Here is a 60,000-nt window from a genome sequence, read left to right as displayed (position 1 = left end):
AGTATATAGGGAATTTATGGGAGCACAGCATATATTTCATTATATTGGAACATTATATTTTTATGTATGCTGGCACTGTGTGTAGATCCTTAGGGTGCGTTCACGTGTGCCTATTTTTGCTGCAGATTTTGCTTCTCATTGACAATGGGAAGAGAAATCTGCTAAAGCAAATCTGCAGCAGATCTGCAGCAGAAAATACGCACGTGTGAATGCACCCTTAGTGGTGGCACAGTATAGTTAAATATTAGTGGCACAGTATATAGTTCATTAATGTTGGCACAGTATATAGGGAATTAATAGATGAATGGTGGCACAGTATATAGTTCATTAATGGTGGCACAGTATATAGGGAATTAATAGATGAATGGTGGCACAGTATATAGGGAATTAATAGATGAATGGTGGCACAGTATATAGTTCATTAATAGTGGCACAGTATATAGTTCATTAATAGTGGCAAAGTATATAGGGAATTAATAGATGAATGGTGGCACAGTATATAGGGAATTAATAGATGAATGGTGGCACAGTATATAGTTCATTAATAGTGGCACAGTATATAGTTCATTAATAGTGGCACAGTATATAGGGAATTAATAGATGAATGGTGGCACAGTATATAGTTCATTAATAGTGGCACAGTATTTAGGGAATTAACAGATGAATGGTGGCACAGTATATAGTTCATTAATGGTGACATAGTATATAGGGAATTAATAGATGAATGGTGGCACAGTATATAGGGAATTAATAGATGAATGGTGGCACAGTATATAGTTCATTAATGGTGGCACAGTATATAGGGAATTAATAGATGAATGGTGGCACAGTATATAGTTCATTAATAGTGGCACAGTATATAGTTCATTAATAGGGGCACAGTATATAGGGAATTTATAGATGAATGGTGGCACAGTATATAGTTCATTAATGGTGGCACAGTATATAGGGAATTAATAGATGAATGGTGGCACATTATATAGGGAATTAATAGATGAATGGTGGCACAGTATATAGTTCATTAATGGTGGCACAGTATATAGGGAATTAATAGATGAATGGTGGCACAGTATATAGGGAATTAAGGGGAGGTACGGTATATAATTAAAGGGAAACTGACAGGCTGTTTACTCGCACTAAACCCAATACACTAGGTTACAGTGCAGTATACAAAAATTGGTCTTTCCATTTTCTAGGTATTGCCCCACATTGCTAGTATGCGAAGTCAGTCTTGTGCGCAATGGAGGCGGAGCTTCCCTGCCTCCATCCTGTATGCTGTGCTATGCCTCGCCATCTTTGTATATTTATAATTATTTTTTTTGCCAACTTTAGTATATTGTAGACTGTAAGCATATATTAGTGTGGTGTCCATCTCTTCAGTGTAAGAACCAGAGCTGTGTGGAGATTCCTGCGTAAGGTGGGTGATTGGTGATGGGTGCTGGGTGATGGGTGCTGGGTGATTGGTGCTGGGTGATTGGTGCTGGGTGATTGGGGATGGGTGATGAGTGCTGGGTGATTGGGGATGGGTGATGGGTGATTGGTGCTGGGTGATTGGTGCTGGGTGATTGGTGATGGGTGCTGGGTGATTGGTGCTAGGTGATTGGGGATGGGTGATGGGTGCTGGGTGATTGGTGCTGGGTGATTGGTGCTGGGTGATTGGTGATGGGTGCTGGGTGATTGGTGCTAGGTGATTGGGGATGGGTGATGGGTGCTGGGTGATTGGTGCTGGGTGATTGGGGATGGGTAATGGGTGATTGGTGATGGGTGCTGGGTTCTGTCATATAGAGCTCAGGTGGGGGCATATAGGGGGAGATTTATTAAAACCTTTGCAGAGGAAAATCCTTCCGCAAAACGATCTGATTGGTTGCTATGGGCGACTGCACCGCTCTTTCTCTGCACAGGTTTGATAAATCTCCTCTATAATACAGTATATTATAGGGCAGCTGTCATATCTTTTCTGTAAATAAGACTGACAGCACAGCCAAAGTGTATATACACATGGCAGACCTTCATAGAAACTGTTCTTGACTCGATTTTACAAAAACACCAACTTTTATGGGGGCTAAGAATGTCGAGAAAGCCTGGCGGGAGGCCACTGTGTCCCTGGGCCGCAGCACATCTGCCCATTAAGTCTGGCAGACGTTTTTTAAATTATGAAAAGTGCCCTCTTTTTTACTTGAGCCCCTGCCCTCCAAAATGTCTGTGCATGTCCCTGGTCTGCAGGGCAAAGCACAGGGGGCATTATATGTGAAGAGCACATGACAGGGGGCCCCCTGTCCTGTGCCCTTCACATATAATGCCCCCTGTGCTGTGCCCCTCACATAATGCCCCCTGTCCTGTGCCCTTCACATATAATTTATATGTGTGGCACAGCACAGGGGGCATTATGTGAGGGGCACAACACAGGGGACATTATATGTGAGGGGCACAGCACAGGGGGCATTATATGTGAGGGGCACAGGACAGGGGGGCATTATATCATATAATGCCCCCTGTGCTGTGCCCCTCACCTAATGCCCCCTGGGCTGTGCCACACATATAAATTATATGTGTGGGGCACACAGCACAGGGTGCATTATATGTGTGGGGCACAGCACAGGGGGGCATTATATGATATAATGCCCCCCTGTGCTGTGCCCCTCACATATAATGCCCCCTGTGCTGTGCCCCTCACATATAATGCCCCCTGTGCTGTGCCCCTCACATATAATGCCCCTTGTGCTGTGCCACACATATAAATTATATGTGTGGGGCACAGCACAGGGGGCATTATATGTGTGGGGCACAGCACAGGGGGACATTATATGATATAATGCCCCCTGTTATGTACCCCACACTTATAATGCCCCCTGTGCTGTGCCCCTCACATATATTGCCCCCTGTGCTGTTCCCCTCACATATATTGCCCCCTGTGCTGTTCCCCTCACATATATTGCCCCCTGTGCTGTGCTCCTCACATATAATGCCCCCTGAGTGGACAGGACATGGGGCTTTATATGTGAAGGGCACAGCACAGGGGGCATTATATGTGAGGGGCGCATGATAAGGGCATTATATGTGCGGGACGCATGATGGGGGCTTTATATATGAGGGGCGCATGATGGATGCATTATATGTGAGGGGCAAAGAATGGGGGCATTATATGTGAAGGGCACAGCACAGGGGGCATTAAATGTGTGGGGCACATGACAGGAGCATTCTATGTGAGGGGCACAGCACAGAGGGCATTATTATGTGGGGGAACAGGACAGGTCATATTATATGTAGGGGCACAAGATGGGGCATTATTACTATATGTGAAGGCACAGAGTGTTTTGCCTTTCAGAAGTATAGTGTATATTGTGAGGAATTTCAGGGGTGGTACGTTTTTTAGGGGCCACAATACATTACGGTATTTTACTCAGAGGGTAGTTACAGCACAGCAAGTTATATTCAGAGAATGCACTGTGTGGTAGTATTAGATTTAGAGGGCACAGTGTGTGTTAGTATTATATTCAGTGGGTACAGTGTGTGATAGTATTATATTTAGAGGGTGCAGCGTGTGATAGTATTATATTCAGAGGGTGCAGTGTTTGGTAGTATTAAATTTAGAGGGCACAGTGTGTGGTAGTATTATATTCAGAGGGTACAGTGTATGGTGGTATTATATTCAGAGGGTACAGTGTGTTGTATATTCAGGGGGTACAGTATGTCAGAATTATATTAGGAGGGTGTGTGACAGTATTATATTCAAAGAATACAGTGTTTGGCAGTATTATAATAATTATTGTTTTCATATAGAGGATCAGAATGCATTGGCATAGTGAGGAGACGTCTGGGCATCAAGTTCTGCAGAGAGAAGATTTAGCTGGAACAAATCCTGGCGGTATGTACCATCTGAATTAGATAAGGAAAGACTATAGAGAAGACGTCACCTGTAATCACTGATATCATTGTTTATTCTCCTCACTATAGAGAAGACGTCACCTGTAATCACTGATCTCTATAGTGAGGAGAATACACAATGATATCAGTGATTACAGGTGACGTCTTCTCTATAGTGAGGAGAATACACAATGATAAGACGTCACCTGTAGTCACTGATATCACTGCGTATTCTCCTCACTATAGAGCCTTAGCACTTTCCCATTCTGTGGCAATTGGTATATATGATTATTTTTCTGACATATGAGCACGGCCTAAGAGTCTTAAACAAGGTTAGGACTGTATGATACATTTAATAATATTGTAAGTTCCGTAATCTTCTGTCCGCCAACACAAAATACTCTAATAGCGCCCCTCCCGAGACTCGACTCTGGATCCGCCCCTGCTCCCAGCATGCCCTGACAGCCGAAGGCTGAGAGTTGTAGTTTTGCAACAGGTGGGCAGCCACAGGGGATCGGTGTTGCAGTATGTCAATCTAGGGCCATGGTGTCTGATCTTGAACTGGCAGCAGGAGCCATGACCACTTTAAATCAATGGCTGCTGGGACGTATGACTAGTGACATCCTTCGTTCCAGACCGCAACGTCAGGGACGTCACTCGTCAGACGTCCCGGCGGCCAGCGCTGCTCATTGAGCCTACCGGAGTAGCATTGATCTATGTAAGAAACCTATGGGCCCAGGCTGTTGGGGCCACCAAATGATATTACATATACTGAATGTCTGGTTAGGAGAAACAAATATAACGCACCCACAGGGAGTGGCGCCATTTTAATAAAATTTGTCAAAAACCTTAGATAACAGTCATACAGAATATATTAGAAAGCTTTTTTGATTTTCAGCCAATCAGAGAGCAGCACTACTGAAATAGAACTCCCAGGAGGTAACAGCGTGTCACACATGTGATGTCATAACCATTGTCCACCAAAGAGCAGCACTGAGCAGAAATAACACTGCTCCTGTTCATTTTCCATCAGTGAGGGGCCGGTGCTGGACACTGTGTAGGGACGCGGGAATGCAAAGTCATACACATGACTGTGACTGGTAAGTGTTACATTGTTGTGTCCAAAAGATCTTTAGTGCAGTTCCATGTGTATTTCTATGATAAACATGTAAATAATCTATCTTTTTTTTCTTATCTTAGATGCACTATCTCCAGGACATGGAGTAGCATTTCCGGACCTACAGCAAGACGTTGGATGAAGGCATAGCCCCAGAAATAACACTGGTCCTGTTCATCAGTGAGGGGCCGGTGCTGGACACTGTGTAGGGACACGGGAATGCAAAGTCATGCACATGACTGTGACTGGTAAGTGTTACATTGTTTTGTCCAAAAGGTCTTTATTGCAGTTCCATGTGTATTTTTATGATAAACATGTAAATAATCTATCTTTTTTGTCCCCTATCTTAGATGCACTATTTCCAGGACATGGAGTAGCATTTCGGGACCTACAGCAAGACGTTGGATGAAGGCACAGGCCTAGGAATCATGCACATACACAGAAACATTTGCCCAAATTCTAGAGGTAACCTCCTTTAGTATGCCCAGAGGAAGGGCCATACAGTAGCCATGGATTCCCTACAGGTTTCCTCCCCTCTGGAGGTTTTTCCTGTCCTGAGTATTAGTTACTGTACGCTCTTTGTGAGTGATGGGAGGTTACAAAAAATCCCCTACACAAACATTTTAATAAATAATAAATAAAGTTCCCCTTTTTTTAAACTGTTCTTTGACTTGTTCGACTCATTTATTTATTTCTGTGTGTGAAAATAGAGTTAGCAAAACATGGATGACCAAAGCTGCTCTCCTGCACGATCTGCATAATGTGGTGCAGAGAGAGGCAACTGGTGCTGGCTGGTGCAGTTTATGAGGCAAACGTAGAACACCCAGCAAGTTCCATGCACACGCCTTTTTCTGATGAATGGGACTCATGCAGGGAACTTGCTAGGGGTCATACGGTTGCAAAGGATCAACTTTTGGGTACATGAACTGTCCCTTAAAGGGGTACTCCGCCTCTAGATATCTTATCCCCTATGTAAAGGATAGGGGATAAGATGTCTGATCAAGGGGATCCTGCTGCTGGGACCCCAGCAATCTCCACGCAGCAACCAAAATTCTAAATAGTATGTTTAGATCACTGGTTCCTGTGATGGGATTCGTGACATCATGCCACACCTTCTTGTGACATCACACCACCTCCCATAGACATAAATGGAAAGGGCGTGGCGGGAGGTCACGACCCGCACCACGAGAACCCAGAGTTCTTAATATATTATTTGGAACGCCGGGTGCTGCATGAAGATTGCGGGGGTCCCAGTGATCAGTCATCTTTTGTCCTATCCTTAAGGTAGGGGATAAGATATCTAGGGGCGGAGTACCACTTTAAGGAATTAGAGAGTGTAGGCATGCCTTACAAGCAGGTAGAAAAAGAACAGCTGGGAGAAATGACAGGACACGAAGCAATATTTGGCTGGGACCGATTTTGGGTGTGTTCTGGCCAATTAAAGGAGAACTATAGCAAAAATTAACTTATCCCCTATCCATGGGTTATGGGATAAGTAGCTGATCATGTGGGGTCCCCCTGCAATACCTGGGATGAGACCCGTCGCTCAGTGAGAAGCGCTCGCTGCAGACGTCAAATCTCAATTTCCCTGGACCCCCCCCCCCCCCTTCCTTCATGTCCACCACAGACGCCCCCAGACTGCTGTTTCTTACAGAGTTTTATGCCCAGAAATGGTTGGCTACTCACTTTGTCAGTAGATTCTCATCCTAAATATGAAGACAATCAGGGAAATGTACCTGTGGAGAGGAAATGTTGTCCAGTTGCTCTTAGCAACCAATCAGATCACTTCTTTTATTTTTCAGAGGTCTTCTCAAGAATGAAAGAAGTAATCTGATTGGTTGCTATGGGCAACATGATGAAAACATATTTTTTTTCTTTAACAACTACAGTACTACAACTCCCAATGTAGTGTGTCTTTTCAACCTGTGCCTCCTCCAACCCTGACCCTTAGGGGGGCACAGACTGACCACACTGGGGGTTGTAGTACTCTCATTTTTACAGTTCCCCTATAACTCTGCAGTTTCGGTAGAAGTATGAGGCTCAGCCTTAGAGTCAGTGTATCTGGCTGCTCCGGTGTTCTTCTATTTTACAGCCTGGACCCTTGACTTGGGGATATTATAGCTGCTAAAACCTACCATCCACCAACCCCCAAAAGCCCCCTTTGTAACGAGGAATCCCTTACCTTAAACATGACAGACACAGTGTTGGTGGTAACAAGGCCACAGCAGCCCCTTTATTAAATATCAAACAATAAATAACAATAAAACATTGTAAGGCAACCTTGTATGAACATCATACATAACATTGAATAAAACATTTTTTTTTTTTTTTTCAAAGTAAAGTTTTATTAAGGTTTTCAACATACAAGGTAAAATGAAAATTACAACATGAGAAGTGTCTACACTGGTCAGGCAACAAAGCCCACATGGCTCAAGTAAACAAGGAGTCACTCAGCGAAGTTAAACATTACAGCAGTCCGAGCCTCACATCATAAATGAACTCCAGAGAACAGAGGTTGTGAGTAGCTAACAGGATTCAGAACTACGTATAAATTCGATAACTTTAGCGAAAATTCAAACATCGCCAGTGGTGAAGCAGAGAACCAGGACAGACAAAGGAAACACAACATCGGTAGAGGGAACTGGAAGATAGGAGAGGAGGGAGAGAGAGGAAAAGATACAGGGGGATAGAGGAAGGAGGGGGGGGTGTAGAAGAATCGAAGAGGGGGAGATAGGATGCAGCAGACTTAGTGTAATATGGCAGAGAGTCTTACCTGTTCGGACTGAACCTCTCCACCTGTCTAAGCAGTAAACAGCAACTGTGGGTGAGCTATTGCGGAGTTGGACAGAGGGGGATGAGCGTGCGTGGTGACAGATCCAGGTTATCATCAGTGAACTCCTGAAAGGCAACATAGGATAGCCAAGGCGACCAAACAGCATGGTATTTATCGAACTGTCGGGTAGAGTCTGCCCGGAGTTCTTCCATCCTACAAGTATAGGTAACTTCCCTCAGCCATGAGGAGTAGGTCGGGGGTAGTGGAGATTTCCAAAGGCGAGGGATCACAGCTCTAGCCGAGATAAGTAAATAGTGTGCTAAAGTGGCTGACAGACGGGGGCATGTGTTAGGGAATATGGACAGGAGGATAGGTCGTGGGTCCTTATCGATGGAAAGGGTCGTCAGCCTATTTACGGTAGATAAAACTTGTGTCCAAAACGTATTCAATGTCGGGCATGTCACCCAGATATGGGACATTGTCCCATTTGAGCGTTCGCACCTCCAACATGCATCAGAAGCCTGTGGGAACATCTGCGCCAAAAGAGACGGCACTCTGTACCATCTCGTGATGATTTTATAGTTAGTTTCTTGTGCCTTGCATGAGATACTAGATTTGTGACAATGTAGCAGGGCACGAGACCAGTCATTGTCAGGAATAGAACATTGTAGTTCCCTTTCCCATGCCACTCGATAGGGCAGGGGAATTTCAGAGCGTCCCCCTATGATCAGGGCATAGAGAGTTCCAATTGCATGGGGGACAGGAGCGGAGGCCGCACAAAGGGTTTCAAAGGGGGTCAGTTGTCTATGAAGACGGAGTGCGGCTTTGTTGGTGTTATAGAAGTGTAGAAGTTAACTATATTGGAACCTATGTATAGTTGAAGGCTGAGTTCCACCCAAAAGGTCGTAGAGGGATTTCAAGCCTGTGGGTTGCAGTAAGGAAGAGAATAGGACATAATCAGACTTTTTACGCGTTAAGAAAGTGGCAGAAGTCTGCGCTGGAGGGAAGAGCACATTGCCAAACAGGGGCATAAGGGGGCCATCCGGGAAATAGTGAGATGTATTTTTCAGGTAGGACTGATGTGCTCGCAGTATTGAATGTGTTACCGGGGGTAAATGGTCAGGTGGGTGCAAGGGGGCGGGCAGTCTTTTGGTCCACAAGGTAGACCTAGCATCCACACCACAGAGATTTCTTTCAAAGACAACCCATTGCTTAGCAGTCTGACTGTGGTAGCAGTCTAGTATTCTGGCTAATATGATCGCCTTGTAATACGATAGGCAGTCTAGCAGTGCGAGGCCACCCTCCCTCTTGCGTCTATAAAGCACCTTCCCTGCCAAGCGGGGATGTTTCTTACTCCAAACAAAGTGAGACTGCATTGCAGAGAGGTCCTTAAAGAAAGAACGGGGGATATGACAGGGGATACAGGCAAAGAGATAGAGTAAGCGGGGTAGGATGTTCATTTAAAAAATATTTACCCTGCCAATCCATGAGAAGTTTTTATTGTCCCATTTCGACAAGTCAGTTCTCAGGGTGTGGAACAATGGGGGAAAATTTAATTGAAAAGTGCTAGCCAGATCACTAGGGACTAGGATCCCAAGATATTTCAGTGATGACCTCTGCCATTTAAAAGGGTAAGTGAAAGAAATGTGAGTGATCATTTGGGAGGGCAGTGTGATATTCAAAGCTTCGCTTTTGGATGGGTTCAGTTTATAGTTACTATAAGCCGAATATTGTGCTATGGTGGAGAGGAGGGAAGGGAGGGTAGTGAGCGGGGAGGAGAGAAATAGAAGGACATCGTCAGCGAACGCTGAGCATTTGCAACTGCACGAGGGAGAGGAGAGGCCTCTTATATCTGGATTCGAGCGTATTGCATTGAGCAAGTACTCCATGCATAGGACATAAAGGATAGGTGATAATGGGCAGCCTTGCCTCGTACCGTTGCGAATGCTAAAGGGAGCCGACAGCTGTCCATTGATTCTGATTCTAGCCTGGGGTGAGGAATACAGCGCCATGATTCTGGCAAACATATGGGGGCCCAAACCTATTTGTCTCAGAGTCGATCCCAAAAATTCCCAGTCCACCCAGTCAAAGGCCTTCTCCGCGTCCAGAGAGAGCAAGAATAGGGGAGAAGCGTGTAATCGAGCACAATGCACTGCAGAGAATGCTCATAGAGTATTATCTCTTGCCTCCCTTCCGCAGACGAAGCCCACCTGATCCGGGTGGATGAGGGAGCTCATGTAGGGTGCCAATCTATTTGCTATTAATTTCGCGAATAATTTTGTGTCAGTGTTAAGGAGAGATATTGGTCGGTAGTTAGAGCACTGCAGGGGGTCCCTCCCATCTTTTGGAATGACTGTGATATATGCGTCAAGGAAGGCCTGGGGGATTGAGGAGGAAGATGAGATAGCATTAAAAGTCAGCAGGAGTGTGGAGGACAGGTCATCCCTGAGGGTCTTATAGAACTTGGCAGTATAGCCATCTGGTCCCGGACTTTTACCAGCAGGTAGGGCCGATATCGCCAGGTGGAGTTCTTCAGGGGTGAACTGAGCCTCCAAGTCCGAGATAGATTCAGCAGTTAGGATGGGCAATGCCGTTTCATGTAAGTAATTCTGTAAGGAGGGTTGAGTGTCAGTGTGAGAGGAGAGAGCGGTAGGTTAAGGGAGGTTATATAGGTCTGTATAATATTTCTGAAAAGTTTCCAGTATTTCCGGCGTGAGGGAAGAAGGGGTGCCTGATCGAGTGCGAATGGAGGGGACATAGAGGGTCGAGCGTGTCGCCCTAAGGGCCCTCGCCAGCATCTTCCCCGATTTATTACTCCACTCGTAGAACAGTCTACCCGTTAGTTGTCTATAGTGGCAGTGTTTTTTGTTGAGCGTCTCTAACAGATCACTCCTGACTCTGATAAGTTCACGGTAAGTTGAGTCCTGTTGGTGTTGTTTGTGCCGTGTCTCTAGGATGTGCAGCTCTCGGTATAATGTCATCAGCTTAGCTGAGGCTTCCCTTTTCAGCCAAGCCCCATGCCTCATCAAAACTCCCCTCAAGACACATTTCAATGTTTCCCACTTGATTAGCGGTGACGACGGATCCCACTTCATTAAGCTTCCAAGAGGCATGTGGCTTGACCAAGGTCGGAAGCGTAAATGTACCCTGAACTGGGGCATGATCAGACATAGAGACAACACCAATCGTAACAGAAGTAAAAGAGGGGAGGAGGGAGTGTGAACAGAGAATGTAGTCTATTCTACTGTATGTTTGTCTAGGGTGTGAGAAGAAGGTATAATCTCGTCCTTGTGGATGGAAGGCTCTCCAGGTATCAATTAACTGTAATAGATGTAGCTTATGCCTAAGGGCCCTGAGTTTACTATGAGAGATGTATGAGTGTCCTGATGAGGTGTTGTCACGATGCCGGCTGGCAGGTAGTGGATCCTCTGTGCCAGAGAGGGATTGGCGTGGACCGTGCTAGAGGATCGGTTCTAAGTCACTACTGGTTTTCACCAGAGCCCGCCGCAAAGCGGGATGGTCTTGCTGCGGCGGTAGTGACCAGGTCGTATCCCCTAGCAACGGCTCAACCTCTCTGGCTGCTGAAGATAGGCGCGGTACAAGGGAGTAGACAGAAGCAAGGTCGGACGTAGCAGAAGGTCGGGGCAGGCAGCAAGGATCGTAGTCAGGGGCAACGGCAGGAGGTCTGGAACACAGGCTAGGAACACACAAGGAAACGCTTTCACTGGCACTAAGGCAACAAGATCCGGCGAGGGAGTGAAGGGGAAGTGAGGAGATATAGGGAAGTGCACAGGTGTAAACACTAATTGGAACCACTGCGCCAATCAGCGGCGCAGTGGCCCTTTAAATCGCAAAGACCCGGCGCGCGCGCGCCCTAGGGAGCGGGGCCGCGCGCGCCGGGACAGAACTGACGGAGAGCGAGTCAGGTACGGGAGCCGGGGTGCGCATCGCGAGCGGGCGCTACCCGCATCGCGAATCGCATCCCGGCCAGAGGCGGTATCGCAGCGCCCCGGGTCCGTGGAACCGACCGGAGCGCTGCAGTGAGAGGAGTGTAGCGAGCGCTCCGGGGAGGAGCGGGGACCCGGAGCGCTCGGCGTAACAGTACCCCCCCCCTTGGGTCTCCCCCTCTTCTTGGAGCCTGAGAACCTGAGGACCAGACTTTTGTCCAGGATATTGTCCTCAGGTTCCCAGGACCTCTCTTCTGGACCACAACCCTCCCAATCCACTAAAAAGAAGGTTTTCCCTCTGACCTTTTTAGATGCTAAAATTTCTTTGACGGAGAAGATGTCCGAGGAGCCGGAGACAGGAGTGGGGGGAACAGATTTGGGAGAGAAACGGTTAATGATAAGTGGTTTAAGAAGAGAAACATGAAAGGCATTAGGAATACGAAGAGAAGGAGGAAGAAGAAGTTTGTAAGAGACAGGATTAATCTGGCGCAAAATCTTGAAAGGACCAAGATAGCGTGGTCCCAACTTATAGCTAGGGACACGGAAGCGGACATATTTGGCGGAGAGCCATACCTTGTCTCCAGGGGAAAAAATGGGAGGAGCTCTTCTTTTCTTATCCGCGAATCTCTTCATGCGTGAAGAAGCCTGTAAGAGAGAATTTTGGGTCTCTCTCCATATGATGGAGAGATCACGAGAAATTTCATCCACAGCGGGCAGACCAGAGGGCAAGGGGGTAGGGAGGGGGGGAAGAGGGTGACGGCCGTACACCACGAAAAACGGGGATTTGGAGGAAGATTCAGAGATTCTGAAATTATACGAGAATTCGGCCCAAGGTAGAAGATCTGCCCAGTCATCCTGGCGGGAGGAAACAAAATGTCGTAAATAGTCACCCAAGATCTGGTTAATTCTTTCTACTTGTCCATTGGATTGAGGATGGTATGCAGAAGAAAAATTTAATTTAATCTTGAGTTGTTTACAGAGAGCCCTCCAGAATTTAGACACAAATTGGACGCCTCTATCCGAGACGATCTGCGTAGGCAACCCGTGAAGACGAAAAATGTGTACAAAAAATTGTTTAGCCAACTGAGGCGCTGAAGGAAGACCAGGAAGAGGGATGAAATGGGCCATTTTGGAGAATCGATCAACGACCACCCAAATAACAGTGTTGCCATGGGATGGGGGTAAGTCAGTAATAAAATCCATACCAATCAGAGACCAAGGTTGTTCGGGAACAGGCAGAGGAAGAAGAAAACCAGCGGGCTTCTGGCGAGGAGTCTTATCCCGGGCACAGATAGTGCAGGCTCGCACAAAGTCCACCACATCAGTCTCTAGAGTCGGCCACCAATAGAAGCGAGAGATGAGTTGCACAGATTTCTTGATGCCCGCATGACCTGCGAGATGGGAGGAGTGACCCCATTTGAGGATTCCGAGGCGTTGGCGTGGAGAAACAAAGGTCTTTCCTGGTGGAGTTTGCCTGATGGAGGCTGGAGAAGTGGAAATCAGGCAGTCAGGAGGAATGATGTGTTGAGGAGAGAGTTCAATTTCAGAAGCATCTGAGGAACGAGAGAGAGCATCGGCCCTAATGTTCTTATCAGCAGGCCGAAAGTGAATTTCAAAATTAAATCGGGCAAAGAACAGAGACCACCTGGCCTGACGAGGATTCAGCCGTTGGGCAGACTCGAGGTATGAGAGGTTCTTGTGATCGGTGTAAATAATAACTGGAAATCTTGATCCCTCCAGCAGATGCCTCCATTCCTCAAGTGCTAATTTAATGGCTAGAAGCTCTCGATCCCCGATGGAGTAGTTCCTCTCCGCCGGAGAGAAGGTCCTAGAAAAAAACCCACAAGTAACAGCATGCCCGGAAGAGTTTTTTTGTAGAAGGACAGCTCCAGCTCCCACTGAGGAGGCATCAACCTCCAATAGGAAGGGTTTAGATGGGTCAGGTCTGGAGAGCACGGGAGCCGAAGAGAAGGCGGACTTGAGTCGTTTAAAGGCGTCTTCCGCTTGAGGAGGCCAAGACTTGGGATCGGCATTTTTTTTGGTTAAAGCCACAATAGGAGCCACAATGGTAGAAAAATGTGGAATAAATTGCCTGTAATAATTGGCGAACCCCAAAAAACGTTGGATGGCACGGAGTCCGGAGGGGCGTGGCCAATCTAAGACGGCAGAGAGTTTATCTGGATCCATTTGTAGTCCCTGGCCAGAGACCAAGTATCCTAGAAAAGGAAGAGATTGGCATTCAAACAGACATTTCTCAATTTTAGCATAGAGTTGATTGTCACGAAGTCTCTGAAGAACCATACGGACATGCTGGCGGTGTTCTTCTAGATTGGCCGAAAAAATTAGGATATCATCAAGATATACAACAACACAGGAGTATAACAGATCACGAAAAATTTCATTAACAAAGTCTTGGAAGACAGCAGGGGCGTTGCACAGGCCAAAGGGCATGACCAGATACTCAAAGTGTCCATCTCTGGTGTTAAATGCTGTTTTCCACTCATCCCCCTCTCTGATGCGGATGAGGTTATAGGCGCCTCTTAAGTCCAATTTAGTAAAGATGTGGGCACCTTGGAGGCGATCAAAGAGTTCAGAGATGAGGGGTAAGGGGTAGCGGTTCTTAACCGTGATTTTATTAAGTCCGCGGTAGTCAATGCAAGGACGTAGAGAGCCATCTTTTTTGGACACAAAGAAAAATCCGGCTCCGGCAGGAGAGGAGGATTTACGGATAAAGCCCTTTTTTAGATTCTCCTGGACGTATTCAGACATGGCAAGAGTCTCTGGGGCAGAGAGAGGATAAATTCTGCCCCGGGGTGGAGTAGTGCCCGGGAGGAGGTCGATAGGACAATCATAAGGCCTGTGAGGAGGTAGAGTCTCCGCTTGTTTTTTGCAGAAAACATCCGCGAAGTCCATATAGGCCTTAGGGAGACCGGTTACTGGAGGAAGCACAGAGTTACGGCAAGGGTTACTGGGAACCGGTTTTAGACAGTCCTTGGAACAAGAGGGCCCCCAACTCTTGATCTCCCCAGTGGACCAATCCAGGGTTGGGGAATGAAGTTGAAGCCAGGGAAGTCCAAGGAGAATTTCCGAGGTGCAATTGGGGAGGACCAAAAGTTCAATCCTCTCGTGATGAGATCCGATGCTCATTTGAAGGGGCTCCGTGCGGAAACGTATGGAACAGTCCAATCTTTCATTGTTTATACAATTGATGTAAAGGGGTCTGGTGAGACTGGTCACTGGGATGTTGAACCTGTTGACGAGAGAGGCCAAAATAAAATTTCCTGCAGATCCAGAGTCTAAGAAGGCCACAGAAGAGAAGGAGAAGGCAGAGGCAGACATCCGCACAGGCACAGTAAGACGTGGAGAAGCAGAGTGGACATCAAGGATTGTCTCACCTTTGTGCGGAGTCAGGGTACGTCTTTCCAGGCGGGGAGGGCGGATAGGACAATCCCTCAGGAAGTGTTCGGTACTAGCACAGTACAGGCAGAGGTTCTCCATGCGGCGTCGTGTCCTCTCTTGAGATGTCAGGCGAGACCGGTCGACCTGCATAGCCTCCACGGCGGGAGGCACAGGAACAGATTGCAGGGAACCAGAGGAGAGAGGAGCCGAGGAGAAGAAACGCCTCGTGCGAACAGAGTCCATATCTTGGCGGAGCTCCTGACGCCTTTCGGAAAAACGCATGTCAATGCGAGTGGCTAGGTGAATAAGTTCATGAAGATTAGCAGGCATTTCTCGTGCGGCCAGAACATCTTTAATGTTGCTGGATAGGCCTTTTTTAAAGGTCGCGCAGAGGGCCTCATTGTTCCAGGATAATTCAGAAGCAAGAGTACGGAATTGTACGGCATACTCGCCAACGGAAGAATTACCCTGGACCAGGTTCAACAGGGCAGTCTCAGCAGAAGAGGCTCGGGCAGGTTCCTCAAAGACACTTCGAATTTCCGAGAAGAAGGAGTGTACAGAGGCAGTGACGGGGTCATTGCGGTCCCAGAGCGGTGTGGCCCAAGCCAGGGCTTTTCCAGACAGCAGGCTGACTACGAAAGCCACCTTAGACCTTTCAGTGGGGAACTGGTCCGACATCATCTCCAAGTGTAATGAACATTGGGAAAGGAAGCCACGGCAAAGCTTAGAGTCCCCATCAAATTTATCCGGCAAGGATAGTCGTAGTCCAGAAGCGGCCACTCGCTGCGGAGGAGGTACAGGAGCTGGCGGAGGAGATGGTTGCTGGAGCTGTGGTAGTAACTGTTGTAGCATAACAGTCAGTTGAGACAGCTGTTGGCCTTGTTGCGCAATCTGTTGTGACTGCTGGGCGACCACCGTGGTGAGGTCAGCGACAACTGGCAGAGGAACTTCAGCGGAATCCATGGCCGGATCTACTGTCACGATGCCGGCTGGCAGGTAGTGGATCCTCTGTGCCAGAGAGGGATTGGCGTGGACCGTGCTAGAGGATCGGTTCTAAGTCACTACTGGTTTTCACCAGAGCCCGCCGCAAAGCGGGATGGTCTTGCTGCGGCGGTAGTGACCAGGTCGTATCCCCTAGCAACGGCTCAACCTCTCTGGCTGCTGAAGATAGGCGCGGTACAAGGGAGTAGACAGAAGCAAGGTCGGACGTAGCAGAAGGTCGGGGCAGGCAGCAAGGATCGTAGTCAGGGGCAACGGCAGGAGGTCTGGAACACAGGCTAGGAACACACAAGGAAACGCTTTCACTGGCACTAAGGCAACAAGATCCGGCGAGGGAGTGAAGGGGAAGTGAGGAGATATAGGGAAGTGCACAGGTGTAAACACTAATTGGAACCACTGCGCCAATCAGCGGCGCAGTGGCCCTTTAAATCGCAAAGACCCGGCGCGCGCGCGCCCTAGGGAGCGGGGCCGCGCGCGCCGGGACAGAACTGACGGAGAGCGAGTCAGGTACGGGAGCCGGGGTGCGCATCGCGAGCGGGCGCTACCCGCATCGCGAATCGCATCCCGGCCAGAGGCGGTATCGCAGCGCCCCGGGTCCGTGGAACCGACCGGAGCGCTGCAGTGAGAGGAGTGTAGCGAGCGCTCCGGGGAGGAGCGGGGACCCGGAGCGCTCGGCGTAACAGGTGTCCACCTGAGGGAATAGAGGTGTGTTAAAGTCTCCACACAGGAGAATCTGACCCCTGGCAAAGGAGGAGAGTCTCTCCAAAGTCTTCAGTAAGAACTGAATTTGGTTATGGTTCGGAGCGTATATAGAGGCCACCGTCAGATTACGTCCCGCAAGGAGGCAATTGGCGAAGACAAATCGAGCGTCTGTGTCAACTAGGGAGGTCTGGATCGTAATGGGAAGCGTCCTGTGAAAAACTATGGATACACCCTTAGTCCTGGAATCAGGGTTAACACTATGTATCCATTTATCGTAGTGCCTGGTTGGTATGGTAGGGAGGTGACCTTTTTTAAAATGTGTTTCCTGTAGAGCTATGATATGGGATCTTTGCTTATGAATGGAGAACAACGTCTGGGCACGCTTTTCGGGGGTGTTGAAACCCTTGACATTAAGGGTAGTAATGTGAAGGTCAACCGCCATCAGATGTAATGTGTAAATGCCAATATTCACCACACCGTTGGTAGACAGGTGGAGGGTCCAGCCCATCAGTCAGGCAAGTGTCCGAGGATTCAAGTCTGCGTATAGAAGAGAGCACAAGTAAGTGGGGAGGAAGGGAAAAGGGAGGAAAGCAAGGGAAGAGAAGCTTCTGCACAGACACAGAAGCAAAGGGACTAAAGGAATAGACCATAAGGGTCAGAGGTACCAACGGAACCAGTCCGATGTACATACTAGTGGGGTAACGTGATAGACAAGCCAGAAAGGACAGCATTTAGTGGTCCTGGGTTGGACTTATGAGTAACAGGTCAGAGCTTCATCCCCGCTTAAGGGGATGAGGCGAGTATGAAACGGGCTAAGTGTGACAACAGTAGCAACTAAATTAGGGGAACAATGGTAGTTGGTAGGTTATGGGCATTATGTGTGCAGGTAGTAAATTATATTTAGGAAGAGTGGGTACCATGGGAGCAAAGGAGACATAAAATAAACAAGTAAAGAATATAAGACTAACAGGCCAGGAAACAGTGACCATATGAGGACAAGCTATAAAAGACAAGAAATATCAGTAATCTATCTGCGGTGACATAATGCAACCACATTTGACAGTGTTAAACTACATATGAGGTAATACACTAATATCTCAGATAGGCAGCTCAGGTTTTACGTTTCGATCTTTGCTGCAGCGGGACACTTGTGGTGACCTCGGATGGACGGTCTCTCGGAGATCGATCAGGACGGTTTTGCGGTGCAGCAGGAAGGGGAGATAAGAACAAGGCTTCCCACTCAGGCAGACTGACATGGGGGATACGGAAGGCTTCAAGGAAGGCAGGCAAATCTTCCGGTCTCTTGAGCGTAGAGATATTGGATCCATACTTTGCATTCAGAGAGAAGGGGAAGCCCCATCTGTAAACAATTTTAGCATTTTGTAACAGAGTCAGCAACGGTTTCAAGGAGGCTCTCAAACGGAGGGTCCGTAGAGAAAGATCTGGGTATATCTGTATAGGGGAACCATTATAGGAAAGGTTTTTAACCTGTCTAGCACCTCTCAGGATTGCCTCTTTCTGGAGAAAATGATGCACTCTGCAGACAACATCACGGGGCTTTTTCGGATCAGGATGTTTCGCTCTGAGAGCCCTGTGAGCACGATCCAGTTCTATGTTCGAATACGGCGGTTTCTTTAGTAGTTCATTAAAGAGATGCAATGTATCTGGCAAGTTCTGAGGAAGAACTGTTTCCGGAAGGCCCTTGATCCTAAGATTATTGCGCCGATTCCTATTATCAAGATCGTCCAAGTGATCAATTGTGTGGATTTGCTGTAATGTCAATTTCTCTGTGGCTTCCTGTAGTTTCTGGAGGTGGGTTGTAGTAGTAGAGCAAAAATCCTCCAGTCTCTGGACCTTCTTATGTAAGTTAGACACCTCAGCCTTAACGGGTTCCAGGTCACGGTTCCAAGCAAGTTTGAGATCGGTCGCCAGCGTTGCCAAGTCAGCTTTAGTGGGGATCAGGGTCAAGAGTGCTTGCAATTCAGGGTGTCCCTGCAATGTCGAGAGCGCCATCTCAGGAGTAAGTGGAAAGGTAGGAGGCGGAACATGTGACTGAAGCGTGGCAGTTATGGCTGGCATCTGCTGTCTAGAGGGTGCAGACCTATGAGGGGCATCCTCCGTTGGAGTATGAGAGTCCTCAGAGGATGAATGGTCACGGGAACGGCGTTTATTATGTCTCACTTTCATCAGGGTCTTGAATAATTTTTTCTTTGCAGGGGGACTTTTACCCCAGTACTCAGGGGCGTCACTATCCACAGATGAGTCTTGAGAGTCTCTATCAGAGTTGGAGCCATCAGAGTACATTTCATTGGCCCAGTCAGTTATGTCGCATGCCGGAGGGCCAGGAACCTTTTCTGGGAGCACAGGTAGCTGGGGTGGCGCAGCCGCTCCGCGTACAGGTGGTGTACGTAAAGTCCCTTGCGATTTATGTCGTTTCTCAACCAGCCTCCAATAGCCATCTTGTGACTGCTGGGCATTCCCCGAGTCCTGGCAGGTAGGTAATAAAGGTGTCATAGATGCAGGATTCGTATACTGGATCTCACGTGAAACGTGTTGGCCAGTGGCAGGAGACGGCAAGGATGGCGAGGGGCCAGCAGCCTGTGGATTCATTGCGGCAGGACCGGCAGCCATGGAGGAGGCTATTGTGTCGGGTGATGTATTATTGAGAGTTGGGGACTCAGGCTGCAAGCCCTGGCGAAATTCAGGTGCAGGAAGTACCTGATGTTCAGGTTGTGGCATCAAGCTGTGGTCAGGAGCCGGGGAGGCAGGTATTGCAGACTGCCCTACTGGGTTGTCATCAGTAGACTGTGAGGATCCCATCCCTATCTGTGTCACATAGAGGTTGGTGGATATAGGCTGTATGGCAGGGCCTAGCTTCTTAGCGGGTTGATGCCCGGGCATTGGTGGTCTGACAGAGGCAGATAAGCACTCAGGTAGGGATGTGGAGGTAAGTGGGGAAGGAGTCTCTAAGTTAAGTGCAGTTCCGCACCAGTAGGTGACCGGGTGCTGGACGGCACAGGTCTGTGCCGGACGCTGTGGCGCAGCAGGAGATGGCAGCAGTGGAGGCCGTGAGGTAGCCGAGCACTGGTGCTGGAGGGAGGCGGCGGCACTTACTTCCAGTATCGCGCACGACGCGTTGTCAAAGCCCGGAGCAGAGTCCTGTGTATTGTCGCCGGTCTCTCTCTGTCTGCAGGCCGTGTGAGCTGCACTGTCAGCGGGGTCACTTGCTGCAGACGCCGCTTGGAGCGCCTGCTCACTCCTTCTCCCCGCCTCGCACTGCTGTTGTTGGGGAATGGCGTCTGAAGGCCGCACCACAGGTTGGTCGGTCCGATCGGATGGCTGAGATGCGAAATAGCGGGCGATACCGCTCAGAGGAGGCACAGTGGGTGCAGGTTGCTTCTTCTTCCGTTTGGCAAGAGATCTACCACCCATAACCTTCACATTAGCCCGTTTTCAGTCCAGTCCGGCGGGAGCTCTCACACCATGCTTCCTCTCTCTAGCGAGTCCAGTCACGCCCTGAATAAAACATTCTTAACATAAGTTAACCAATTAACATGTCCCTAACACAGGAGGAGGACCTGAAGGCACTGTTACCGAGCCCAAGCTAGAATGGGGCCTCACTTGCTCCTAGCCGTTAGCGCCTGCACAGGAGAACCATTTTGTGAGGCCCCCCCAACAATCCTGGGAACCCATGTTCCCTTGCAGAATTTTCCATCGGGCTGGGACCGCTCCCAGCCCACCTCCACACTGTATTCCATCACCTCCATGCCATCCACTTGTACCTCCAGGTCTCTCTCCTGCCACCGCCACAATGGCGACAAGTGACTCCTCACTTGTCCCCGTTCCACCACAGACTAAGTGCTCGCTCCACCACCTCCCGAATCTCCAAGATCCACAGATCCATACCAAAAATATTCAGATGAACGCCATCATCATCCAAGAACTCCGAAGAGCTCCCCTCCAATTCTCTATGACGCACCACCAGGCCCCCATTACGGGCCACAAATTTGCCCACCACCTTATTGAGTTTAATCCGTGCTCTATTAATGGCAACCACAGACCTGGCCTGCCTCCATTTCCTCCTGGCCACCATTTCAGACCACACGATGATCAGGCCTGGAAAGGACGACCACAATCGCATCAAGTCCAGCTTGATGTCCCAGGTCAGATCCCGGGATCTCCTCACACCCAAATCATTCCCTCCTAGGTGTATGACAAGGTCGTTGGGGGCTCTGTCCAAGTGTACAAAAAACTGAACCCTGGCCAACAATTCCGCATTCCGCTCTTCCCCAACCAGTGGACCTGACCTGTCGAACTCGTCAAGCCCAACTGCCGGCCCGCTGGACGGACACCAGCCCGCACCCCACCCCTCACCACATAGGAGTGGCCGATAATCCGCACAAGTCCCGGGCCGCCACCTGAAAGACAAAAAACAATAACAAAATACAAACCGCACTCCCCCAACACACAACAATCACAGCAAATGAGGACGAACATACAACTGAAACCTCTCTGACTCCCACTTCCCAATCCGCCTAATGATCTCGGGTCCCAAGCCCCAACGAGACGCCTCGGTAGCCGCCCCAATGCGGAACGCATGCAAGCTATAATCCCGTGCCACACAACCCACCACCGCCAAACACTTCCAAAAAAAAAACACGAATTGAAAACGCAATAAAAAACTCCCGTCTGCGTGTACCAATAAAGGACCCACAACCCCCACCCTCACCTCCAAAAAAGCCGCATAGCAAAAAGCCGGACACATAGCCGAGCCCCGTAAGGCCGCCAAACGCACAGTAACCCCACGACCCTCCTGATCCGTTTTGGAAGGGCGCAGCAAAGAACGCAAAACCCCACCTTCCAAACTAACATCCGAAATGCCCCAAAAAACACCAAAACAAACGCCAATCAAAACAAACAACGCTCGTAATCCGAAATAGAAATCCCATCCAACGCCGTCCCCAACCGACACAAAAGCGGAAAAGTCACCGGACGCCTCGAATCCCTGGACACCGCCCCCCTCCGAAACCCCCGCAGTGCCTAACGCACCAAAAACGACTTAGAGACGTCCGGCAAACCACGAACTTTGAACCAAAACGCAAAAGACGACATCCGACGGCCAATCCCCGCCGGAGACACGTCCTCGCAAAACGGCCTACCAACATAATACAATAGGGCCGCCTCCCAATCTGCAGGGGCGCCCATAAACGACAACTGTCCCAGTAGCGTCTCCCAGTCCGACCACCAGCGTCGATAAGAAGCCCAAGTAGCCTGGCTTACTGACCGACAGACTAAAGCGAGCGCCAACTCTAAACCAGATGCCACAGCCATTCCGGACACGGAAGGCCGGTCACCTCGGCCTCCGGCGCCAGTTCCCGGAAACGGTCCCACTGTAAGCGAGAGAGAGCGTCAGCCACCGAATTATCCACCCCTGGCACATGCAACGCCACCACCTGAGAATTAAGCTCTAGCACCCTCAACACTAATCGCCTCAGCAACGTGACCACTGGCGGAGGACTCGCCGTCTGGTTGTCACAATGGTTGCCAAAACCACCCCCAGGTTGTCACAATGGAAGCACACATTCCTATTGCGAAACAGCTCCCCCCATACAAACACTGCAACCACGATCGGGAACAATTCCAGGAATGCAAGGTTCCTAGTCAGCCCAGTCTCCCGTCATACCTCCACACACCACTGACCCTGAAGGTAAGCCCCAAACCCGCAGGCCCCAGCCGCATAGGTATACAGATCCAGGTTAACGCTCGATACCGGCCTCCCCATCACCACAGAGCGCCCATTATACCGACCCAAAAAATCCTGCCACACCCTCAGGTCCTCACGCAACCCCACCGGCAACCGCACATAGTGATTAGGCCGAGAAACACCCACCGTGACCGCCGCGAGACGTCTGCAAAAAACCCTCCCCATAGGCATGATCCGGCACACAAAATTGAGACGCCCCAGCAAAGACTGGACCTCCCGCAGCTGCAGCTTCCGAACCCGACACGCCCTCGCCACCTCCTCCCTCAGATCGCCCAGCTTATCTTCTGGCAGCCGGCACTTCATGGCCACAGTGTCGATCACTATGCCCAAAAACTTCACCGACGTAGACGGGCCCTCAGTCTTGTCAGGCGCCAACGGAACGCCAAACCAGCCCGACACCCTCTCCATTTCCTGTAGTAAAATAGCACACACCCTAGACCCCGCCGGGCCCAAAATCAGGAAGTCATCAAGGTAGTGCAAAACCGAATCCAAACCCGACTCTACCCGCACCACCCACTCCAAAAAGGAGCTAAACTGCTCAAAAAACGCACATGAAACTGAGCAGCCCATGGGCAAACACATGTCTACAAAAAAACGCCCTCCCAAACAGCACCCCAATAACGCAAAACTGTCCGGGTGTACCGGCAACAGACGAAAAGCGGCCTCAATGTCCGTCTTGGCCAACAAGGCCCCCTGGCCGTACCTCCGGACCCACGCCAATGCCGCATCAAAAGAAGTATAAGTCACAGCACAGATAGCTGGGTCAATGCCGTCATTCACCGACCCTCCAGAAGGATGTGAAAGGTGGTGAAACAGGCGGAACTTATTAGGCCCACCAACGGAGGCGAGTCAAAAGGACCAGCCATCCGACCCAAAGACACCTCTTTCATCAGTTTCTCCTCCACCAAATCTGGCCGGACAAGAGCCGAGACCAAATTCCTAACCTCCCCATTCCCATCCAGAACCCCCTCAAAGGTGATACGGAATCCGTCCGTAAACCCCGCCCTCAAAAATTCCGCCGCCGCCCTATTTGGGTACTTGGCGAGGAAAGGCTCCATCCTTGCCACCTGCACCGGGGTCGCCCCTCTTCGCATCAACCTCCCCCAATTTGCCTTTACCTCGCCGGAAACAGCGCGACAGCCCGTGGCCACCCACTCCGCACCCGGAGCATTCGTGCTTAAAACGGCACTCTGCTCCGAACTTGCAATTCCCTTTATTGAATTGCCAGCAAACACCCTGACCCCGGCCCTGCACCTCCGGCGCTGTCCCGAAAGGACTGCAGGCCACCCCCACTGCGTGGAGCCGCCATAAGCCGCATCCACAGCCCTATGTCCTTATGGTCCCACCTCAAATCATGGCGCACCGCCATCCGCTGCCTAAACTGTTCATCGTACCAAAGCCACGCCGAACCCCCATACACCCAATACGCCTCCCCAACAGCGTCCAAATAACAAAAGAGACCAGAGCAATGCTCCGGCGACTTTTCTCCCACAACGCTGCCCAAAATAGCGAACGCCTGAAGCCAGTTGGAGAAGGTCCGCGGTATCAGCCGATACCGCCGGCGCTCCTCCTCCTCCTCAACCTTCTCCATACGCTTCGACTCATCCGGCCTAACCCTGTCCAGATTAAATTTTTCAAGCAGGAGTAGCGAAAAAATATCCACACACTCCCGCTTCCAAATCCTTTCCCGCACCTCAGCCTTAAGGTGCGCGCCCAAGGGGCCCTCGAAACACACGTACACCTCCCCCCGAGCAGAAGCAGCCAAACGAACCCCCCCACCGGATCCCGACGCCCCCACCACCGGGGGTGAGCTCGCCCGAGCAACCCCAGGACCCCGACTATATCCACCAGCCCCTTGGACAAAGTCGCTGCGCCCCACACAGGTACCGGCGACCCACCCGCAGACAACCCGCTACTGCGCAGCAACGCTTGCAACCCATCTACGAAATATTGCAAACCCTCCAACCCCCCCACCCCCCCTGAACCCGCAGCAGTGGAGACAGTGGTGTACTCACCCGACCTTACCGGCTCTGGACCAGCGGCCGTAACTCCAGCTGCGGGACGGCTTCGGACATCACGGACTCGGCTACCATCGACGACAGGAGGCTGGACCCGAAGAACCCCCTCCGTGCGGAATGCAGCAACACCAGTCAAATCACCCCCAACAGCGGCATCATAGTAACATAGTAACATAGTTAGTACGTTTGAAAAAAGACATATGTCCATCAAGTTCAACCAGGGAATTAAGGGGTAGGGGTGTGGCGCGATATTGGGGAAGGGATGGGATTTTATATTTCTTCATAAGCATTAATGTTATTTTGTTCCAGGAATGTATCTAATCCTGTTTTAAAGCTGTTAATTTTTCCTGCTGTGACCAGTTCCTGAGGTAGACTGTTCCATAAGTCCACAGTTCTCATGGTAAAGAAGGCGTGTCGCCCCTTGAGACTAAAGTTTTTCTTCTCCAGACGGAGGGAGTGCCCCCTCGTCCTTTGGGGGGGTTTAACCTGGAACAGTTTTTCTCCATATTTTTTGTATGGGCCATTAATATTCTTATATACGTTTATCATATCCCCCCTTAAACGTCTCTTCTCAAGACTAAACAATTGTAACTCCTTTAATCGCTCCTCATAGCTAAGATGTTCTATGCCCCATATTAGTTTATTTGCGCGTCTCTGCACCCTTTCCAGCTCCACAGTGTCCCTTTTATGTACAGGCGACCAAAACTGAACAGCATACTCCAGGTGAGGCCTTACCAATGCTTTATAAAGGGGGAGTATTATGTCCCTGTCCCTTGAGTCCATGCCTCTTTTGATACATGACAATATCCTGCTGGCTTTGGAAGCAGCAGCCTGACATTGCATGCTATTCTGTAGTCTGTGATCTACAAGTACACCCAGATCCTTCTCTACCAGTGACTCTGCCAGTTTAATCCCCCCCTAAGACATATGACGCATGCAGGTTATTAGTACCCAGATGCATAACTTTACATTTATCCACATTGAACCTCATTTGCCAAGTGGATGCCCAGACACTTAGTCTATCCAAGTCATCTTGTAACTTATGCACATCCTCTATAGACTGTACCGTGCTACAAAGCTTGGTGTCATCTGCAAAGATAGAAACAGAGCTGTTAATACCATCCTCTATATCATTGATAAATAAATTAAACAACAGCGGTCCCAGTACTGAACCTTGGGGTACACCACTAATAACCGTGAACCAATCAGAGTACGAATTATTGACCACCACTCTCTGGGTACGATCCATGAGCCAGTGTTCAATCCAGTTACAAACTAAAATTTCCAAACCCAAAGACCTTAACTTACCTGTCAGACGTCTATGAGGGACAGTATCAAATGCTTTAGCAAAATCCAGAAACACTATATCCACAGCCATTCCTCTGTCAAGGCTTCTACTCACCTCTTCATAAAAGCAAATTAGATTGGTTTGACAACTTCTATCCTTAGTAAACCCATGCTGGCTATCACTTATAATACTATTATCCCCTATGTATTCCTGTATGTAATCCCTTATAAGTCTTAACTTATAACTTAAATAGTACAATTAGCCCTTATAACTCAAAAAATGACATTAACCCCAATAACTCTGAAAATCCCATTAGTGAGACTATTTGTGTAAAACTTAATGGAAATGTAAAGTGTATGTTCACAAATGCCAGAAGCCTAGCAAATAAAATGGGGGAGCTTGAGGCCTTGATACTGGAGGAACATATTGATATAGTTGGGGTCACTGAGACATGGCTGGACTCCTCGCATGACTGGGCTGTTAATCTGCAGGGGTTTACATTGTTTCGCAAGGATAGAATGAACAGAAAAGGTGGTGGAGTCTGTCTGTATGTAAGAAGTGGTATGAAAGTCAGTATGAACGATGCCATAGTGTGTGATGATTCTGAGGAGGTGGAATCACTGTGGGTAGAATTACAAAAGGAGGGAAATACTGAAAAAATAGTATTTGGTGTAATTTACAGACCCCCTAATATCACTGAAGAGATAGAAGGTCGGCTGTATAAACAAATAGAGAGGGCCGCCCGGGCAGGTACAGTGGTAATAATGGGAGATTTTAACTATCCAGATATAGATTGGGGCCGGGGGTTGGCTAAAACTACAAAGGGGAGAAAATTCCTAAATTTATTGCAGGATAATTTTATGGCCCAGTTTGTGGAGGACCCAACAAGAAGTGATGCCTTGTTGGATCTGATCATTTCCAACAACGCAGAGCTGGTTGGTAATGTAACTGTGCGGGAAAACCTTGGTAATAGTGACCACAATATAGTTACTTTTGACTTAAAATGTAGAAAACAAAGACAGACGGGGAAAGCAAAAACATATAACTTTAAAAAGGCAAATTTCCCTGGGCTGAGGGCTGCACTACAGGACATAGACTGGGGGGAGGTGTTCTCAAATACTGATACAGAAGGTAAATGGGACATCTTTAAATCAACTCTAAATAACTATACAGCTAAATATATACCAAAGGGGAACAAATTTAAACGATTAAAACTAAATCCTACATGGCTGACAAATGAGGTTAAAAGAGCAATAAACAACAAAAAAATAGCCTTCAAAAAATACAAATCTGATGGGTCAGCTATAACATTTAAACAGTACAAGGATCTTAATAAAATCTGTAAAAATGTAATAAAAACAGCAAAAATTCAAAATGAGAGACAGGTGGCCGAAGAAAGCAAAACTAATCCTAAATATTTTTTTAGATATATAAATACAAAAAAACCAAGGACAGAGCATGTAGGACCCCTTAATAATGATAATGGGGAGGTTGTCACGGGCGATCAAGAGAAGGCGGAGCTACTGAATGGGTTCTTTAGTTCTGTATATACTATGGAAGAAGGAGCTGACATTGGTCAGGTCAGTGCTGGTAACACATCATATAATGTATTGAACTGGCTTAATGTAGAGATGGTACAAGGTAAGTTAAGTAAAGTAAATGTAAGCAAATCTCCAGGGCCGGATGGACTACACCCAAGAGTTCTTAGAGAGGTAAGTTCAGTAATATCTGTACCCTTGTTCATGATATTTAGAGATTCTCTGGTGTCTGGTATTGTGCCAAGGGACTGGCGCAAGGCTAATGTGGTACCAATCTTCAAGAAGGGCTCTAGGTCTTCGCCAGGCAATTATAGACCGGTAAGTCTAACGTGCATTGTGGGTAAATTGTTTGAAGGACTTATAAGGGATTACATACAGGAATACATAGGGGATAATAGTATTATAAGTGATAGCCAGCATGGGTTTACTAAGGATAGAAGTTGTCAAACCAATCTAATTTGCTTTTATGAAGAGGTGAGTAGAAGCCTTGACAGAGGAATGGCTGTGGATATAGTGTTTCTGGATTTTGCCAAAGCATTTGATACTGTCCCTCACAGACATCTGACAGGTAAGTTAAGGTCCTTGGGCTTGGAAACTTTAGTTTGTAACTGGATTGAACACTGGCTCATAGATCGTACCCAGAGAGTGGTGGTAAATGATTCGTACTCTGATTGGGCCCCGGTTATTAGTGGTGTACCCCAAGGTTCAGTACTGGGCCCGCTGCTGTTTAATTTATTTATCAATGATATAGAGGATGGTATTAACAGCTCTGTTTCTATCTTTGCAGATGACACCAAGCTTTGTAGCACAGTACAGTCTATAGAGGATGTGCATAAGTTACAAGATGACTTGGATAGACTAAGTGTCTGGGCATCCACTTGGCAAATGAGGTTCAATGTGGATAAATGTAAAGTTATGCATCTGGGTACTAATAACCTGCATGCGTCGTATGTCTTAGGGGGGATTAAACTGGCAGAGTCACTGGTAGAGAAGGATCTGGGTGTACTTGTAGATCACAGACTACAAAATAGCATGCAATGTCAGGCTGCTGCTTCCAAAGCCGGCAGGATATTGTCATGTATAAAAAGAGGCATGGACTCGAGGGGCAGGGACATAATACTCCCCCTTTATAAAGCATTGGTACGGCCTCACCTGGAATATGCTGTTCAGTTTTGGTCGCCTGTTCATAAAAGGGACACTGCGGAGTTGGAAAGGGTGCAGAGACGCGCGACTAAACTAATATGGGGCATGGAACATCTTAGCTATGAGGAGCGATTAAAGGAGTTACAATTGTTTAGTCTTGAGAAGAGACGTTTAAGGGGGGATATGATAAACGTATATAAGTATATAAATGGCCCATACAAAAAATATGGAGAAAAACTGTTCCAGGTTAAACCCCCCCAAAGGACGAGGGGGCACTCCCTCCGTCTGGAGAAGAAAAGGTTTAGTCTAAAGGGGCGGCACGCCTTCTTTACCGTGAGGACTGTGAATTTATGGAACGGTCTACCTCAGGAACTGGTCACAGCAGGAACAATTAACAGCTTTAAAGCAGGGTTAGATACATTCCTGGAACAAAATAACATTAATGCTTATGCAGAATTATAAAACTACATCCCTTTCCCTTATCCCCTTACATCCTTCCCTTCAATCCCCTGGTTGGACTTGATGGACGTATGTCTTTTTTCAACCATACTAACTATGTAACTATATAAGTCCTTCAAACGTTACTCGGCTACCATGGATAGGAAGAGGGCGGGGGTAGCTATTTTGGTGTCTAGGTCCTGCCCATTACAAGTCTCTTCCTCTCTTCTTGATCCTAAGGGGAGGTATGTCATACTGGAGGGTTCCCTGGGCGGGGTCTCCCTTTTGCTTTGTAATGTCTATGCTCCTAACACTTCGCAAGTTCCTTTTCTGCGTAGGGTCCTTACTAAACTCCAGAGGTATCCCCCGTCAGCATGGTTAGTGGGTGGAGATTTTAACCTCATCTTTTCCCCCTCCTTGGACCGCCATTCAGTCACCGGCGCTCCCCCTGTGCCTGCGCAGCTGCGTCTTGCCTCAATTTTTCGGCTCTCATCCGTAACTCCTCGCTCTACGATTTGTGGAGGATTGGCCACCCGACGGAGCGTCTTTTAGTTTTTATTCGCACCCACACAAGTTGCATACGCGTATTGACTTTTTTTTTGGGAATCTTCCGATGGTGCGCATGCTCTCTGATACCTCTCTGGATCCTATTTCTTGGTCTGACCACTGTCCAGTTCTCCTCTCTTTCTCCTCTTCCCCTTCCTCTCTGAGATCTTGTCATTGGAGATTGAATGACTCCCTCCTTAAAACGTTACCTTCCCGAGAGTCGATTCAGCGGTGTATTACTGACTACTTTGCCACTAATGAAGGCTCAGTGTCCTCGCAGGCTATCCTTTGGGAAGCTCACAAGTCTGTGATCCGCGGCCATTGCATTGCTTTGGGCGCTGGTCTTAAGCGTAATGCTCTGAGTCGCTCTCGGGAACTTCGATTGGAGATTGCTCGTCTGGAAGCTTGCTTGCTGTCTTCTCCTTCTGTTTCAACACTGAGGGGCTTGGTTGCGGCCCGGGCGCGATTGGGCGACCTGGCTCTACATAGAGTTGAGAGGCAATTGCTCTATGCCAAGCAACGCTTCTACGAGAAAGGCAATAAGGCTCACACAATGCTGGCGAGGCGTTTACGTGACCGGGCTGCTGCTCAATCCCCCTCTGCTTTGAAGGACCCTAATGGGGTTCTCCATTACCACCCTGCTGATATCTCCCGTCTTTTTGTTGACTATTACACTGGTCTTTACTCACTTCCTTCCCAGTTGCCGTCCGACCCGGGGGAGAGGGCAGCCACCTTAGACACCTATCTCTCTCGGTGTGGATTGCCTTCTCTTTCAGGTGCCGACCGGGATGTTCTAAATGCCCCTATTACGGGAGAGGAGGTCTTGGAGGTCCTTAAATCTCTCCCGACTGGTCGCTCTCCTGGGCCGGATGGTTTCCCATATCTGTATTATAAGACATTCTCCACTCTGCTGGTGCCTAAACTCATTTCTCTCTTCAATTCCTTTCTGGACGGGGAGGCGATTCCGCAGTCTTTCTTACACTCCCTTATCACCCTTATACCCAAGCCCGGCAAAGATCCTCACGATTGCTCCAGCTATCGGCCCATTGCCCTCCTTAACTCTGACCTTAAGCTTTTTTCTAAGGTATTGGCTGTTAGACTTTGCTCCTTCCTCCCGGCTCTCATTCATAAAGACCAGGTTGGATTTATCCCTTGTCGCCAAGGTGGAGACAACACAAGGAGGGTGGTGGACCTGATTGATTTGATCAATCGGAGATCTGAGCAGGCCTTAATTCTTAGTTTAGATGCTGAAAAAGCTTTCGATAGGCTGGGGTGGCCGTTTCTTTTTGCTACTTTACAAAAATTTGGGATTTCGGGGAAGTTTTTGACTGCACTGCGGGGTCTCTATTCCTCCCCTACAGCCTCACTCAAGCTTCCTCACTCGCCGTCTCCTATTTTTTCTTTATTTAATGGAACTCGTCAGGGTTGCCCGTTATCCCCCCTGATCTTTGCGCTATGTATTGAACCCTTAGCCGCTATGATCAGAGGTGATCCGGACATTACTGGTATTTCCTTACATGATAGGGAATTCAAGGTTTGTCTGTTTGCTGACGATGTTCTTCTTACACTTTCTTGCCCTCTACTGTCTCTTCCTTCTCTTTACAAGGTTTTGCATGACTATGGGGTGGTTTCCGGCTATAAGGTTAACCTTGCTAAGTCGGAGGCCCTTCCTCTCAATCTCCCTTCTTCGTTTTCTGCTCTTCTACGCTCTGACTATTCTTTCCGGTGGTCTCCCTCTGCTATTAAGTACTTGGGGGTCTGGATCTCTTCTAACTATTCCTCACTTTATTCCACCAACTATCTTCCCCTCTTTCGGGAGCTCCGTGCTCTTATGGAAAAATGGCGCTCGCAATACATCTCTTTTTTTGGTCGCATTGCTGCGGTGAAAATGACTATCCTCCCGAAGCTTCTTTACTTTTTTGAGACCCTGCCGGTTCGGGTCCCACTGTCAGCCCTGCGCTCTCTACAGGCGGCTATTTTTCGATTTATTTGGGATGGGAAAAGACATCGGCTCCCGATGTCCGTGATGATGGCCGGGAGGGCGTTTGGTGGCTTGGCGGTCCCGGATGTGGTAAAGTACTATTGGGCTTCCCACTTGCGCCATCTAGCGGCGTGGTCTACCTATCATGCCTATAGCCGTTGGATGGAGCTAGAGAAGCTATGGTTAGCGCCTGTCCACCCTAACGCTCTCCTTTGGACTCTTCCTGCCTCTGCTCCTTCTCTCTCCCCTCTCCTGGGCCCTATGGCACTTTCCAGATATGTGTGGGGTTACTGCTCTGTCAAATTTAAACTACTGTCTCCCTCCTCCCCTCTTCGATCTTTCCTTTATCATCCTAGTTTTCCCCCCGGCCGGACTTCTCTTATGGTGGGGGAGTGGGGGTCTAGAGGCCTTTTTTGCTGGGCAGATGTGGTTGATCCCTTGTCGCGAACTCTCTTGCCTTTTTCTCAGTTGCAGTCTCGTTGGGATCTCCCCTCGTCTGAGCATTTTCATTATTTACAGCTACAGCATTTTATGTCCTCCACGCTCGGTTCCCTTGTGGTGTCCTTGCCTACAGGCTTTGAAAGGCTGTGTCGTGGTGGACCTCAGGCGAGGGGTCTTCTCTCCGATATTTACTCATTGCTTACCCGGCCTATGGGGGATGTCCAGGTATCCCACCGGTATATGTCTCGTTGGGAGGAAGCGCTTAATATGTCTATTACCCTTCCTCAGTGGAAAATAATATGGGAGAGGGCCTCTAGGGCATCCATATGTACTGCTTACAAGGAGACTCAATACAAACTGATTATGGGTTGGTACCATACCCCGGAGTTATTGAATAGACTGAATCCCAGTGTCCCCCCCCAGTGCTGGCAATGTGGGGTGGGTTTGGGTACGTTGTTTCATATTTTTTGGTGTTGCCCGCTCATCACGGGATATTGGGAGTTAGTGAGTCGCTTACTTTCGGATGTTTTTGGAGTATCGGTCCCTCCTAACCCTCAGGTCTATCTTTTGCACCTCTCGCACTCGGCTCTACCCAAGAGGTTGTTTAAACTGGCTATGCACATTTTTTTGGCGGCTAAGACCTTAGTTGCTAAATGCTGGAAGAGGACTCTTCCTCCCTCTGAGTCAGACCTACTCTCCCGTATTAGTGAAATACGCTCTCTAGAATACCTCACAGCCTCTCTGAATAATACTATCCCCACCTTCCTTTCAGTTTGGGAGCCGTGGGATCGTTTCTCTGACAGGCAACCTCCTTAAGGCGCTACCGAAAACTCTCCCTATCCCCCCCCCCCCCCTTCCCTCCCTTCCTTCCTTCTCCCCTAATGTGTTTGTGCTTCGGTGTCTTTGTCTCCTTCTGTCTTCTGTTTGTCTTCTCTCTCGGTCCTTCATGTTGGAGAATTTTTCAGTTCTCTCCTTTGAGTAATTCACTATATGGCTTCTTATCTTCTGTATATTTGCTGGGTTGATGGTTTGTCTGCAGTCGGGGCTAATTGTCCCGATGTACAACTGTTTTATTTGTCCTGCTCTCTATATTGGATTGTTACTTACCCCTATTGTGATTGTGCTGGGCTACGCCCCGGACTCTGATTTGCCTAAGTCTTAGCGGACTCCTGTTTTCTTTTGTGAAAATCTTTAATAAAAATTACAGTTGAAAAAAAAAAAATAAGTCCTTCAAACAATTTACCCACAATGTACGTTAAACTTACAGGTCTATAGTTTCCTGGGGAAGACCTAGAGCCCTTTTTGAAGATTGGCACCACATTCGCCTTGCGCCAGTCCCTTGGCACAATACCAGACACCAGAGATTCTCTAAATATCATGAACAGGGGTACAGATATTACTGAACTTACCTCTCTAAGAACTCTTGGGTGCAATCCATCTGGCCCTGGAGATTTGCTTACATTTATATTACTTAACTTACCTTGTACCATCTCTACATTAAGCCAGTTCAGTACATTACATGATGAGTTACCAGCACTGACCTGGCCAATGTCAGCTCCTTTTTCCATAGTGTATACAGAACTAAAGAACCCATTCAGTAGCTCCGCTTTCTCTTGATCGCCCGTGACAACCTCCCCATTATCATTATTAAGGGGTCCTACATACTATGTCCTTGATTTTTTTGTATTTATATATCTAAAAAAATATTTAGGATTAGTTTTGCTTTCTTTGGCCACCTGTCTCTCGTTTTGAATTTTTGCTGTTTTTATTACATTTTTACAGATTTTATTAAGCTCCTTGTACTATTTAAATGTTATAGCTGACCCATCAGATTTGAATTTTTTGAAGGCTATTTTTTTGTTGTTTATTGCTCTTTTAACATCATTTGTCAGCCATGTAGGATTTAGTTTTAATCGTTTATATTTGTTCCCCTTTGGTATATATTTAGCTGTATAGTTATTTAGAGTTGATTTAAAGATGTCCCATTTACCTTCTGTATCAGTATTTGAGAACACCTCCCCCCAGTCTATGTCCTGTAGTGCAGCCCTCAGCCCAGGGAAGTTTGCCTTTTTAAAGTTATATGTTTTTGCCTTCCCCGCCTGTCTTTGTTTTCTCCATTTTAAGTCAAAAGTAACTATATTGTGGTCGCTATTACCAAGGTTTTCCCGCACAGTTACATTACCAACCAGCTCTGCTTTGTTGGAAATGATCAGATTCAACAAGGCATCACTTCTTGTTGGGTCCTCCACAAACTGGCCCATAAAATTATCCTGCAATAAATTTAGGAATTGTCGCCCCTTTGTAGTTTTAGCCAACCCCGGACCCCAATCTATATCTGGATAGTTAAAATCTCCCATTATTACCACTGTACCTGCCCGGGCGGCCCTCTCTATTTGTTTATGCAGCCGACCTTCTATCTCTTCAGTGATATTAGGGGGTCTGTAGATTACACCAAATATTATTTTTTCAGTATTTCCCTCCTTTTGTACCCACAGTGATTCCACCTCCTCAGAATCATCACACACTATGGCATCGTTCACACTGACTTTCATACCACTTCTTACATACAGACAGACTCCACCACCTTTTCTGTTCATTCTATCCTTGCGAAACAATGTAAACCCCTGCAGATTGACAGCCCAGTCATGCGAGGAGTCCAGCCATGTCTCAGAGACCCCAACTATATCAATATGTTCCTCCAGTATCAAGGCCTCAAGCTCCCCCATTTTATTTGCTAGGCTTCTGGCATTTGTGAACATACACTTTACATTTCCATCCTTTATGTTATTGGGGTTAATGGGATTCAAGAGTGTAAGTTTTATTTTCCTATGAAGCCTATTCCTATTAACTATTCTAACCCCTCCCTCCGCTCCACCCCCAGGTACATTTATAATTCCCACCTCTCTATCTACACTATCTTCCCCCTCTTTGCTGTAGGTTCCCTCCCCCCAAGTCCCTAGTTTAAACACTCCTCCACCCTTCTAGCCATCTTCTCTCCAATCAAAGCTGCACCCTCCCCATTGAGGTGCAGCCCGTCCCTACGGTAGAGCCGGTAACCGACAGCGAAGTCAGCCCAGTTCTCCATGAACCCAAACCCTTCCTTCCTACACCAGCTTCTGAGCCACTTGTTTACCTCCCTGATTTCCCGCTGCCTCTCTGGTGCGGCTCGTGGTACAGGTAGTATTTCAGAAAACACTACCTTGGAGGTCCTTGCCTTAAGCTTGCCGCCTAAGTCCTTGGAATCATTTTTAAGGACACTCCACCTACCTCTTACTTTGTCATTGGTGCCAATATGTACCATGACTGCTGGGTCCTCTCCAGCCCCGCCCAGCAACCTGTCAACCCGGTCTGCGATGTGCCGAAGAACTCTGGCCCCCGCTAACCTCCGTGCCTGCGACCCCGAGGGGAAGCAGGGGATTGGCCAACGGGTCCAGGGCAACAGCAGGACCATCAGCCAGCAGCAGCTCATCACCGCTGGCATCGCTAGGGGCGGGGCTAATTTCATTCCCCCCGTACACTGCAGCTCCCCCTGCAGCAGCAGCAGCCTGCGACAATCTAGTATGCCGCCTGCCCCCTCTAGAGGAGGAGGCCGCAGGTGCAGCATGAATCAAGGCCTGGGTGACTGCCAGGCCCGCAGGAGCCCGCCCCCCCCGACTGGGGGGCGGGGTCAGCTGGGGCACGTGTCGTCCTCCTCCCCCTGGCCTGCTCCCCCATCACCGTCACTCCCATGGAGCAGGCCGCCGCACCACGCTCCCGTTGCAGTGAGCGAGGCGCGCCGCCCGCACGCCCCGCGGTCCCCACTAGCGCAGCATCCGAACCGGCAGGCGTTCCCCCCCGACAGCACACCGCTGGCCGCCACGGACCTCAGGCCAGCGGCAACGGCTGAAGGGCTCACCCGCCGGCGTCTAGCAGAGGGAGAGGCCGCAGGTGAAAGGCGCTCCGGAGGGCGAGAGCGCCGGCTGCTGGACCAGGGCCCGATCTCCCCCACCGACTGCGCCGCGAATCCCGGAAACTGCTCCGCGAACCACTGGGGCCCACGGAGCAGCGCCTCCTCCCTCACTCGCCTCAAGATCGCGTCCATGTCCTCCATCAGGTAGGGAGCTCTTCTCACGTTCCTCCTCGTGTCCCGACTGGCCCTAACTACCTGCCTACCTACTTATGACCCCTGTACCTAGCTCCTCCCTTTCCTCCTTGAACCTCCCGCTCTAACCCATTAACCCTTTCCTCGCTGCCTAATCCCCCTGTCATGTGCCCCTACAGTCCAATGCTTTCCCTTCCAGGGCATTCTGTTCTCCTCCACACTGGTCCCTGTGGTCCGGTCAGATGGTTCTGGACTGGGGCTGAACGGTTGCTTGAGGGATTTAGTGGCAGATTTTTTGGGGACTTCAGTTGTTGGATGACCTCTCTCTTCAGTGGCTGCTGATATTCATAGTGCAGAATTTACAGGTGTTACGTAAAAGGGGTACTCCGGGGGAAAACATTTTTTTTTTTTTTTTTTTAATCAACTGGTGCCAGAAAGTTAAACAGATTTGTAAATTACTTCTTAAAAATCTTAATCCTTACAGTACTTATCAGCTGCCGTATGCTATAGAGGAAGTTGTATAGTTCTTTTCGGTCTGACTACAGTGCTCTCTGTGAGTAGGAGCAAATCTCCATAGTAAACTTCTCCTACTCCGGACAGTTCCTGACATGGACAGAGGTGTCAGCAGAGAGCACTGTGGTCAGACTGGAAAGAAATCCAAAAAGAAAATAACTTCCTCTGTAGATTACAGCAGCTGATAAGTATTGGAAGGATTAAGATTTTTAAATAGAAATAATTTACAAATCTGGCAAATTTCCCCAACCTCAAGGTTAGTGTTTAACCACTTAAGGACCTAGGGCGTATGGATAAGTTTTGACGTCCTGGTACTTAAGGACCCAGGGCGTATCCATACGCCCGTGGGAATTTCAGTCCCCGCCGCGCGCCGGACGGGGACCGGGCCGGGGTGACTGCTGATATGAATCAGCAGGCACCCCGCACAAATGCCCAGTGGTGCTTGGCGCAAATCGGTGATCGGCGCAAATCGCAAGTTAATTCACACTTGCGATTTGCGCCGATTCCGGGTCATACGGGTCTATTGTGACCCGGTGACCCGAAATAGAAGGGAGATCGCGGTTGTCTAAGACACCCACGATCCCCCTGTAGGCATAGGAGTGGGGTGGCAGGGTTGCCACCCCTCCTATCCCTGCTATTGGTCTGCTATTGATCGTCAGAGGGGACGACCAATAGCAGACCGGGGGCGGGGGGGTTAACTTTCATTTTCCCCGTCTTGTCCACCCACAATAGGCGGGGCAGAACGGGGAACCAAAGGGGACCGGGCGCCGACGTCCACTTACCCGTCACTTGCTTCTGAAGAGGACGGCTCCCGGGATGGTATGGAAGCCGGTAAGTTGATCTGGAGGGCTACAGTCTGAGACTGTGGTCTCTAACTGTAGCCCTCCAGATGTTGCAAAACTACAACTCCCAGCATGCCCAGACAGCTGTTTGGGCATGCTGGAATATGTAGTTTTGCAACAGCTGGAGGGCTGCAGTTTGAGACCACTATACAGTGGTCTCTAAACTATATCCCTCCAGATCTTGCAAAACTACAACTCCTAGTATGCCCACATAGCTGTTTGTTGTCTGGGCATGCTGGGAGTTGTAGTTTTGCAACATCTGAAGGTCCACAGTTTGGAGATCACTGTGCAGTGGTCAAAAAACTGTAGCTCTCCAGATGTTGCAAAACTGCAATTCCCAGCATGCCCAGAAAGCAATCAGCTGTCTCGGCATGCTGGGAATTGTAGTTGGGTATCTCAAGCTGTTGCATAACTACATCTCCCAGCATGCCCTTCGGTGATTAGTACATGCTGGGAGTTGTAGTTTTGCAACAGCTGGAGGCACACTGGTTGGAAAATACTGAGTTAGGTAACATAACCTAACTGAAGGTTTTCCAACCAGTGTGCCTCCAGCTGTTGCAAAAGTACAACTCCCAGCATGCACGGTCTGTCAGTACATGCTGGGAGTTGTAGTTTTGAAACAGCTGGAGGTTTGCCCCCCATGTGAATGTACAGGGTACATTCACACGAACAGGTTTACAGTAAATTTCCTACTTAAAATTTTTCCCCGCAGCGCAAACTCCTAGCGGGAAATTAACCGTAACACGCCAGTGTGAATTTACCCTAAAAACACTACACTACACTAACACCTAATAAAGGGTAAAACACTGCATATACACCCCCTTACACTGTCCCCCCCCCCCCCCCAATAAAAAATTAAAAACGTCTTGTACGGCAGGGTTTCCAAAATGGAGCCTCCAGCTGTTGCAAAACAACAGCTCCCAGCATTTCTGGACAGCCACTGACTGTCCAGGCATGCTGGGAGTTTAGCAAAAGCTGGAGGCACCCTGTTTAGGAATCACTGGCGTAGAATACCCCTATGTCCACCTCTGTGCAATCCCTAATTTAGTCCTCAAATGCGCATGGCGCTCTCTCACTTCGGAGCCCTGTCGTATTTCAAGGAAACAGTTTAGGGCCACATATGGGGTATCTCCGTACTCGGGAGAAATTGCACTACAAATTTTTGGGGTCTTTTTTTCCCTTTACCGCTTGTGAAAAGGAAAAGTTGGGGGCTACACCAGCCTGTTAGTGTAAAAAATAAAAATGTTTACACTAACATGCTTGTATTGCCCCATACTTTTTATTTCCACAAGCGGTAAAAGGAAAAAAAGACCCCCAAAATTTGTAATGCAATTTCTCCTGAGTAAGGAAATACCCCAGATGTGAGCGTAAAATGCTCTGCGGGCTCACAACAAGGCTCAGGAATGAGAGCGCACCATGTACATTTGAGGCCTAAATTGGTGATTTGCACAGGGGTGGCTGATTGTACAGCGGTTCTGACAAACGCAAAAAAAATTAAAATACCCATATGTGACCCCATTTTGGAAACTAAACCCCTCACCGAACGTGACAAGGGGTATAATGAGCCTGAACACCCCACAGGTGTTTGATGAATTTTCATTAAAGTTGGAAGGGAAAATGAAAAAAAAAATTTTTTTTCACTAAAATGCTGGTGTTACCCTAAATCTTTCATTTTCACAAGGGTAAATAGGAAAAAAGCTTCCGCCAAATTTGTAACCCCATCTCTTCTGAGTAAGAACATACCCCATATGTGAATTTAAAGTGCTCTGCGGTCGAACTACAATGCTCCGAAGAGAAGGAGCGCCATTGGGATTTTGTAGAGAAAATTTGTCCGGAATTGAAGGCCACATGTGTTTACAAAGCCCCCATAGTGCCAGAACAATGGACCCCTCGACACATGTGACCCCATTTTGGAAACTACACCCGCCACATAATGTAATAAGGGGTACATTGAGAATTTACCCCCACAGGTGTCTGACAGATTTTTGGAACAGTGGTCCGTAAAAATGAAAAATTAAATTTTTCATTTGCACAGCCCACTGTTCCAAAGATCTGTGGGGTGTAAATACTCACTGCACCCCTTATTAAATTCTGTGAGGGGTGTAGTTTCCAAAATGGGGTCACATGTGGGGGGGTCCACTGTTCTGGTACCACGGGGGGCTTTGTAAACGCACATGGCCCTGACCATTCCAAACTAATTCTCTTTCCAAAAGCTCAATGGCGCTCCTCCTCTTCTGAGCATTGTAGTTCGCCAGAACTTTCACAGAAAGAAAGCCGTTCACTGCGGCATCTTGGTCATTAGATCGGTCAGCCTGGTCCCAACCGGAGTGGTTGTGGTGCAAAACTGTGCAGCTAGGAAAAAAACGCCAGTAAGTGCCGGCTGCATTCACCAGCACAGAAAGCCATATATGCCAGCGGAAAGCCGCCACATAAATGCTGCACGTGCTGTATGCCGCAACTATGCAAATATATCTAGCACATCCTGCAGTCTGTTCACACCTATTGTGAAAACATTCATTTCAGCTGGGATTACACTTGGCGTGTTTGTCACAAAAAACACCATGCTCGCTGCGGGCACATGTTAGGTTGGAATCAATAGGGTAATATGAAACACCAGACACTAATGGGGGTTTCTTCATCCTTTTATGGTGTTTTTAGGCTATCAAATCTGTGGGATGCCGAGAGCATGTTTTTTTTTTGGGGGGGGGGGGGGGGGTATTTTCTCACAATTTTTTTTTTTAGAAATCCTTCATTCAAATGATGAAAGAATCACATGACTTGTAAAGAGAAAGGCCAGAGGGAAAAAAAAACACTAAAGAAAAAACACTTCCCATAATAATAATAATGATGATGATGATGATAATAATAATACACATTGGGACAGATGTATGAAAACCTGTGCAGAGGTCAAGTGGACCAGTTGCCCATAGCAACCAATCAGATCACTTCTTTCACTTTTCAGTGGCCTTTTTAAAAATGAAAGAAACTACCTGATTGGTTGCTATGGGCAACTGGTCCACTTTCCCTCTTCCCTGGTTTTGATAAATCTCTAAGACAACCCCTCCACCTTCCCCCCCCCCCCCCCCCCCCCCCCCGCCCCAGTGCTTTTAGCAAAAATAACACAAAGATAGCTGAGAAAAGAAATGAGGGGGAAGATTTTGATGTTTGTTTTTTTTTGCATAAAAAAAACAAAACATCAAACAAGAATTGTGTTTGTTCCTAGGCTTAGGCTGTGATTAAAAACAACATATAAATGGTGTTTTTCAAAGCCCACATTGCTTTATTTCTGGTGCTTTTTCCCCCCTTTCGACAGACGTCTGTCCAGCTATTGCAAAGCTACAACTCCCAGCATGCCCTGACAGCCAAAGGCTGAGAGTTGTAGTTTTGCAACAGGTGGGCAGCCACAGGGGATCGGTGTTGCAGTATGTCAATCTAGGGCCATGGTGTCTGATCTGGAACTGGCAGCAGGAGCCACGACCACTTTAAATCAATGGCTGCTGGGACGTATGACTAGTGACATCCTTCGCTCCAGACCGCAACGTCAGGGACGTCACTCGTCAGACGTCCCGGCGGCCAGCGCTGCTCATTGAGCCTACCGGAGTAGCATTGATCTATGTAAGAAACCTATGGGCCCAGGCTGTTGGGGCCACCAAATGATATTACATATACAGAATGTCTGGTTAGGAGAAACAAATATAACGCACCCACAGGGAGTGGCGCCATTTTAATAAAATTTGTCAAAAACCTTAGATAACAGTCATACAGAATATATTAGAAAGCTTTTTTGATTTTCAGCCAATCAGAGAGCAGCACTACTGAAATAGAACTCCCAGGAGGTAACAGTGTGTCACACATGTGATGTCATAACCATTGTCCACCAAAGAGCAGCACTGAGCAGAAATAACACTGCTCCTGTTCATTCTCCATCAGTGAGGGGCCGGTGCTGGACACTGTGTAGGGACGCGGGAATGCAAAGTCATACACATGACTGTGACTGGTAAGTGTTACATTGTTGTGTCCAAAAGGTCTTTAGTGCAGTTCCATGTGTATTTCTATGATAAACATGTAAATAATTTATCTTTTTTTTTCTTATCTTAGATGCACTATCTCCAGGACATGGAGTAGCATTTCCGGACCTACAGCAAGACGTTGGATGAAGGCATAGCCCCAGAAATAACACTGGTCCTGTTCATCAGTGAGGGGCCGGTGCTGGACACTGTGTAGGGACACGGGAATGCAAAGTCATGCACATGACTGTGACTGGTAAGTGTTACATTGTTTTGTCCAAAAGGTCTTTATTGCAGTTCCATGTGTATTTCTATGATAAACATGTAAATAATCTATCTTTTTTTGTCCCCTATCTTAGATGCACTATTTCCAGGAGATGGAGTAGCATTTCGGGACCTACAGCAAGACGTTGGATGAAGGCACAGGCCTAGGAATCATGCACATACACAGAAACATTTGCCCAAATTATAGAGGTAACCTCCTTTAGTATGCCCAGAGGAAGGGCCATACAGTAGCCATGGATTCCCTACAGGTTTCCTCCCCTCTGGAGGTTTTTCCTGTCCTGAGTATTAGTTACTGTACGCTCTTTGTGAGTGATGGGAGGTTACAAAAAATCCCCTACACAAACATTTTAATAAATAATAAATAAAGTTCCCCTTTTTTTAAACTGTTCTTTGACTTGTTCGACTCATTTATTTATTTCTGTGTGTGAAAATAGAGTTAGCAAAACATGGATGACCAAAGCTGCTCTCCTGCACGATCTGCATAATGTGGTGCAGAGAGAGGCAACTGGTGCTGGCTGGTGCAGTTTATGAGGCAAACGTAGAACACCCAGCAAGTTCCATGCACAAGCCTTTTTCTGATGAATGGGACTCATGCAGGGAACTTGCTAGGGGTCATACGGTTGCAAAGGACCAACTTTTGGGTACATGAACTGTCCCTTAAAGGGGTATAGATATCTTATCCCCTATGTAAAGGATAGGGGATAAGATGTCTGATCAATGGGATCCTGCTGCTGGGACCCCAGCAATCTCCATGCAGCAACCAAAATTCTAAATATTATGTTTAGCTCACTGGTTCCTGTGGTGGGATTCGTGACATCATGCCACACCTTCTTGTGACATCACACCACCTCCCATAGACATAAATGGAAAGGGTGTGGCGTGAGGTCACGACCCGCACCACGAGAACCCAGAGTTCTAAATATATTATTTGGAACGCCGGGTGCTGCATGAAGATTGCGGGGGTCCCAGTGATCAGTCATCTTTTGTCCTATCCTTAAGGTAGGGGATAAGATATCTAGGGGCGGAGTACCACTTTAAGGAATTAGAGAGTGTAGGCATGCCTTACAAGCAGGTAGAAAAAGAACAGCTGGGAGAAATGACAGGACACAAAGCAATATTTGGCTGGGACCGATTTTGGGTGTGTTCTGGCCAATTAAAGGAAAACTATGGCAAAAATTAACTTATCCCCTATCCATGGTTTATGGGATAAGTAGCTGATCGTGGGGGGTCCCCCTGCAATACCTGGGATGAGACCCGTCGCTCAGTGAGAAGCGCTCGCTGCAGACGTCAAATCTCAATTTCCCTGGACCCCCCCCTTCCTTCATGTCCACCACAGACGCCCCCAGACTGCTGTCTCTTACAGAGTTTTATGCCCAGAAATGGTTGGCTACTCACTTTGTCAGTAGATTCTCATCCTAAATATGAAGACAATCGGGGAAATGTACCTGTGGAGAGGAAATGTTGTCCAGTTGCTCTTAGCAACCAATCAGATTACTTCTTTTATTTTTCAGAGGTCTTCTCAAGAATGAAAGAAGCAATCTGATTGGTTGCTATGGGCAACCTGATGAAAACATCTTTTTTTTCTTTAACAACTACAGTACTACAACTCCCATTGTAGTGTGTCTTTTCAACCTGTGCCTCCTCCAACCCTGACCCTTAGGGGGGCATAGACGGACCACACTGGGGGTTGTAGTACTTTCATTTTTACAGTTCCCCTATAACTCTGCAGCTTCGGTAGAAGTATGAGGCTCAGCCTTAGAGTCAGTGTATCTGGCTGCTCCAGTGTTCTTCTCTTTTACAGCCTGGACACTGTTCTCCTCCACACTGGTCCCTGTGGTCCGGTCAGATGGTTCTGGACTGGGGCTGAACGGTTGCTTGAGGGATTTAGTGGCAGATTTTTTTGGGACTTCAGTTGTTGGATGACCTCTCTTCAGTGGCTGCTGATATTCGTAGTGCAGAATTTACAGGTGTTACGTAAAAGGGGTACTACGGGGGAAAACATTATTTTATTTTAGTTTTTTTAAATCAACTGGTGCCAGAAAGTTAAACAGATTTGTAAATTACTTCTTAAAAATCTTAATCCTTACAGTACTTATCAGCTGCCGTATGCTACAGAGGAAGTTGTATAGTTCTTTTCGGTCTGACTACAGTGCTCTATGTGAGTAGGAGCAAATCTCCATAGTAAACTTCTCCTACTCTGGACAGTTCCTGACATGGACAGAGGTGTCAGCAGAGAGCACTTCCTGTGGAACACAGCAGCTGTTGGGTGTGTCTGACTTCCAGAGTTTTCCAGAGAGAGAGGATTGAAGCAGTGTTTCCTACAGCCTTTTCCCCAGGAGGGTGGCAGCTTCCTTGGGAGAGCCTCCTGCTATGGAGCCCCAGACTTCCACCCCTCGAACTAGGACGGCGGGGGGTGGGAGTGAGAGAGCTACGGCCGATTCCCAGGACAGGGTGAGAAGATCCAGCAGGCTCCGCAGTAATGTGGAGCCCACTCCCCCGTCCGTCGCTGGAAACCGCAAGGCGTCCGGTAAGAAGCTTATGGTTATGTCTTCGGGGACTGTGTCTGATACTATGGAACCCCAGCAATGGGGGGTGAAGGGTCCCAGGGAGTCGCTAGCTACTTTCGGTTCCCGCATGCAGGCAAATCTAGTAGAATATGAGTAGCTGGGAAAAAAGCTGAAAATCATAAGGGAAGACCTGAAGTTTGCTCGCTACCAAACAGATAACTCTGCCAAGGCCATGAGGGCAAGGTTCGCTGCCAGGGTGTGTCAGCTGAAGGCAGAGGAGCAGGAGGTGGTGAGAGCCCGAATGCTGATTGTAGAGGGTGCAGGCATGTTTAAAGAAAAATTAAAGAATGAAGACCGCTATAAAACCATGCGTACCCCTGTGAAGGAGGAAGAGGATAGTCAGGGGGAGGAAGAGTGCTTGTGTGTCACGGAGGAGAAGATGGAGGAAGGTGGTGAGGGAGATGGCGGCAGTGAGGGAGATGAGAGTGAGGGGGATGTGTGTGATACCCCGTATACCCCTAAGACCTCTGTCACCCCGAGTGCAGATTACATCAACCCTGCCCAAGTCGCCTTACCAGCCACCTCTGAGGAAAGTGACAGTAGTGATGGCGGTGACAGTGGACTGGTCTGTGGGGGGCTTCTGCGGGCCATAGTGATGCAGGAGTCACCCAACCGTCTGGAAAATTGCAGTTTTGGCCAGGACCTGGGCCCTGAGGGGAGGAAGAGGAAAAAAAAGAAGAAGAAGAAAAAGGCTGAGGAGCAGATAAAGTTTGTTTTCTCTCCAATCCAGCAGTCTGGGCCACCTGAAAAGTTGATTCAGGCTGCTGGGCCTCCCACTCTGCCAGATCCCGCTTCTGCTGTGGAACGGGACCAGCACGGGGGGTACAGTGGTGCATCCAACATGGCCGCAGGTGCTACAGTCACGCGTCCTGCTGGTAGGGAAGAACAGGACGGGCTAATGGTGGGCAATAGTTATGCGGCAGTTTGCAAGGGGAGCGGTTCCCCGAGTATTGTGGGCAATGTTACTAGCCCTGCGGGGCACTTCCCTGAGAGGGGGGGGGAGTGTCCAGGCGCCTGAGGTGTGTGGTGAGATCTTCTGCTCGGGGGGCGGTCCCCTGGGCGCTGCTAGTAGTGTCGGTGCTGCGGGGCACTCCCCTGAGAGAGGGGGGGGAGCGTCCAGGTGTCAGAACCTGCTGCTGAGCCCGTGCGGTTGGGCACAGTGTTTGGCGCGGACACTGCAGGGATCTCCCCTGTGAGAGAGGGGAGTCCCTGCACATCAGTGGCACGAGGAGGGGTGAAGTTGCGCCCGGAGGGGCAGCCTCAGCTTCGGGAGGTGATGTCGGCGGTAACATCTCGAATGGAGGAGGAGTCAGCGTCGCCGACAATGGCAGCCGCCGGTGACTTGAGAATGTACAAAAAGGCCAAGCTAAAGCATGTCCAGGCCAGCCCAGAGGTAGTGGGTGAAGCAGCTGCTGATCCCAAAAATACTGTCAATAAAAGCAATGTTAATACAAGGTGTTTGAAAGATGGGAGTGGTAGTGCTGTGGATGAGAGGGGTGTATGTGGCAGTGGTAGTGGTGCAAATGGGAGGAGTGGTAGTGGTGCAGATGGGAGGATTGGTAGTGGTGCAGATGGGAGGAGTGGAAGTGGTGCAGATGGGTGGAGTGGTAGTGGTGTAGATGGGAGCAGTGGTAGTGGTGTAGATGGGAGGAGTGGTAGTGTTGTGGATGGGAGGAGTGGTAGTGGTGTGAATGAGAGTGGTGATAGTGGAGTGAATGAGAGGAGTGGTAGTGGTGCAGATGGGAGGAGTGGTAGTGGAGTGATTGGGAGGAGTGGCAGTGAAGTGAATAAGAGTGGTGATAGTGGAGTGAAGAGGAGGGGTGGTAGTGGTGTGAATGAGAGGAGTGGTAGTGGTGCAGATGGGAGGAGTAGTGGTGTGAATGAGAGTAGTAGTAGTGGTGTGGATGGTAGGAATAAGAGTGGCTTTTGTGGCAGTACAGGTGGCCTAGGCGGGGATGTAAGGACGGTGTATGGTCCGGCTGCCCCCCCCGGTCGTCAGGAGTTATGCAAGTGTGGCGGCTGGGGGTTCAGTAGGATCTTTACCTCCTGTATCTGGTGAAGGTCAGTTGCAACGGCGCCTCCTGGAGGCACTAAAGAGAGGAGAAAGGACGCTCCAGGTAGAGGGAAAGGAGATGGACCTGTCTTTTTGGGTGGAGAGACATGGTCTGGGAGCGTTCCGAGAGAGGAATGGGTAGGCCGTATGGTCCCTCCAGACACCCGGGCAGGAGGTAGATCGCAGGAATGTGGCCCGTTTGGTCTGGAAAGGCGAAGATGCGTGGTGGTGGTGGAGCTTCTTTTCCAGATGGGTTTCAGGGCTGGGGACATCTTTGACCTGATTCACCCCTTCGGCTCCTCCGAGTTTGACGTCAGCTTTGTTAGGCCGGAAGGACTAGATCTCTTTTGGTCTAATTATGAGCTGATGAAAAACGAGCCCGGATGGCGAGATTTCGCTGTAAAAGCGGTATCTCGCCAGAGTATGGTAAAGAAAGTGACCGTTTTGACCCGTAACGAGTCACTTTCTTGTTATGACAATATGACCTTGCTAGGCAGGTACGGGGAGGTGACGGACGTCCCCCGGAAGATCTTTGACGAGCACAATATATGGTCTGGGGCCTGGACGTTTTCCGTTCGTCTCAGGCGTTCAGGGAACACGGTCACCCACATCCCTTTGGCCGCCTTTCTGGGACGCGACAGGATTCAGATCTTCTACCAGGGGAAGCCGAGGCTGTGTCACAGGTGTGGTGACCAAAACCACTTTAGTGCCAACTGCACTCAGCAGATATGCGCCCTCTGCTGTGGGGTGGGACCTCTGGCGGCCACCTGTGGGCAGATTCGGTGTAACTTGTGTGGTGACCTAGGTCACCCGTTCAGCCGGTGTCCACGCTTGTTCTCTAACACTGTGACCGCCCCGGCTGCGGAGAGCCTAACGGTTGCCCCAGCGGGGGAGGGGACTAGTGGAGGAGAGGGGGCACCAAAGCCAGTGAAGGAAAAACATAAGACCCCCTCTATGCGGAGGCGAGAGGAGAAGCGCAGGTTGGAGAGGGCCCTTGAGAATGCCCAGGTGCCAGGGGTGGCTCGGGGTCCCACTCCAGACACTGGCTCAGAAGGAGGTCAGAATAACTCTGAGGCTTTGGGTGGGGCCGAACTGGATGAGGAGATAGGGAGACTGCGTAGGGAAGAAGGTCAAGATGCTCCTTCCTCCAGTCATGCCTCTGAATCCAAAACTGTGGATGAGCAGGAGAAGGAGGGGCAGACAGTAAATGGTGGCCAGGAAAAGAAGAAGAGGAGGAAGAAGAAGGATAAGAGTAAGGCTGCGCCGTCCTCCTCTTCAGTTGTAGCCTCAGACCATAGAAGGAACAACTCAGTCTCTGACCCTCTGATCGTCCTTTCAAATCGATATGAGGCCCTTGGGGATACCATCTCCCCTCCTCTTCTCGAGGGTCCGGAGGCAGTGCGGCCTCCAGGAGGTGCCGAGCCTCCTTCCTCTGGGGCAGTTTCCTCAGGGGCTGAGGTAACACCAGATGCTGGAGGTAAAGATCCTAGGATGGATATATCCCTGAGTTTAAAAAGAGGCATAGGGTCTTCCTCCGATTCAGATGGGGGTGGAGGGAAGGAGAGGAAGAAGGTTTAAGGGGTGAGGCCATCTAACTCAATCACGTTGGCATCCATTAACTGTGCCAGCATAAAATCAGATACGGCTAGATTCGCAGCCTTTGATTTTCTCGGCCGTGTTGAAGCTGACATTTTCTTTTTACAAGAGACTAGGTTGTCAGATCTAGCCTCCCTGGTAAAAGCCAGAAGAGAGTGGAGGCGCGGTCCCTCCCACTGGTCTCTTGCGGCTGAGCCGTATAGTGGGGTGGCGGTCCTTTTTACTGCTCCTGTTGAATGCAGACGGGTTATTGAGTTAGAAATGGGGAGGTGCCTGATCTTAGATGTCTTCATGAAGGGACAAGAGCTCCGGCTCATTAACATCTACGCCCCGCAAACTAAGCGGGGCCGTAAAGATCTCTTTATGAGGATTAAGCCCTTTCTTTTTACGAGTCGGCAAGTGATCTTTGGAGGGGACTTCAATAATGTCACGAGGTCTCAAGATAGGAGAGGCTCCAATGGTCCGCTGACTTGCGATAGTGTTGCACTGATTAGCATAGCTAGAGAAGCTCGCCTAGAGGACGCCCACATCCGGAGCCCCTCAGGCCACACGGGTTTCCCCTATCATCAAGGTAGTCGCAGGTCTAGGATAGATAGGTTTTATTTAAAGGAGGAAGCCGTAGCTTCCGCAGTGTCCATGGTTGAGGTGGAGTTCTCCGACCACTGTATGATTTTGTTTTCCCTGAATGTTTCAGAGACCCCCCCGGATGGGAAAAGGTTATTGGAAGCTGAATTTGTCCCTCCTGGAGGAAGCGGAGATAAGACAGTCCTTTGAGGATTTTCTTCAGAGTCAGGTACCTTTACTGGGCCTATGTAGTAGTAAGTCAGAGTGGTGGGAGATATTGAAGAAGCGGGTTGAGGGGTTCTTCCGCCAGCTCTCGAGCCTCAGGTCCCTGAACAGGTATCGCCTGTATCAGGGTCTGAGTAGGAAACTCGAGCTTCTTGTCTCGACTGGAGGTAGCCGTGAGGATATCTCCAGAGTGAAATCCTTGCTGATGGGGTGTCAGTACGATAGGCACGCATCTTTGGTTTTTGAGAGGGATTTCGGGAAGTACCGCTCGCCCGACCCTTACACAAACTGTAAGATGTCAGTGAGTAGTAAAGTCATTTCAGGACTGATTGATAGTACAGGATCTCTGAATCGGTCCAGATCAGGGATCTTGGAGGTCGTCAGATCCTTCTACTCGCACCTCTTGGGAAGGAAGGATCTAGATCAAGACAAGATGTCGGCTTTCCTGGCTGAAACCATTCCTGAGCCAGGGGTAGACCCCTCTCTTGATGTTTTGGCAGAAGAAATCAGGGAAGAGGAAGTGAGACTAGCGATCGAGGGGCTCGCCCCTAAGAAGTCGCCAGGTCCGGATGGCTTAACATCCGAGTGGTACAGGACCTTTAAGGAGTCTTTAGCTCCCCTCTTGACTGAGGTATTCAATGAGTGTCTCTCCTCGGGCACTCTGCCGAATTCAATGAGGAGGTCAGCCCTGATTCTTCTGTCAAAGGGTAAAGATCCCAGCCGTATTGAGAATTGGAGGCCCATAGCTTTTCTCAATACGGACAGGAAGCTTCCGGCTAAGATACTGTTTAATCGGCTGGTGAAGTTTGCACCCCGGCTCCTTTCGGGGGCTCAGCACTGCTCTGTTCCAGGCCGAAGCACCTTAAGTGCGGTCCTTAGTGTCAGGGAGGCAGTGGAGCGGAGTAGAGCGGGTTTCTGGAAGGGGTACTTGCTGTCCCTGGATCAGGCCAAAGCGTTTGATCGGGTGAACCACGAGTACCTCTGGTCCGTCCTCCTGAGATATGGCTTACCGAGTACTTTTGTTAATTGGCTTAAGATCTTGTATGCAGGGGCAGAGAGTTTCCCACTGGTGAACGGTTGGTCTGGCCGCTGTTTTGAGGTGGGGTCCGGAGTCCGTCAGGGTTGTCCTTTGAGCCTGCTTTTATACGTGTTTGCGATCGATCCCTTCGTCCGGAGGGTAGATTGTGGGCCGTTGGCGGGAGTCAGGATGAGTCTGGCGGAGCTGGATGTCGCCCAGAGAGTGGTGGCGTACGCTGACGATGTCACTATTTTTGTCTCCTCGCGAGAGGAGGTCGATGTGGTGATGTCGGAAGTGGACCGCTACTCGGAGGCATCTGGGTCTAAGATCAACCGGGATAAGTGTGAGAGTCTCTGGCTGGGAGGGGGAGATCCCAAGTTTGATCTCCCGGACACTCTTCCCGGGCCCCAAGAGTCAGCAAAAGTTTTGGGCATCATATTCGGCCAGGATGATTATCCAACCAAAAACTGGGATGGTAAGCTCCAGGATGCCGCTCAGAAGGTGGACCAATGGAAGGGTTGGTCTATGACCCTCAGGGAAAGGGTACACCTGATCAAATCGTACCTGCTCCCCTTGTTTATCTATCTGCAGCGTATGTATCTTGCCAGAAGCTTACTACATTAGAATCTACAGCCTGTTTTTCCAACTGTTATGGGGAAACAGGATGAACCTAGTCAAGAGGGAGGTTACGTACCGCACGAGGAGACTAGGGGGTTTATCTATGGTAAACCCTGTGGTGTTCTTAACCAACACCTTCTTGAAAGCTAACATCTCAAACCTCTGGTCAGAGAGGGCTTCTCCGTGGGTACTCTACTGCAGGGAATGGTTTCGGCCTTTCTTCCAGGAATGGGAGACAGGAGGGCAAGTGAAGGACCTCCGTACGCCCCATGGATATCTTCCGGCTTACGCTACCCCGACTCTGAAGGCGATACGTCGGTGGGGTCTGGGAGTGTGGGAGAGCAGGACCCAGTGAAGGCAGTTCCTTGACAAACGGGTTCTGTTGACCCACTTCCAGAAGCCTCTGGCGCTCAGGGACTGCCCAGGTCGGGATCTGAGGGTGGGGTTGTACCTTTTAAACATGAAAAGGATCCCCCAGAAGTTTTGGGACTTGGCCTGGCGCTGCTTTCAGGGGAAGCTATATGTGAGGGACAATTTGAAGTGTAGGAACTCTGATGACCGGGGTGTGGGTGAGGGTACAGTTTTAGTGTAGGGTTTTTCCTAGGGTTTTCTATTGATTTTGTAGGTGTTTTCTGTAGTGCATATATTTTGTTTATTTTATATTTAATTTATATAGTAAATTTAGTAATTTTGTACCTATATTGTGTTATATCTATATTGTTTCATATTGTTTCATGTTATAGCGTTATGGTAGCCGGACCAGTTGTTGTGTTGATATGTGGTTTATTTTGTTTATTTCAGTTATTTGGTCTGTTTTATGTTTTCTTTGGTATTTTCATTAGTCCCGGATAGAGGATCCAGTTACTTTGGACGTTTTGTAAGTGAATGTATGTGTGATATGATTATTTTGATTATTTTTATTATTATTATTATTATTATTATTATTACAATATACATTTTTTTTGTAATTTTTTTTCAAATTTATTTATTTATTTATTATTTTAATATATGAGAAAAAAAAAATATATATAGATTAAAAAAATATAAAAAATGTAAAAAATAAATTAAAAAATATATAAAAAAAATAAAATGTAAAAAAACATACAATAATTATTTTTTATTTTATTTATTTATTCATTTTTCTTTTTTTTAGGTGTGCTTGCTACTTTTCTGTTTAGTTTTCTTGTTGCGTGTTCCCAAGTATGGATGGTTTTGAGTTATAGTCGGGTAATGATAACTTTTATGTTTATATTTTGACAAGCCAAGTTGTGCTATTTTATTTATTTATTTATTTTTCTTATGTTCATTTTCGGTAAGCGTGTGAGTGTTTGATTAGATATTTTGGGCATATTTTAACCCCTTCAGGACCAAGCCCATTTTGGCCTTAAGGACCAGAGCGTTTTTTGAACATCTGACCACTGTCACTTTAAACATTAATAACTCTGGAATGCTTTTAGTTATCATTCTGATTCCGAGATTGTGTTTTCGTGACATATTCTACTTTAACATGGTGGTAAATTTTTGTGGTAACTTGCATCCTTTCCTTGTGAAAAATCCTAAAATTTGATGAAAAATTTGAATATTTTGCATTTTTCTAACTTTGAAGCTCTCTGCTTGTAAGGAAAATGTATATTACAAATAAAAAAATATTTTATTCACATATACAATATGTCTACTTTATGTTTGCATCATAGAAGTGACGAGTTTTTACTTTTGGAAGACACCAGAGGGCTTCAAAGTTCAACAGCAATTTTCCAATTTTTCCCAAAATTTTCAAACTCACTATTTTTCAGGGACCAGTTCAGGTTTGAAGTGGATTTGAAGGGTCTTCATATTAGAAATACCCCACAAAAGACCCCATTATAAAAACTGCACCCCCCAAAGTATTCAAAATGACATTCAGTCATCATTTTAACCCTTTAGGTGTTTCACAGGAATAGAAGCAAAGTGAAGGAGAAAATTCCCAATCTTCATTTTTTACACTCGCATGTTCTTGTAGACCCAATTTTTGAATTTTTACAAGGGGTAAAAGGAGAAAATGTATACTTATATTTGTAGCCCAATTTCTCTTGAGTAAGCACATACATCATATGTGTATGTAAAGTGTTCGGCGGGCGCAGTAGAGGGCTCAGAAGGGAAAGAGCGACAAGGGGATTTTGGAGAGTATGTTTTTCTGAAATGGTTTTTGGGGGGCATGTTGCATTTAGGAAGCCCCTATGGTGCCAGAACAGCAAAAAAAAACTCACATGGCATACCATTTTGGAAACTAGACCCCTTGAGGAACATAACAAGGAATAAAGTGAGCCTTAATACCCCACAGGTGTTTCACGACTTTTGCATATGTAAAAAAATAATTATTTTTTTTCACTAAAATGTGTATTTCCCCCCAAATTTCACATTTTTCCAAGGGTTAATAGCAGGAAATACCCCCCAATATTTGTAACCCCTTCTCTTCTGAGTATGGAGGTAACCCATAAGTTGACCTGAAGTACACTACGGGCGAACTACAATGCTCAGAAGAGAAGGAGTCATATTTGGCTTTTTGAGAGCAAATTTTGCTCGGGGGGCATGTCGCATTTAGGAAGCCCCTATGGTGCTAGAACAGCAAAAAAAAAAAACACATGGCATACCATTTTGGAAACTAGACCCCTTGAGGAACGTAATAAGGAATAAAGTGAGCCTTAATACCCCACAGGTGTTTCACGACTTTTGCATATGTAAAAAAAATATATATTTTTTCACTAAAATGTGTGTTTCCCACCAAATTTCACATTTTCCCAAGGGTTAATAGCAGGAAATCCCCCCCAATATTTGTAACCCCTTCTCCTCTGAGTATGGAGGTACCCCATAAGTTGACCTGAAGTGCACTACGGGCGAACTACAATGCTCAGAAGAGAAGGAGTCATATTTGGCTTTTTGAGAGCAAATTTTGCTCGGGGGGCATGTCGCATTTAGGAAGCCCCTATGGTGCCAGAACAGCAAAAAAACCTCACATGGCATACCCTTTTGGAAACTAGACCCCTTGAGGAACATAACAAGGAATAAAGTGAGCCTTAATACCCCACAGGTGTTTCACGACTTTTGCATATGTAAAAAAATAAAAAAAAATTTTCCACTAAAATTGTATTTCCCCCCAAATTTCACATTTTTCCAAGGGTTAATAGCAGGAAATACCCCCCAATATTTGTAACCCCTTCTCTTCTGAGTATGGAGGTAACCCATAAGTTGACCTGAAGTACACTACGGGCGAACTACAATGCTCAGAAGAGAAGGAGTCATATTTGGCTTTTTGAGAGCAAATTTTGTCGCATTTAGGAAGCCCCTATGGTGCCAGAACAGCAAAAAAAAAAAAAAACACATGGCATACCATTTTGGAAACTAGACCCCTTGAGGAACGTAATAAGGAATAAAGTGAGCCTTAATACCCCACAGGTGTTTCACGACTTTTGCAAATGTAAAAAAAAAAAAAAATTTTTCCACTAAAATGTGTGTTTCCCCCCAAATTTCACATTTTTGCAAGGGTTAATATGTGAAAATACCCCCCAAAATTTGTAACCCCTTCTCTTCTGAGTATTTAGGTACCCCATAAGTTGACCTGAAGTGCACTATGGGCGAACTACAATGCTCAGAAGAGAAGGAGTCATATTTGGCTTTTTGAGAGCAAATTTTGCTCGGGGAGCATGTCGCATTTAGGAAGCCCCTATGGTGCCAGGACAGCAAAAAAAACCACATTGCATACCATTTTGGAAACTAGACCCCTTGAGGAACGTAAAAAGGGGTACAGTGAGCATTTGCCCCCCACTGGTGTCTGACAGATCTTTGGAACAGTGGGCTGTACAAGTTTTCATTTTCACGGACCACTGTTCCAAAGATCCGTCAGACACCTGTGGGGGGTAAATTCTCACTGCACCCCTCACTACATTCCCTGAGGGGTGTCATTTCCGAAATGGGGTCACATGTGGGTTTTTTTTTTGCGTTTGTCAAAACCGCTGTAACAATCAGCCACCCCTGTGCAAATCACCTCAAATGTACATGGTGCGCTCTCCCTTCTGGGCCTTGTTGTGCGCCCCCAGAGCACTTTGCGCCCACATATGGAGTATCTCCGTAGTCAGGAGAAATTGCGTTACAAATTTTGGGGGGCTTTTTTTACCTTTTACCTCTTGTGAAAATGTAAAGTATAGGGCAACATCAGCATGTTAGTGTAAAAAATTAAAAAATGTTACACTAACATTCTGGTGTAGACCCCAACATTTCCTTTTCATGAAGGGTTAAAGAAGAAAATACCCCCCAAACCTTGTAACGCAATTTCTCCCGAGTACGGCGATACCCCATATGTGACCCTAAACTGTTGCCTTGAAATACGACAGGGCTCCAAAGTGAGAGCGCCATGTGCATTTGAGGTCTAAATTAGGGATTTGCATAGGGGTGGACATAGGGGTATTCTACGCCAGTGATTCCCAAACAGGGTGCCTCCAGCTGTTGCAAAACTCCCAGCATGCGTGGACAGTCAAGGGCTGTCCGGCAATACTGGGAGTTGTTGTTTTTCAACAGCTGGAGGCTCTGCTTTGGATGTTCTTATTGGGGGAGGGGGGCTGTGTAGGGGTATGTGTATATGGCACACAGGTTAGGAAACACTGAGTTAGAAACAGACAATGTTTCCCAACCAGTGTGTCTCCAGTTGTTGCAAAACTACAACTCCCAGCATGCCCAGACAGCTGAAGGGAATGCTGGGAGTTGTAGATCGGCAACATCTGAAGGGCCAGATGTTGCTGAACTAAAACTCCCAGCATTCCTGGACAGTCAGTGCATACTGGGAGTTGTAGTTTTGCAACAGCTGGAAGAGCACAGATTGGAGACCATTATACAATGGTCTCCAAACTGGGGCCCTCCAGATGTTGCAAAACTACAACTCCCAGCATGCATGGTCTGCTAGTGCATGCTGGGAGTTATAGTTTTGCAACAGCTGGAGGCACACAGGTTAGGAAACACTGAGTTAGAAACAATGTTTCCCAACCAGTGTGTCTCCAGTTGTTGCAAAACTACAACTCCCAGCATGCCCAGACAGCTGAAGGGCATGCTGGGAGTTGTAGTTCGGCAACATCTGAAGGGCCAGATGTTGCTGAACTAAAACTCCCAGCATTCCTGGACAGTCAGTTCATGCTGGGAGTTGTAGTTTTGCAACAGCTGCAAGAGCACAGATTGGAGACCATTATACAATTTCAGTAGTTTTCAGACTCCTAGAAGCAGCAGTGAAGATCTTCACTGCTGCTTCTGAGGACCATGTACTTACCTGCCGGTCCCGTCGCTGCTCGTCAACGTGGCCGGTCCCGCGTTGCTCCTCGGTCCCACCGCTGGTCCGGGTTAACTGAATGTCATTTATAAACGTCGGGATGCGTGAACGCACTGCACAACCCGGCGTTTATATATGACATTCTGCGGGAAGGGGTTAATATCTTAGTATTTTAGTATCTTAGTAAAGCTGGGCTGGCCGGTTAGGCAGGGTTTTGTTTATGAGGCTTTGTTTTTGGTTCTAGAGTATTTCTTATTTATGTTATAGCTGGTTAAGCTTGCTTTGTGTTTTGTATTTGATAAGTTTTGTATTTTTCTAATAAAAAGAGTGTCAGCAGAGAGCACTGTGGTCAGACTGGAAAGAAATCCAAAAAGAAAATAACTTCCTCTGTAGAATACAGCAGCTGATAACTATTGGAAGGATTAAGATTTTTAAATAGAAATAATTTACAAATCTGGCAAATTTGGAGGCGCACTGGTTGGAAAATACTGAGTTAGGTAACAGAACCTAACTGAAGGTTTTCCAACCAGTGTGCCTCCAGCTGTTGCAAAAGTACAACTACCAGCATGCACGGTCTGTCAGTACATGCTGGGAGTTGTAGTTTTGAAACAGCTGGAGGTTTGACCCCCCATGTGAATGCACAGGGTACATGCACAAAGACAGGTTTACAGTAAATTTCCTGCTTCAAGTTTGGGCTGCGGCAAATTTTTTGCCGCAGCGCAAACTCCTAGCGGGAAATTCACCGTAGCACGCCAGTGTGAATGTACCCTAAAAACACTACACTACACTAACACATAATAAAGGGTAAAACACTACATGTACACCCCCTTACACTGTCCCCCCCCCCCCCCCCCAATAAAAAATTAAAAACGTCTTGTACGGCAGGGTTTCCAAAACGGAGCCTCCAGCTGTTGCAAAACAACAACTCCCAGCATTTCTGGACAGCCACTAACTGTCCAGGCATGCTGAGAGTTTAGCAACAGCTGGAGGCACCCTGTTTGGGAATCACTGGCGTAGAATACCCCTATGTCCACCCCTGTGCAATCCCTAATTTAGTCCTCAAATGCACATGGCGCTCTCTCACTTCGGAGCCCTGTCGTATTTCAAGGAAACAGTTTAGGGCCACATATGGGGTATCTCCGTACTCGGGAGAAATTGCACTACAAATTTTGCGGGTCTTTCTTTCCTTTTACCGCTTGTGAAAAGGAAAAGTTGGGGGCTACACCAGCCTGTTAGTGTAAAAAAATTTTAAAAAAATTTACACTAACATGCTGGTGTTGCCCCATACTTTTTATTTCCACAAGCGGTAAAAGGAAAAAAAGACCCCCAAAATTTGTAACGCAATTTCTCCTGAGTACGGAAATACCCCAGATGTGAGCAAAAAAATGCTCTGCGGGCTCACAACAAGGCTCAGGAATGAGAGCGCACCATGTACATTTGAGGCCTAAATTGGTGATTTGCACAGGGGTGGCTGATTGTACAGCGGTTCTGACAAACGCAAAAAAATAAATACCCACATGTGACCCTATTTTGGAAACTACACCCCTCACCGAACGTGACAAGGGGTATAATGAGCCTGAACACCCCACAGGTGTTTGACAAATTTTCTTTAAAGTTGGATGGGAAAATGAAAAAAAATATATTTTTTCACTTAAATGCTGGTGTTACCCTAAAATTTTCATTTTCACAAGGGAAAATAGGAAAAAAGCCCCCCAAAATGTGTAACCCCATCTCTTCTGAGTAAGAACATACCCCATATGTGAATTTAAAGTGCTCTGCGGGTGAACTACAATGCTCAGAAGAGAAGGAGCGCCATTGGGATTTTGTAGAGAAAATTTGTCTGGAATTGAAGGCCACATGTGTTTACAAAGCCCCCATAGTGCCAGAACAATGGACCCCCGACACATGTGACCCCATTTTGGAACTACACCCCTCACGTAATGTAATAAGGGGTACATTGAGAATTTACCCCCACAGGTGTCTGAAAGATTTTTGGAACAGTGGTCCGTAAAAATGAAAAATTAAATTTTTCATTTGCACAGCCCACTGTTCCAATGAGCTGTGGGGTGTAAATACTCACTGCACCCCTTATTAAATTCTGTGAGGGGTGTAGTTTCCAAAATGGGGTCACATGTGGGGGTCCACTGTTCTGGCACCACGGGGGCTTTGTAAACGCACATGGCCCTGACCATTCCAAACTAATTCTCTTTCCAAAAGCTCAATGGCGCTCCTCCTCTTCTGAGCATTGTAGTTCGCCAGAACTTTCACAGAAAGAAAGCCGTTCACTGCGGCATCTTGGTCATTAGATCGGTCAGCCTGGTCCCAACCGGAGTGGTTGTGGTGCAAAACTGTGCAGCTAGGAAAAAAACGCCAGTAAGTGCCCGCTGCATTCACCAGCACAGAAAGCCATATATGCCAGCGGAAAGCCGCCACATAAATGCTGCACGTGCTGTATGCCGCAACTATGCAAATATATCTAGCACATCCTGCAGTCTGTTCACACCTATTGTGAAAACATTCATTTCAGCTGGGATTACACTTGGCGTGTTTGTCATAAAAAACACCATGCTCGCTGCGGGCACATGTTAGGTTGGAATCAATAGGGTAATATGAAACACCAGACACTAATGGGGGTTTCTTCATCCTTTTATGGTGTTTTTAGGCTATCAAATCTGTGGGATGCCGAGAGCATGTTTTTTTATTTTTGGGGTGGTATTTTCTCACTATTTTTTTTTTATAGAAATCCTTCAGTCAAATGATGAAAGAATCACATGACTTGTAATTAGAAAAGCCAGAGGGAAAAAAAACACCAAAGAAAAAACACTTCCTATAATAATAATAATAATAATGATGATGATGATGATGATGATGATAATAATAATACACATTGGGACAGATGTATGAAAACCTGTGCAGAGGTCAAGTGGACCAGTTGCCCATAGCAACCAATCAGATTGCTTCTTTCACTTTTCAGAGGCCTTTTTAAAAACTGAAAGAAACTACCTGATTGGTTGCTATGGGCAACTGGTCCACTTTCCCTCTTCCCTGGTTTTGATAAATCTCTAAGACCCCCCCCCCCCCCCCCCCCCCCAGTGCTTTTAGCAAAAATAACACAAAGATAGCTGAGAAAAGACATGAGGGGGAAGATTTTGATGTTTGTTTGTTTTTTTGCAAAAAAAGAAAAAAACATCAAACAAGAATTGTGTTTGTTCCTAGGCTTAGGCTGTGATTAAAAACAACATATAAATGGTGTTTTTCAAAGCCCACATTGCTTTATTTCTGGTGCTTTTCCCCCCTTTCGACAGACATCTGTCCAGCTATTGCAAAGCTACAACTCCCAGCCAGTGGCGGATCCAGGGGGGGGTGCAACGGGGCAATTGCCCTCCCCCACCCCCCCCGAGTTTGCTGCCCCCCCCGCTCCCTAGCATGGTGGAGCCGAAGCTGTAAGCTCCGGCTCCACCATTCACTAACCCAGTGTTTTTCAACCACTGTGCCACGGCACACTAGTGTGCCGTGACATAGTGTAAGATGTGCCGTGGGAAAAACACCCGCCGGGTGTTTTTGCCGCGGGACACCTCTGTGTCCCGAAAGATGCTTTTGGGACACAGGGATGCCTCTAAGTCCCTGCGGCCCCGAGTTTACTTTAAAAACGCGGGGACCGCCGGGAGGTAGCGCACGCAGGGATGTCACTGACGTCCCATGCGTGCGCCCATAGCAACAATCGCAGAGGACCGGAGCAGCGAGGAGGACGCGCGCTGTCAACTTGGTAAGTGTTTCCAGCGGCGCGTCACCTTTGGTGTTCCGAGCACCGCTCCTCCGGTCCCGGGACCTACTTGTATAGCCGGACCAGAGGAGTGGTGCTCGGAACACCGAAGTGGGGCAGTACACAGGCATACAGCCTTCAGTAATACACTGTATGGCTGAAGGCTGTATGTTTGTGGGGGAACTGCACCTAATGTGGGGGGACTATACTGGGCCTAATGTGGGGGGACTATACTGGGCCTAATGTGGGGGGACTATACTGGGCCTAATGTGGGGGGGACTATACTGGGCCTAATGTGGGGGGACTATACTGGGCCTAATGTGGGGGGACTATACTGGGCCTAATGTGGGGGGACTATACTGGGCCTAATGTGGGGGGACTATACTGGGCCTAATGTGGGGGGACTATACTGGGCCTAATGTGGGGGGACTATACTGGGCCTAATGTGGGGGGACTATACGGGGCCTAATGTGGGGGGACTATGCGGGGCCTAATGTGGGGGGACTATGCGGGGCCTAATGTGGGGGGACTATACGGGGCCTAATGTGGGGGGGACTATGTGGGGTCTAATGTGGGGGGACTATGCGGGGCCTAATGTGGGGGGACTATGCGGGGCCTAA

General features: G+C 47.9%; 2 long non-coding RNA genes across 2 annotated transcripts; both read left to right on the top strand.

Moving 5' to 3' along the window:
- Positions 1 to 4,896: 4,896 nt before the first annotated feature.
- LOC130368200 (uncharacterized) lies at positions 4,897 to 5,635 on the top strand. The gene is made up of 3 exons (XR_008892351.1): positions 4,897 to 4,964; positions 5,065 to 5,229; positions 5,332 to 5,635. It is a non-coding gene; the product is annotated as an uncharacterized LOC130368200 (long non-coding RNA).
- A 35,644-nt stretch (positions 5,636 to 41,279) lies between these two features.
- On the top strand, positions 41,280 to 42,050 carry LOC130368209 (uncharacterized). The gene is made up of 3 exons (XR_008892361.1): positions 41,280 to 41,391; positions 41,493 to 41,657; positions 41,761 to 42,050. It is a non-coding gene; the product is annotated as an uncharacterized LOC130368209 (long non-coding RNA).
- The last annotated feature ends 17,950 nt before the right edge of the window (positions 42,051 to 60,000 follow it).

The sequence above is a fragment of the Hyla sarda genome, chromosome 4 (assembly GCF_029499605.1).
Source record: "Hyla sarda isolate aHylSar1 chromosome 4, aHylSar1.hap1, whole genome shotgun sequence".
In the NCBI taxonomy this organism is placed as follows: Eukaryota; Metazoa; Chordata; class Amphibia; order Anura; family Hylidae; genus Hyla; species Hyla sarda.
This window is presented reverse-complemented; position numbering and strand designations above follow the sequence as displayed.